This window comes from Molothrus ater, chromosome 9 (assembly GCF_012460135.2).
Source record: "Molothrus ater isolate BHLD 08-10-18 breed brown headed cowbird chromosome 9, BPBGC_Mater_1.1, whole genome shotgun sequence".
Taxonomy (NCBI): domain Eukaryota; kingdom Metazoa; phylum Chordata; class Aves; order Passeriformes; family Icteridae; genus Molothrus; species Molothrus ater.
The window spans coordinates 22,602,226-22,669,992 of record NC_050486.2 but is presented as its reverse complement, the minus strand read 5'-3'; the positions used below and the strand labels follow the sequence as shown (position 1 = coordinate 22,669,992).

The 67,767-nt window shown below is 47.9% G+C and overlaps 5 protein-coding genes across 7 annotated transcripts; 3 read left to right on the top strand and 2 right to left on the bottom strand.

Annotated features, from left to right (window-relative positions):
* Positions 1-3,114: 3,114 nt before the first annotated feature.
* PDZK1IP1 (PDZK1 interacting protein 1) lies at positions 3,115-9,619 on the top strand. Its single transcript, XM_036387352.2, has 4 exons — positions 3,115-3,181; positions 6,923-7,031; positions 8,901-8,999; positions 9,533-9,619. The coding sequence occupies exons 1-4, from the start codon at positions 3,115-3,117 to the stop codon at positions 9,603-9,605; spliced, it is 348 nt and encodes a 115-aa protein (XP_036243245.1). The 3' UTR covers positions 9,606-9,619.
* Positions 9,620-16,623: 7,004 nt separating this feature from the next.
* LOC118689559 (cytochrome P450 4A6-like) lies at positions 16,624-22,703 on the bottom strand. The gene is made up of 12 exons (XM_036387900.1): positions 22,518-22,703; positions 21,541-21,682; positions 20,810-20,854; positions 20,598-20,725; positions 20,055-20,179; positions 19,821-19,972; positions 19,509-19,615; positions 19,149-19,339; positions 18,719-18,852; positions 18,230-18,294; positions 17,486-17,568; positions 16,624-16,792 (listed from the first exon to the last, which is right to left on the bottom strand). Exons 1-12 carry the CDS (start codon positions 22,701-22,703, stop codon positions 16,624-16,626), a joined length of 1,527 nt encoding a protein of 508 aa, XP_036243793.1.
* A 6,751-nt stretch (positions 22,704-29,454) lies between these two features.
* Positions 29,455-41,943, bottom strand: LOC118689794 (cytochrome P450 4B1-like). Its single transcript, XM_036388264.1, has 12 exons — positions 41,138-41,943; positions 37,140-37,284; positions 36,445-36,489; positions 35,788-35,915; positions 34,159-34,283; positions 33,892-34,043; positions 33,183-33,289; positions 32,527-32,717; positions 31,617-31,750; positions 31,402-31,466; positions 31,115-31,197; positions 29,455-30,201 (listed from the first exon to the last, which is right to left on the bottom strand). The coding sequence occupies exons 1-12, from the start codon at positions 41,315-41,317 to the stop codon at positions 30,033-30,035; spliced, it is 1,524 nt and encodes a 507-aa protein (XP_036244157.1). The 5' UTR covers positions 41,318-41,943; the 3' UTR covers positions 29,455-30,032.
* A 255-nt stretch (positions 41,944-42,198) lies between these two features.
* On the top strand, positions 42,199-58,142 carry EFCAB14 (EF-hand calcium binding domain 14). The gene is made up of 11 exons (XM_036387852.2): positions 42,199-42,516; positions 43,446-43,594; positions 46,542-46,687; positions 48,310-48,408; positions 50,059-50,169; positions 50,735-50,815; positions 51,684-51,875; positions 52,589-52,669; positions 53,489-53,600; positions 54,421-54,552; positions 55,366-58,142. The coding sequence occupies exons 1-11, from the start codon at positions 42,341-42,343 to the stop codon at positions 55,539-55,541; spliced, it is 1,455 nt and encodes a 484-aa protein (XP_036243745.1). The 5' UTR covers positions 42,199-42,340; the 3' UTR covers positions 55,542-58,142.
* A 340-nt stretch (positions 58,143-58,482) lies between these two features.
* Positions 58,483-67,438, top strand: ATPAF1 (ATP synthase mitochondrial F1 complex assembly factor 1). Of its 3 annotated transcripts, none has more exons than XM_036387928.2 (9): positions 58,483-58,703; positions 59,723-59,831; positions 60,369-60,419; positions 61,112-61,174; positions 61,793-61,843; positions 63,634-63,681; positions 64,571-64,666; positions 65,257-65,364; positions 66,668-67,438. In XM_036387928.2, the coding sequence occupies exons 1-9, from the start codon at positions 58,495-58,497 to the stop codon at positions 66,860-66,862; spliced, it is 930 nt and encodes a 309-aa protein (XP_036243821.1). In that variant the 5' UTR covers positions 58,483-58,494; the 3' UTR covers positions 66,863-67,438. The 3 variants fall into 3 exon arrangements, with proteins under 3 accessions (XP_036243821.1, XP_054371791.1, XP_036243822.1); XM_054515816.1 differs by lacking the exon at positions 66,668-67,438 and adding an exon at positions 66,518-66,653; XM_036387929.2 differs by lacking the exon at positions 66,668-67,438 and adding an exon at positions 66,268-66,484.
* The last annotated feature ends 329 nt before the right edge of the window (positions 67,439-67,767 follow it).

Below are 67,767 nucleotides of genomic sequence, written 5' to 3'. Positions count from 1 at the left end.
AGAAATTTTACATTTGATTTGTGTTTGGGTTTTTGGTTTGTTTTTTTTTGGTTGTTTTTATTTTTTTGGGGGGGGTTTATGTTTTATAGCAGCTATTGAAATGTAAAAAACTTATAATTCCTTTTCTATGAAAAAACACATTCTTCTTTAGGGAATGTTCAGGTTTGCTCTCCTATAGTATTTTTTAATTTTTATGGCTCTGTCTGGGAGACAGGGAGGAAATGGAGAGGATGAAAGAGGGAAGGAAGGAGGGAGGAAGGAAGGAAGTGAAGGAGGTGAAGAAGAAAGAAAACGATTCCCATTAAAACCCAGAGTCCCACAATGTTTTTCAAAGAGGAACTGGCGTCTGTGCTTTGAGATATATCATCTGGGAACTTTGCTTTGAGCAAATATTAATTTTTCCTAAAAGTTATGTATTTTTTAGGGGAAATAATCACCAATTTTTGGAGTATATGAGTGTAAAGCCTGAAATTCCAATCCCTGCTTTGTGTAAAATCTGTTATACAGGCAACTGCTCACGTGGGTCCTTGAAAGAGCGATGGCCTGGCTCTGGCTCCACTTGGCTTTGACCAAATGCTGCCAGGGTGATTTGTCCTTCTGTGCCTCAGTTTGCCTCAGCTCTAAAATGGACCTGTAGGGCTTTGCCTCACCATGGCTGGGTTTTGCTGGAGGCTTTAATGAGAGAGACAGCAAGATTTCCATCAGCCAGCAGAAGAAACACACAGTTATTTGTCATTGCAGCTCCCAAGCCATGGCCAGGATGCCAAAAGGAAAACCTGGCTGGCAAATAATTTGTTGGAATTTCAGACTTTGCCCCTGCAGTGAGGCTGCTACAGTGACCTGCAGCTTCTCATCCCCCCAGGCCAGACCCAGGGACATGCAACCAAGGAGGTGCCACGGGAGCTTTGTCACAGAGGCCCCTTCCTTCCTAATGGCTAAACGTGCTTTGGAGCACAGGGCAGCTTTGAGATAAGCACTGGGTGGTTCCCTGGCCTCATCAGTGAGACAAAAATCACTGACCTGTCTTAAATGTCATATAAATGTGGGAACATGCAATTGGTAAAGTATTATTTGCTCCTCAGGATGGAGCTGACAGCAAGACCGCTGTATGAAAGGCACGGAGCCCTGCCTTCATCCCAGGGCCTGGCCTGTCATCTCCTGTCACCATAGCACATGGATGGATCCTTGAGACCTCCCTGTCTTTGGGAAATCACCCCAAGTCCCTGGAGCTGTGCTGTGCAGAGCCCTGGGGTGATTACACAACCCAGAGTAGTGGAGGAGGAACCCGAGGACCCAGCCCCAGGCGTGGCAGGGAGTGGACAGCAGCAGCAGAATGTCCCAGACCTTGAATTTCCCAGGGGCAGCAGCAGGACCAGCTCCTCTAGGACTTCTGATCTGCTGATAAAGCCTTCTGCTCCAAACAGCCAGGCTGCTTTTGCTGGGCTTTTGCAGAGAAAAGCAACAGGCAGGCAGCAAAGATGGAGAGCTCCGCACGCTTTCCCACCAGCTTTCCCCAGGTCTTGGGGAACCCAAAGTTCACTCTCGTTTTTAGTCATTCACAAGCCATTCCTTTTCCTCTGTAACATGATGAGATTGTTTTACAGGGCCTAATTATGGGCCCTTGTTGTGACACTTCCTTGCTGGGTGCGTAGGAAAGTCCCTGCACCACTGATTTCACAAGGAAAAATTAGTGGGGTTGGCAGTGGGGTTGTCCCACACTGCAGCTGGGGGCCTGGCCATGGAAAGGAATTTGGGAAAGAGTTGGGAACTGGCCTTCAATATTATACAGCTCAAAGTCAGGCCTGGTTTGTGTTCAGGATAAATGATATTATTGTAAATACAGGGTAAAGAGTTGAGGTGGAGGAAGGCAGTCTTCCTCTGATGAGTGTGCATTTCTGAGGGTGCTGCACATTCCTGAACATGGGTCCCATGGGATAAAGTGTTATTTGGAGCACCAGGCAGGGTCCCTGGAATGGAAATCACCAGACCCAGAAGTCGGGGGCTCAGATGCTGCTGTGGGGTTTCAAAGATGCTGTGACACACCACAAGAAGAGTGACAATGGAACCCCCGGCTCACAACTTCATAATTTCCTTCAGAAGCAACTGAAGTTTCTCAGCTGTGAAGCCAAATATCTTTTATTCTTCCTGTGGGGTGAGCTTGCCAGTCATCCAAACCTGACATGGACTGGAAAACTGCTTAACTCGGGACCTGCAACTTTCTCTGTCCTGCAGCATTTGTGCAGCTTTTGTGAAGGGCAAGCCTTGAGGCCTGCTGCAGCTCTTTGGCTGTTTCTACCTCTTCTGGTATTGAAGAAATTTTGGGGCCAGCCCTGATGACTCAATAAAATGAATGCTGCTCTGTTTAATAGTGTCACCATTAAACAAGGTGTGGGAGGTGAGAGGCAGTGCCCAGCACAGAATCTGCTCTATTAATTGAATGTCTTAGAGTCACAAATGTGTTTTGCTGCGTTATTAGTGACACTTGTTGAAAAGAAAAAGCAGGGAAGTGAGTGGGGGTCCCACAGGGTGGGAAGGGATGTCAGAGCTGGGGCATTGCTGGGCTCCCCCTGTTCTCCTCCTGTGGGGAGGGGACCTGGGGGACACCATGCTCCACTTCACTGGGGAAGAGTTTCACCCACCTGGGTCTCGTTTTTTCCCTCCTGGGCCGATGCAATTGTTTTGTGCCTGAGCTGCCTCCCACGCTCCACCTAAGGGGACTGTCAGGTTCAAGTCACCGCGCCCGGAATTCCCCTCCGGCTTTGGCGGGACAGGGCGAAGAGGCGCCTCCTTCCCGCAGCAGGATTTGAATAACCAGGTGAGAGCATCGGCCTTCCTCCTTGGGGCGTTTGATAATTGACCAGGCGCTCATTCCTGCGGCAGGGCTCTGTGCCCGGCTCTCTGTGCCCGGCTCTTCCTGCCCAGCTCTCCCTGCTCTCCCTGCCCTGCTCTCCCTGCCCAGCTCTCCCTGCTCTCCCTGCTCTGCTCTCCGTGCCCGGCTCTTCGTGCCCTGCTCTCCGTGCCCTGCTCTCCCTGCTCTCCGTGCCCAGCTCTCCCTGCTCTCCGTGCCCTGCTCTGTGCCCGGCTCTCCCTGCACAGCCCGGCCCCGCTGCCACCATGCCCGCCCGCTGCCTGCTGCTCCTGGGGCTGCTCCTGCAGCTGCCAGCTGCCTTCTGCCAGCAAGGTAAGGGCCTGACCTCTCGGGAAACAGAGGCAGGGAAAGGCAGCGAGCCCCCGGCAGGTGGGAGCTGCTGGTGGGGGACAAGGGACAACAGTGCAACAGTGTCTTCGGGAGGGAAAATTCATCCCTGCTCCTTCCTGAGCTTAGCTCTGGATGAGTGGGTGTCCGTGAGGTTTTGCTGGAGCTGGGATATAGAGACTCTCTACCTGTTTTGCAGAACTGCCACCTGAGGTTTATCTGAGGTGCTTGCACAGAGATAAACTGCTCTGCTTTACCTCTGGCAGGACTGTGCACTGAGATGAGCAATCTGTTTTCTTAAGGCTTTTTTCTTTCTTTCTTTTTTCTCACTCTTATCCTTGAGCAAGTGTTGTTCTGGGTTGCTCCCTGCGCTCTCTGAGCCTCCTGTTAATCTGTAATTTTGATCATTGCTGAGGAGAAGGAGCAAATATTTTCCTCAGCAAATTGACCTCCTCTTCTCTTCCCAAAGACTTAACAGAGAAACTTCCTGTGCTAGGGTATTATTTTTAGGAAAATCACTAAGGGCTTCTCTAGTGCTAGAAATAATGAGGAGTAATTAAAACTCATCTGGTGCTGCCCAAGTCCCGGAAAATTCCCTCCCTCTTTCTCCTCCTGATGCCCCAGCCCTGACCGCTCTTCCTGTGTTTGTTTACCAGCTTGCTGAGGATTGAACAGTCTGGAGTGTCCATTGTCAGCAGGGTTGAAAGTTTTGCTTGGAAAGAGTAAAGAAAAAGAAATCCTTTAATGAGGATTCAGAGCCTGGCACAGCTTCCTTAGACAGCAGAAAAGGCAGGCCAGCCAAAGCTGTCCAAACACTCAGAGAAGATACATTAAAAAGCAGGTCTGTGTCTTCAAATTAGCTGTTGAGTGTGGAAATGGAATTGCAACAAGTGCAGTGTCTTATTTTGGCACCAGCACTTTTCTCGGTCTGGTTTGTAGCTGCAGATGTGAGGAGACACATCTGCCAGGGCTGCAGATTCCACGCTGCTTAGCTTGGCTTCAGAGATCTTGTTTGTGGGGGGAAACCCCATCATTACTGTGGGGAAACACAGAGAGGAGGTGGCAGAGCCCGAGGGACAGGCTGGCCCAGGAGGGGCATCCCTGGTGAAGCATTTTTCCAGGAACACAGCCCTGTTTCCACAGGTGAGACTCATCCTTTCAGCCATCCCTCCTGGCAGGGCAGCAAGGTGTGCTGGTGGGACTGCAGCCAGGCAGTGCCCCCGAGGGAGGGCTGGGACCCAAACCTTTACTCCCTGAACAGATCCTATCAAGCTCTTGCTCCTGCCTGATCCCTATTCCTCCTTTCTTATGCCCGTGCAAGCTTCCCAGAGGGTGTTTCAGCCCAATGCAAAGGCATTTGCCATTCCCCTACCATCCTTATCTCCCCCTGCAGCCAGGCCCTACATGATCTCTGAAAGTCAGAAACCCTTGATTTGGGTTTGGTGTTTTCCCTTTTGGCTTCGGATGCTCTGGAATCTGGTGGAAACAGCCACAGGAGTGAGATTTCACTCACAAAACCATCCAGTACCTCCTGAGCATGCTTGCTCCAAAGAGGTCTGCTACCACTTTTCTTCCCCCCTCCTTTCCTGGAAGATCACAAGATGCAAATTTGGCAGTTTAAGTCATTGCTGACTTCATTCCCTGGCTGCCCTTGAACTTCCTTAACCCCAGCAGGAACCTCACAAAGGGCTGGACCTGACCATTCCCCCACCCCCCCAGACTTAGGCTGGAAACCCTGGGTCTGGCAGGAAAAATAAACTACAACTAATAAATAAATGTGGCCAGCAGCCAAGGGCAGAGTGAGGGAGGATGCAGAGTGAGCCAAAATTCAGCCAGGAGGCAATAGGTGTGTTTGGGCCTGCACTCACAGAGGTGAGTGGTGGGCAGCAGGGCAGGAGCATCCTTGACCACCAGGTAGGACAGGAGGGGACTGAGATCTGCTCTTCCCCACGGCTACCACCCCTGGCTGCCAGCAGCAGCAGCCTGCTGATCCAATGGTGTTTCAGTGGAAACACACTGATACGAGAGGGAATTTCCGTCTGAGCTCCTCTGCTTGAGTTTCTGCCCTGGGACCTTGCAGAAACACGACAAATGTCTGTGGAGAGAGGGGGCTGTGAGATGCCACTCAGGGCTGTTCTCACAGCCCCTTGCCCAGCAGTGCCACTGCTTTCCAGACTGGCACTGCTGGTCAGTCAGCTGGCCAGGCTGATTGCACTTCCAAGAGGAAAAAAAGAGCCGTGTTTTGGGGGTTGAGGTTGGCTGTTGTTTTATTTATTATTTTTTAAATTAAAGTCTCTTGTAGTAAAGACTCCAGGAGCTGGGGATGTTACCAAAGGACAGTCTCCCTCCCCAAAATCAGAGGGAGAAGAGAGCTGTTAGCAGCAGAGCCAGTGTGAAGCTGTCTGTGGGGTAGGAGTTGGCACGTGTGGAGCATGCAGCCTACTCTTACCACTGCTAGTAAAGATTATTTTCTCTTTATAGCAGAGGCTTGTCTCCTGTGAGACAGAGGAAGCATTCAGTGTAGAGTTCCTGAGGGGGACTGAAGCATCCACTGCTCATCCTGGGGCAGCTCAGCCTTGCAGGTGTCCCTGGCTGGGTCTGAGTGTCCTGAGGCTGCTGCTGGGGCTGGCAGGTGTCACCCTGCACCTGCCCCTGCTGCCCCTGCAGAGGGACCAGGGCATGTGCAGGGGTTGCTGTTCTGATCAGCAGGTGAGGAAAAGCTGGGTCGGAGTAAATACCAATTAAATCTCAAAGGCTGTGTGGACAAGGTGTCCTTTAGTGCTGATGTGATGGCACTTTAGGATGGGTTTGACTACTTTGAATGTTCCATTGTCCAAAATCCAGTGGGAGGCAAGGAGCAGCCATCCCAGCAAGGGCTGGGACAAGGTTTCCTCTTCTCACTGCCTGCCCTTGCATCCTGCCCACATCCAGGAATGTGTCTCACAGCCTTCCCACCTGTGGCTGGATTCCTGCTTAGGTCTGGATAGGGAAAAATGAACTTGTCAGTCTGTTCCATCCCTGGGGGAAATGGGGCTATCCCAGCCAGCTCCCACTCTCCACCCCAATGCTGCCTGGGCCCCCGCCAGCCCCACCTGTTCTTTGTGCTGAGGTTATTCCTCTGAATGCCTCAGCCTTCAATTTCTGTCATAAATCATTTGCTGCTCTGGAAACTTGTTGGATGGTGCATTTTACCAAAATCCACCATGACAACTTTTTGCAGTGGGAGTGGCAACCCAATCTAACACTCTCCCTGCTACAGAGTCCTTATTTTATCAGTCAGTATCTGGAAAATATCCCAGGAATGGTGTCTGTGGCATCTGGGGACAGGGAATAAGCAGTTTGCTGGAACCCCTCTGCCTTCCTTCATTTGGCAAACATTCTCCTTCTCTCCCTTCCTCCATGTCCCCCAGGCCTTTTCTCCCTCATCACAGGGTCACCAGCCCCCCAGGGTGAATGTTTATGTATTTGTATGTGGATATCAGTGGATATGGGGCCCCAAAGCTGCCAGGCACCACACTCCACATGCAAACACCAGTGAAAACTCTGTTTAATTGTACTTTATTTCATTGCTATCACCCAGGTGAGCCTGCCTGAACCCACACCAACATTCTGCTCGGATTTGCAGGAGCAAGCTCTCATCTGGAGCTTGCTGAAGTTGGATGGGAGGAGCTGGGCAGATGAGGGCTGAGGGTGAATTTCTAACCGTGTCCTGTTCTCTCCCTGCAGCCCGGGGCAGCCTCCAGCCGTGGTCACAGGGTGTCATTGCAGTGGTTGTGTTCCTAGTGCTGGTGGCCATCGCTTTCGTGGTCAACAGGTTCTGGTGTAAGGACAAAGTGTAAGTGTGGGAGGTGGCTCTGAGCTGGGCTGAGCTGCACGTGTCCCTTCCAGCAGCCTCTGTGTGTGTGCCAGCGTTGGGAACACCATGCTGGCTGTGCTGGGAGAGCAAAGACTCCTTGTCCTCATCTCCCTGTCCTTTTGTCCCTTTCCTGGTCTCTGATCCCTGTTACTGATTGCCAGGTGGGAGCTTGCACCCTACAAATGCTGCCATGAGAAAAGAAAACACTGGGCTGGGAATGGCAAAGCCATGGCATCGTGGCTGGATCACATAGGAACATGTTCAGGGACCTGGCCCAGCCTGGCTTTCCATGGCTTTTGGGGGTGCAGCTCCCATGTGCCTTGTGTCCATGGGATAAGGCCTGAACCAGCTTTTTTTGCAAAGCAGACAGAGCCAAGTTGTGAGAACACACTGAGAGGAGCTGAGAGAAAAGGGAGGTAGTGGCACTGGCAGTACCCTCCACCTGGAGCCCATGGCACAGGCCAATGTGGTGTCTTTATTCATCTGAAAAAGGCTCTGTGGGATGGGTTAACTCTTGCCTTGGCCAAGCAGAGTCACAGGCTGCTGCTCCTGCTCAGCTGAGCAAGGCCAGCTGGCTAAGTTGCAGTAACCTGATCTTGAACCTGAGCCCAAAGGCAACAGGGGATGAAGACCAAAGGCACCCCACATCTGTTTCCTGGTCCCTCTGCACTGGTGGGGTTGCTTTAGGATGGAATCTTCTTGAACCTGAATGTTCCTGCAGCCTCTCCAGGCTGGGGAGGTGGGCAGCTGGCTTACACTCTGAGCATCTGCAGGTCAGCTTTAGCCCCAGAGGCATTTTAAGCAGATCCCTTTGGGATGCATTCTGAGCCAATGCATGATAAAACATGTGTGTATATATATATTTATATGGTCTGATTTGCCACTGTGGTCTTTGTTTCCCAAAGAGGAACCTTTGTCCTCACACTGAAGGAGCCCCCAGCCCATGGAGTGGCAGGCAGGAGTGGTGTTTCCCACTGCTGCCCGTGCCTGGCTGCCTTTTCCCAGCCTGGAGGCAGAGGATGCTGAGGAGGGCTTGAGGAGGGAAGGTGCCTTGTTTTAATTAATCTGGCCTTTCTTCAGAAGAGCGGCAGTGAGGCTCGGCAGCCTGGAGCCCTGCCAGCTCTGTGCTGTCACTGTGACAGCAGCTATCAGCTCGAGCCACTGCCTGTTTGTGCCAGGCTGTTCCTTGGAAAAGCCTCTGAAATTGCCCTTGGGCAAGTGCTGGAGGAGGCAGGGCCGTGCATGCAGGGTGGACCTGCACCCACCCTCTGCCGCTAAATCCCGCGGTGCTGCTCAGGCTACAGGCTCATTCCAGAGCTTTTGGAGTCTGGCTCCAAACTCCCCATCCTTACCCAGTGCCTCCTTCTGCAAGCAATCCAGGCTCACTGTTGAGAGAGAGCAACTCTGCTTTGCTCACATGGATGTGCACAAGGACAGCCCTCCTGCTCCAGGGCTGAGGCACCAGCGGAGCCTTGGCTGCTCTCTCTGTGTCCATCGGGATCCACAGGGACTATTTTGTAACAGATTGCACAGAAGTAGACTGGAAAAACCAGTTAGCAGGAGGAAACAATCCCACGTATTGACAATGAGTTCTGCTGACTGCCAGCAGGGCACTGGGAGTCACTGCTGTGGGGACAGGGGCTGGCACTTGGCACAGCCTCTGCAAACCTGCAGGGAGGGTGTTTCTCCTTGCCCTTGTCCTGCTGGGAAGGAGGCTGAGCAGGGTGTGTGAGGACAGAATCACATCCAGGTCGTTTATTGCCTCTGTGGTGTCATCACCAGTAAGGGGCTGCTGCCCTGCACGGCTCCTTTGGTGCTCCTGCAAACGCCTCTCTTCCCTCCCTGCAGGGAAAGTGCTGAGAACGTGGTGAGCGTGGAGGACAAGCCAGATGCTGTCACGTCCAACGGCCATGAAGGGAGATACGTATCAGCTGCAGCTGACTTCAGGTGAAGGACCTGCTCAGACTTCTTCCCCATGGCTCCCAGGCTCTGCTCTGTTCCCCTGGGGACAGCTCAGACATGCAGATCTGTGGTCTCACCCACGTCCCATGCACCTATTTTTGGGGCTTTTAACCTTTCCAGGGCTAAGCCCAAGGCAGTGAGGGAGTATTCCCTTCTCCCTCATCTCTCCCTATCCCTGCAGCTGAGACCCACAATCCATCCACCACCTCACAACCTGCTACACCACATTTTTCTTGTGCTAGGTCACAGATTTCCAAAAGAGGAAACCACCAAAAGTGACCACCAGTCACCACATGGATGGTGACAGCCAAAACAGCCCTCACTAACAATTAGAGCAATTCCCACCCCACACTTGGCTCTGGTCCTTTCAGGGTGACCCCTCCTGTGGTCCCCATCTCACCCCTCACTCTGTGCACAGCTGGCACCAGCAGGGTCAGGACATCAGGACACCACTGGTGGCTTTGAGGATGCTGGTCTTGGAATTGAGTTCAGCATTGCACTTGTCCCTCTTGGTGCAGGTCCAAAGAGAACCAGCACGCCTACGAGAACACCGTGGAGCCCGAGGAGAAGGTGATCACCACGGCCATGTAGCAGCACCCATCCACCACCCTCCTCTGCCCTCCATCCGCTTCCTGCTGCTGCGATGGGCGTTTCCACAGAGACCCTCTGCACTGGCATCCCCGGGACTGAGGGGCCCTGGCCTCTCCACAGCACCACCACCTCCTCATCTTCTCCTTTTCCACCCGTGGGACATGTTCTTGTCCCTCTGGGGCTGCTGTCCACACAGGCATCAGTTCCCAGGAGGGGTCTGGAGGTGCCACCTCTCCTGCCTGGTGGTCACCCCACCTGGTTGTCTCAAGTCCCAGGAGGGTGTTGACCTGTTCAAGACACAGAGGGGATCCTGCTGGGTGCCTGGGACATCCCCATGCTCCCAGCTGCCCTCCAGGGAGCTGCTGATGGAAAACCTACTCTTTTCTCCCCAGTTCACCCTCCTTTTTATGACCTACACCATGCATTTTAATGTCAGAACAAGCCTCCCTCTCTGTACATATCTTCCCGGTGAGCAATAAAGAGAATTGTCGCCTATGACAGCCAAGAGGGTCGTTCTGCTAATCAGCCAAAGGACTTTCTGGCATCTCACAGCTCTCCCAGCCTTCAGGCAGTTGGGAGAATGAAGGACATCAGGGAATGCTCAGCATTTGGACTGCCCCAGAGCCTCAAAGGGATTTACAGGGAAGTGAGAGCATCATTCCCCTCTGTTTGCCAGGTGGGGTTACTGAGCCACAGAAACAACCCAGCACTTCTCAGTGCTGCTTAATGGGTGAAAGGCAGCACTCCCTGAATCCCACTGACCCCAGTGTGCAGCCCTACAGCCAACTGGGAGCCATTTCCAGGCTGGAGGCATGGCAGTCATTGATCAATGCTGCCAGGAAGTGGCTGATGGCCACTCTGGCCAGTGCTGGCTATCCTGGGGCATCTGGCCATGGTGCAACCTGCTCCTGCCAGGCTGCTCATTAACCAGGGTCTGCCTCTTGCTGTGGTGGGGGCAGTGCCAGGGCCACCATGGGAGCAACAAGTGTTTCTAAGCTGTGGCATTTGAAGATTGAAATGAGAGACCTCTGATGCTTTGGCCATTCCTGGAACATGAGTTACTCCAGTGGCATGAAGGGTCCTCTTCCTGACCAGTGAAGAAAGACTCTGCAACCAAGGGCAGCCCAGCTGGAGCAGCACTGGGGTGGGAGATTTCTAAGAGGGCATTTTTGGCAGCCCCTGGGAGTGAGGTATTTCTAGGGCTCTGCGGTGCACTTCCCACAGCTGAAGCTGCTGATGTCCCTAGCAAGTGGAGACACAAAAATTCAGGCAGATGTCTTCCAGTAACAGCCCCTCCTCAAAAGGTATTTTCCCTAGAGCCTGAGGTAGGTGAGTGTTTTGAAAATGCCCTCAAAGCCTTGGCATTGAGAAATCACAGCTCCCATTGAGAAATTGGATGGGAGTAGAAGAAAACAGGCAGAAGGGTTAGAGGGGTCAAGCCCTCAGATACGAAGGCAGGATGGCTGCATCCCCAACATCATGTCAGAGCTGTTCCATCTACCACCCTCCCTTGGGTAGCTGGAGGCTGAGCCAGCCCCAGGCTGGGTCCTGGAGCACCCCAGCTGTGCCCCTGATGGATGCTGCTCCCCTGACTTTCCTCTCACAGGTGCCAAACATCACGTGGGTTTGGAGAAAACCAAGCTCCCCAAGGTTCAGTGGTACTGCTGTACTCAGCAGGGTTTAAGGATTAGTCATTGCCTGTTCCTGCCCTGTCAGCACTTGGGCCGGGGGTGTGGCAAGAGGAAGGGAACCCATTAATTTTTTACCTCTCAGTTGCAAAAGAAGTTAACAATGTCATCCTTATAATGAGTAACAACAGGAGTTCATTCCCTGCTCTGTGTACACAGTGAATGTGTGACAGATGCCCGAGCTGCTCACCCTGCAATGCCTGGATGTGGGGTTGGAGTGCAGGTGTGCTCAGAGGGCCTCATCTCAGTGTCCCTTTCCCCACGGATCCCTGCCATGGCTGTGAGTCTGAGCAAGGACAAGGCTTCACTGCTGGGCTTGCCCAGGAGCTTTCCTGCTTGGTCTTATCACAACCAGAGCGCCTTTGGAGTTCCCTTCCCTGGGGAAAGCACCTTGTGCAGGGGCCAGTGTTATGTCCTAGCAGGATCTCACCTCTGCACTGCCCAGGGTGCTGCCCTGCCTCAGTTTCCCTTGTCTGTGTGAAGCAGAAGCTGAGGCTGACTGAAGCTGCCTTCCCTCGAGCTGTGCAGTCGCTCGCAAACGCTTCTCGGTGTGATCCTAAAAAGAACAAAAGGGAGCGAGCATAAATGAAATTTATTGTTGGAAAATCTTAATTAGATTTTAAGCCCCAAAGGGGGAAAAGTGAGGTATTATCTGACACAGCTAATGAGTGTTAAGGGTCCATTGTTATATTTCTTGTTTACCTTTCTGTGCTGGCTGATACAGCCCAGATCCTCGTCTGTACTGCCATAATTAGGATATCTCATCTCTTGCTGATAGGGTGGGGATGCTCTTTAAGGCACAATGCTGTCTCATCCCTCCCTGGCAGGATGAGCGTGATTGGGAAGACAACTTCTGGTGTTCCAGTGCTTGCGCCTTCCACACAGCCCCCGTGAGCTGGGGAATGTCCTCCAGAGTCCGGGCTCTACCTGAGACCCCCAGGTGAGGGGCACCTCCCACAGCTTCACAGACCTCTCTGAAGGGCCCAAAGCTAACTTGCCTGAGGGCCAAATCCCCTCCAATACCTCTCTCCAACAACACAGGGGGATGAAGGTGTCCTTCACAAGCCTCCCCACGCCCACCAGTGAAGGGTAAGGACACCACGAGTTCTCCATCCTACCCCCCCCATTCCATAATGCCATTATCTCTGAAGCCTTGGGCTTCAGGAAGATCTCCAGGGTTGTGTTCTGCTGCTGACAGGATGGTCTCCTTTGGGGCAGAAGATATTCAGGGTGGGGGGGGGTTTTGCTTCTCCACTTTGTTACAAGGTGTATCACGACTTTTCTTTGTGACCTAGGAGGGTGCAACACATCTCTTGGAACCCCAGATAAAGAGATATCTTGTTGGAAGCCACCTTTACTCTGATGCTTCCCCAATCTCTCCTGAGGGTCTTTAGCTATGAAGGTTTGAGATGTTTCAGCTGTAACTGCAGCAGTTTGGGCAGGTGGACACCTATGATATGAACTATCCCAAAATAGTTTAATTACAGATTTGCTGTATTCAGGTAAACTGCTGCTGGAAGCAGCTCTACCCCTGCACCTGAGCAAACCTCAGGTTTATATCCTGGCCTTGGGCACCTTGACACCCAGGAGGTGTGATTTGGATCTCCAGAGGAAAAAAGGGAGCCTGTCCCACCCTTTGGGTGGTCCTTTGGGTGGGGAAGAAGCCCAGCCACCCAGGTGGAATCCAGGAGCACGGCGTGGAGGGGTGGCTGTGTGTGGGCAAGGGGGCTGTAAAGTTTTTGGTCTCGATTCAAGCCCCTGAAAGCCGGAAGAAAAATGCCATCCATTGTGGGTTTATACACCCGTAGTAGCCAAACAAACATCCCCGGAGCCTGTCCTTATCACTTTATTACACCTGCTAGAGTGAATAGATTAAAGAGAATGGGGGAGGGGGGAGAAAGCTGAAGAATCCAGCAGAAAAACTGGGTTTTGGGATTGTTAATTATTCTCTGGGGTCTCTAATCTTTAACTGGCAAACAGCATCACTAACTGTCTTAAAGCCCCTCCTGGAACATCCTGATAATAAGCCATCTGCATGAAGGCACCCCGTTATCTGCCCTCCTCCAGCCGCCTGTGACATGGCTGGAGTGGGAGATAATGGATGTGTGGTGTGTAATAACGACACGTCATTCATGATTATCGGCCTGATACCCAACCTTTTAGCTCCATTGTTTGTGCTTCAAAAAGAAAAAAAAAAAAAAAAAAAAAAGGAAAAAGAGAAAATGAAAAGGAGAAAAGAAAAAAGGAAAAGGGAAATTTTTGGTGCTGTGGATTGTCCCGGGGTCCCCGAGGTGTCTCCGTGCCAAAGGGGCTGGCTCTGCCAGCATCTCCCAGAGGGTTTGTGGTACTCGGGAAGGGCTCGCCCTGGATTGGCGGCTGCTGTAGCCATGGTGACGGAGGAGCTAGCTGAGACAGCGCAGAAATGTCACTGCCTGCCACGGAGATATTCGGGGCAAATGGGCGATTAGATCTGTGTCACTGCCTGCTGCCCCGCTCCTCACACTGCTCCTCTGCTGCTCTCCCAGCCGTTTGGGGCTGCCTTGGCAGAGGAGGTTATCTTGTACAAGCTGCTGTCCAGAAACTGCCACGGTTTGAAGGTGGGGGGATGTTTGTGCTGCTCAGTTTGACCTGGCTAAGCTGAAAACTGGAAGAGTTTTCTCCTGCTGCATTAGGGCTTCACGGTGCATTGGTGCTGTGAGACCTTCCCTCAAAAGCTTTGGCCCTTCTAACTGCAAACCTGGTTTAAGCATGAATCTTAACAGGAGGGGATTTTAAAGTGTTTGGCTCTGCTTAGCTCAATACTGTCACAACTGCCTGGAATAACAATCCATTTTTTTTGCATCAAAAATGTCAGCAGTTTCTCCTCTCTCTCCCAAGCAGATTACCAAGAGCAGTTTCCCTGGAGAAAGTCTCTGCTGAAAGTGGTTGGGGTTGGCCATTCATAAGAATCTAGCAATCAGAAGGACTCTTGGAAACCAAACGGGCAGCTTCGGTCCTAGCAGTGAACAGGGTGATGGCCCCAAAACACAGGGCACTGTACAGTTAATGGGGTGGGCAGCAGCTGGGGGTCCTACCCCCATTCCCAAACCAGAAGATGCTGCAGTGACACCTCTAAGTGCCACCAGGTTTCTTTTGGAGCCCACCACCAAGGAGACTGGGATGGGTCTTTGTGGCCAAGAGCACCCAAAGCTCCTTTCTTGGACCACCCGCTGGAGAGTAGATGAGCAGAGCTTCCAGGTGGTTTGCCTCTTCCCAGATGGGTGGCTGAAATGTCTGACAAATAGGATTTTTCAGTAACAAAAAGGTGTTTTTAAACCACTGCCCTCTGAAGGCCTGGCTGTGCTGGAGCTGGGGAGGAGCACAGCAGGAGTCTGACCTTTCAGACCTGAGCCCAGCAGCGGTGCCAGGGTGGTGGCACTGGCATCTGCACAACCTGCACCCAGCCTCCCTCTGAGGGTGAGAAGGGGAGGGCTGGGAGAAGAGGAACTTGGTCTTCAGCTGCCTTGCAAAATAAACACAAGCTGCACCTTGCTGGTTAATCTCAGCATTCCTGTCCCTTTTGGTACCTACATAGCCAAAACAAAGGTCTGGATCCAGCCTGAGCAGAATGTTTTTTCTCAAAGTGAGGAGGCAGCAGGCAGCAGAGATGGGGAGCAGGAGGGCTGCAGGAGTTCAGTGGATGGGGAGATGCTCAGGTTTGACTGTGGTGATCTGGCCATCAGCAGAGAGCTGCTCAGGCAGACAGACAGGCAGACAGACACGGTTTGGATGTGTTGGTGCCTGCAGTGATTCTGTGCTGCCAGCGCTGGGGGTGAAAGCTGCACAGCCTTGTCTGTCACCGTGGCATGGCACACATGCAGGCCTTGGTGCCTCAGTGTCCCCTGCTGCCCGCTGGGTGCCCGGGCCCTCGCAGTGACAAACTCCTCCTGGGCTTTGGGTAATGCCCAGACCCACGGGGGACTCTGACAGCGTGGCTGCTCTGCTGAGGGTGGGGACAGGGATGTCCCCAGGGACAGGACACATCCTCTGCCTTGCTGGGCCTGGCTGTGCTGCCTGCCAGGCCCGGGGGCTTTACCAGGGACCAGGGAGGATTTTTCTGGGTCTCCCACTGCCACCTACTGATCCATTGCACACCCTGGACCTGCAGCTCATCCCGATGGTCCACCTGGACTGGTGCTGGGGAAAGGCTCCCTGTACCCCCATCACAAACCCAATTCCAGGGCCAGTGCTCACCTGCACCCCTTGGGCCACCCTGGAACTGAGCAGTCAGTTCCCAGCCTCTGCAAGACAGGGTTTGAGGCAAGCTCACATCTTTTCTTGTTTCATTTTGCAAGCTGAATTTGTTCTTACCACCAGCAGTTTTGTGGTATTTCTATTTTGCTTTGTTTGAGCACAGATCATTTCAGTTGTTTCCCTACTGGAAACGCCTGGAGTCCCAGGTGAGGTGATGGATGGTGTGGGATCTGTGGAAACAGGCTCAACAGGGTGCACAGAAATAGTGCTTGTGGCTTGAGAAAACACTGACAGCACTGCACAGCCTTGCCTCTGGCCTGCTGGGACTCCTCTTGCACCCTGCTGGGCCTCCAAATGCAAAGGAAGCCACAGTCATGCTTGGAGCTCATCCCCACAAGTCTTTATTTTCATTTCAGAGAGGAGAACAATGCAGGTCACACGCTGTTTCCAGTGTGCCAAGTGCTTCCTCAGGTTAGCTGGTGGCATTTTCTGTGCTGGCTCCTGAGCACCCTCGGCTCAAGGAAGTTCAGAGCTGGGGCAGAAAAGAACCACAAGCATTCATCTCCATAATGGTGGGCACAGTGCCAGCCCCAGAGCAGGAATTGTTGGGAGGTGGTGTGGGGATGCAGGGAGGGCCCTCCTGGCCAAGCACACCCAGGCTGGAGGCAGGGGAGGGGCTGTGCTGGGGCAGTGCCCAGGCTTTAGGCACCCAAACCAGGCTGGGTGTTGTTCACTGCCAAGCCCAGTGGGGAACTGACAATGGGGCAAATCTACAGGCAGGGGACAGCAGTCCTGTCAGGGAGACTGTGAGGGCAGGTTGGAGACGAGCAGGACATGGAGGATGCCCTGGAGGTGAAGGATGAGCCACAGCACTGCTGTGGAACCCCCTTAGCAGTGCTTCTCCCCTGGCAAGGAGGGGAACAGACCTGCTGGGTTTGGTGGTTGCGGGCTCAGCGAGCCCCTCTGGATGATGGTAGGACAGGGGTTAATGTGGGAGAGCTCCACTGTGGATCTGTTTGGTGATCCCCTCTTAAACCTCTGGGTGGAGGGTGTCCCTTGGGAGAGCTCTTTCCCACCTGCCACCGTACCCTGTGGGATCAGAAAATCTTCTTCAAATGCAGGTGTATCCCATTGCTGGACCTGAGGACGATCTGTGGTATCATTATGGGAAGCTTGGATGGGTCTGGGTAGAGCTCAAAGCGCTGCAGGGTCAATGCCAGGGCCACCTTCAGCTCATTCATGGCAAACTGCTGCCCAATGCAGTTCCTGCAGGGAGGGGACACATGGACACATGCTCTGATTGCTGCCTTTGGCCCCAGCCACCCCCAAGCCGGACTCACCCCATGTGAGAGCTGGGGCACCTCCAGCTCCTGTGAGGATGACACTACAGCTTATCTAGTAAGCCCCTTGACGCACCCAGCTCTGTGGTGGGGTATTGCTATTTATTTTATTATTAAACATTGAAGAAAGATATGAGACTGAGAGAACAGGGTCTTACTTCACTAGGAAGTGTAGCCAGGATCCAGATAAAAGCCCAGACACCTCCAAAAGGTCATTTCTGGCTCTGTGAGGTGATCCTCTTGCAAGCTACTGAGGCCTCATTATCCTACATCTATTGATACAGCATGGGACCCATGGAGACTTGGCCCCCTTGGCTTTGAGGCACTCTGGGACTCACCCCTAAACAAGGGGGTGGTGTTCCCAATGCAGGCAACAGAAAATCTAAACATCTCCACAAAGCCACAGGAAAAAATGTGTGAAATCCTACAGTGACCACAGAGCTGATGGAGCATGGAAATCCTGTTAGAGGAGATCCTGTTATGGAAAGCCTGCTTGAGTTGGCCAAGCCAGCCTGGCTTGTGGAGACTGAGGGAGGACTGGCCTTAGGAGCTCGCATCTGAGCTAGGTCTCACATGCAAGGCAGCCTGAGAGGAAGGAGAGGGATGAAGGATCTCCCACCTGGATCCAGCAGAGAAAGGCATGAAAGCATGGGAGTGCCTCTGTGCTGACTTCTCTGGAGAAAACCTCAGGGGATCAAAAACCTGTGGGAGCAACAAGGACCATCTGGTCAGTGTCTGGTGCGATCTGAGCAGCACCAGGTCCTTCCCTGGTGCCCAGGTTAGGGCTGGATGTGGCCTCTGCTCCTCCTGGGGGAGCTGCAGATGGCAGTCATCTCTCTACAAAGCCACTGAGTGGATCCTCCCCTTGGACATGCCCAGGTCACCCACTGCAATGCCCAAGGTGCCTGCAGGGGTTTTCTCATCCATTCCAGGATCCCTCCATTCCAGAGATGCCTGATCCTGGCTCTCCAGACAGCCTGGAGAGAGGCAGCTATGCAGCCTTCTTGAAACTTTCCAGTTATGTCTTGAAGCCTCTAAAATTTCCTCTTCAAATCACACACTCTCTTGTGGGGCTTGGGAATTGTCATACCATTCTAAATGTGTACAGGGCAACTGGAAGCAGCCAGAGCATCTCTGTGTCCCCATGCACAAAGAGAGACTGTTGAACACCCTTTCCCAGCCCTTTGTCATGTTCAAAGCCTTTGGGGCGTTTGGTGACTCGATTGAACTTTGTATTTAGATGTGGACTGTTAGAATGACAAGGGGAAAATAAAAAAAGCATAGCAGGGAAGCACAGGCTGCCTTCTTCAAGGAATCTGGGCTCAGAGACCATCCTCCCTTTCTTGTTATCAAGGTGAAATACCTCAGGGTCCTCCCACACATCCCGGTTCCTGTGAATAGCAAATATGCTCAATCCAACCTGGCAGCCTGTAAAAAGAAAAGTGAGGAAAAGCTCATGACAGCTCAGAGTGAAAATGCAGGAGAGGTGTTTTTGGGATGCTCTCCCTCCCTGGGCTCTGCAGGGGCTGTTGCAGGAGATCTGGCAGGGATCTCCTGAGCACCTCACACATCAAAAACAAAGATCTCAGAGCTGGGTCCCTTTTTTTTCTATCAGTGTGTCACTTTCACTTGGCCAGGAACAACACTCCACAGTCCCCTCTGAGCTCTGGAGCACATCCTTGGACTCTGCCTGGCCACCCTTTCCAGGCTCACTGTGGGAGCAAGCTGTGATAGCTCCATACAGCTACAGGGAGAGAAGGGAGTCTGGAAGACCCTCCAGCCCCTCCACACAGAGCAAGGAAGGCCCCCTTGTCACAGACAGCAGCATGAAGCATGGACAAACTCAACAGACCTGCTGGCAAGCTGCGTCCATCAGGAAATGTCACGGGTTTGGAGAGCTCTCGGGACACACCAGCAACGGGCGGGAACAGGCGTAGGCTCTCTTTGATGCACATCGTGGTGTAGGTCATCTTCCCAAGATCCTCCCTGAAAGCAAACTTGCTGAGGATGCACTCAATCCCTTTGTCTATGTCATTGACAAAGGTGTTACTGGTCTGTCCCAGTACAGACCCCTGGGGGAAACCACTTGTCACTGATCTGGACAATTGGCCACCACCCACTGGATGCCACCTTCCAAACAATCCCTCAACTACTGAACAGTCCACCCATCAAATCCTTCTCCCTCCAATTTAGGGAGAAGAATGCTGGGGGGAACTATGTCCAAGACCTTCAAGGGTAAATTAAAAGAGTTCAAGATGAAGGAGTAAGAAGGCCTATCTCACCACTCAATGGTGTCTCTGTCCCCCAGGATGCCCTGGATCTCCTCCCTGCAGCGCTGCTGGTGCTCAGGGTGCAGTGACATGCAGTAGAAGAGCCAGGAGATGCCACTGGCTGTCGTGTCATGGCCCTCAAACATGAAGGTGTCCACCTCAGCACGCAGGTCCTCATCGGACAGTCCAACTCCATTCTCATCCTAAGAAAGAGGAGAGCATGTCATTCCCAAGCACGCAGGTCTTTTGTTTTTATACCCAAAGGACTTGTATGATTTGGTGTCTCTTGTGCTCCCCTTCTTGTGCTGATGCCCCCTCGGTGCCACACAGTTCTGTTCTTTGGCATTTGGTGCAATCATCTCAAACACTTACCTTGCTACAAAGAAGAATGTCCAGAAAATCCAGGTGCTTCTTCTTCTGGATCTTTTCAAACTCCTTCTCATTGGAGAGCAACACCTTTCTTTCTTTTATTACCTGATCTGCACAGAGGAGAGATCAGATCTGTGCATCCTGTCCCTCCAGAGCACCCTCATGTGCTTGGCTGCTCAGCCATCAGCTTGGACTCTGTTTAAGGTGTAACCCTCTGGCCAGTCCATGCTGTAACCCCACTCTGAGCCACTCCAGGGGGCAAGCGGCAGAGAGGTTCAGCTGGGAGACAGGGCTGGGAGAAAGGGGCAGGAATACCTGTGTGGGTATGGGCCAGCTTGCAGGCGTCCTGAAACGCGCGGCCATTGCGAGTGAAGTTGTAGAAGGCAACCTTGAAGGGAAAATTCCGGATCCTATCGCTCAGGAGGTAGCTCAGGTCAAAAACAGCTCTAATATAATAGTTGGAGTTGCTGTAAGGAGGCAGAGGTCAGCAAAATGAGTGGTGAAACAGGAGCACTCACTTTCCCAGGGTTTGGAAACTCAGGCACCGACCTCTGAGTCTGACAGTTGGAATTAAAGCTGAAGGCACATTTCATGATGCTGTCTAGTGTCATCAAGCTGACATCCTGAAAGAGCTCCACTGACCTCCTCTCTGTGATCCTCTTGTCCCATTTATCCTGGAGGAAGAGCCAGGGTAAGGAGAGACAGACCACCATCTGTGGTCAGGTCTTTTTTCCTGTCCCTCTTCCCAGATCCACACTGCTAATTGCTTTCTTTTCTGGAAGCAGAGGCCCTAGCTCATTATATTCTGTGAATCTAATCTAACTCTCTGTGCATTTCTTTTCCCAGGTACGAAAGGATGCACATCAGGGTATGAAAGGATATCCTTACAGTGGTTGATTTTATTGGCAAACAAAGAGAAAGAATAAGTGGAATGTCCAAAGGAAGGTGAGGAGAGCAATTTCAGAACTCCAAAACTACTCCAAAAATTCAGTGAAAGTAGAAACTCTAAGTGCTGTCTCTTTCTCTTACTCATTTTTTATTTTCACTGTTTCACGGCTGAAAGGTGAAAGTAGCAGGAGTGGGGATTCTTACCAGCATCACTTTGACTGAGTCTGACATCAGGGTCACGTAAGATTTCAGCACATCGTAGTGAAAGGCTGGGGTGAGCATCTTCCTGTGCTGGAACCATTTGCTTCCTTCCAAGATCAGCAGTCCCTTCCCTGAAGCACAAAGAGCAAAGGCACAATCAGTTCCTGCAGGCCCTGATCACAGCTCTGACAGCCTTACTACTGCTTTTGCCTTACCAATCCAGGGAACTAGGAGTTTGTAGACTGCACTAGCCTTGGGATCTGTAACATGGAACAAACATAGAAATGCATGAATAACTGATGAATTCAACACAACAAAAGAGAAAATTCAGGATAAATTTGCATTAGATTTTGCCCTCTAAATCACATGATAGAATTAATCTCATTTAAATACTGTACCACCAGAGGTTGAGTTTAAAAGTGATCGTCTACAATTATGACTGCAGAGGACTTGAAAAAACAGGGAAAGTTACAACAAGAAAATGTGTGTGGAAAAGAAACAGCCATGGCAAATTCCAAAACTGAGAACAATGGGTGGGAGTTACTGGGGAAGGCCATGTATGTACCACTGATATGATGCACAGAAGGGAGCAGAGGGGAAGACTTAAGATGCTTTCTGAGAGCCATTGCCATGATAGCTCACACTTTTACTGGGAAATACAAATATTGTGGTGGTAGAAGCCGTAAGAGACAGTAAGACAGATGACCCTCAAACTGGGAACTGACAGGAAACTGGAAGGAACAGGCACCTGGTCTCTGTTTTGCACAGGAATACACACTGCTGCATGAAATCTGGGGCAGCCTGGGAGTGTGTGAAAGAGGAGCAAAAGAAGAATTGCAATAGCTGTGAAGGAAACTGGCAGAGGGGATAACTCCAGGCAAGTTTCCCAGTATTTTCTTGGTAGGAAAGTGTCAAAGACTTCTCAGAACTGGAGGCAGAGACTCACCTGCTCGGCCAAGTATGGTTTTGGCATATTCAGGATGGTGAATGATTATAGATGGCTCGACTGGTCCAAACCATCTGGGAAAGGCATAGGGATATTCTTCTCCCCATGACACTACTTGGTGTAAAAAATTTTCAGATTTTAACTGCAATGAGAGTTAATCAGGGATTAATAAAGGCAGAAAAAGAGGGGCATGCCAGGGAGAGTAGAATTCTCCATTGGGAAATGAAGGAAGAGTGGGTGGACTTGCCACACAGGGGCTTTTATGCTGCAGGTGGAGGAGAGGAGGAGCATTGCAAAGGGACTGTGCACAAGAGGCAAAGCTGCCTGAGCCACCAAATCCCTGCAGCACAAGACAGCTCCATGGAGAGTCCCTTGCTGGGCTGGTGGTATCTGAGACTCTTTAGGATGGCCTGGGCTTGGAACAGCTCCATGTTGCATTTGGGGGCTGCAGCTGGCACAGGCAATGCCAGGATGTCTGGTGGACAGGCCAGGAGGACCAAAGCTGTCACACCCCTGTCCCCCAATTTCAGCAGTGCAAGGTGGGCATGCAGTGTGAAAGCAAAGCATCTGCACTATAGCCTGATGAAAATGGCTGCATTAAAACACCCTGCTTTTGTGGCCATGTCTTCTTCAGCAGCTATAGGGTAAGACACTCCTTTTGGTAGAAGGTTTAATGTAGCAAAGAGACAATAATTATGATTGCTCATATTTAAATAACTTTATGGAAGTCCCATGACTCTTTGTTTAACTACATGATTGAAAAACCATGATGTTTTTTGCTAAATGATGCACACCATATATCCAGCACCCTTTTCTCCTGCCCTGCAGAAGCCTTGGCATTCCCTGCACAGAAGTTTTCTCCTGTAGGAAGAGACAGGAGCAGGTCACAGGCACACCCCATCCAGTCCTTCTCCATCCTGACTGATACCTTGCACAGCTGGGACAAACCCACCCTGACTGAGCCCAGCTATCCTTACCAGGTGATTGTGGCCATAGAGCCAGTGTTTCGGGGGGCCAGGGAATGCCTCCAGAGCTTTGATGAGCTTCTTCCGCTCCCAGTAGAACTGGAGCACCTTCAGCAGCACAAAGGCTGCACCAAGCAGCACAGACAGCTGCAGGAGGGCAGCAGAAGGTCTGGTTATGTTGTCCAGCAGAGATGCCATGCTGGGCCAGGACGCTGCCTTCTCCTCCCTGTTTCTCACCAGCTCCTCTCACACCTGAGCCAGGTGGGGAGCTCAGTGCAGGTGAAAATCCTCTCCCTCCTCCTCTGCGGGAGCTGAGCCTGGTGAAGTGGAGCTGGCAGCAATTTATAGCTGCTGGAACATCAGGGCAAGCATTGCGTCAGCTCGGCCGGCAGCCAGTGCACTCAGTCCCCCTTTGACCTGCTTTCTGCAGCCTGTCCCTGCGACCCTGGACAACAACCAGCACCTGAATATTCCCTGCTTTTGCTGAAGTCCCAGCAGTGCTGTCACACCCACCCATGTGGGAACCCAGGACATCCCTCTGGCTGTCCAGGATGGCCAAGACCCCTGCCAGGGAGCTCAGGAGCCCTGGCACAGAGCCCAAAACATCTGTGGTTTCAATTATGACCCGTGGAGCAAATTACCAACCTTATATGAAGATCTGCAAGCCACAACAGTTTAGGTAGAAAAATAGTGAAGTTATCATGGGGTGAAAAAGTAGATTTTGGGGTTTCTAGAATGGGGATCCAGGGGGCAAGATGGAGGGATCTGGGCATGTCCAGCCTTTCTCCTTCTGCTTCTTGGCCTCCATCTTCTGCTGTGATGTTGGCACTTTTAGATTGGTTTAGAGTAGAAGCTCACTGTCTAACATAGGGGATAGGTATTGGAAAGTAATTGTAAATATTGTACATGTAGCTTTTAGTATAAAGAGATAACACTGCCCCAGGGGCAGGCAGTGTGCCTGGACTGTCCTGCTGGATGGACCTTGGCAGGGCAGGAGAAAATTTTTTATAGATAAAATACAATAAACAACTCTGAGACTGAGAACTGAAGAGCTCCAACTCCTTCTTCAAGCACTCAGGCTGGGAAAAGAAACTTTTAACATTTCTTGGGGTCACTTTGACCAGCTAAAGATCCTGAGAGACCCACAGTCCTCCATGCCCAGGTGGATGAAGCCAGAGGAGGGAGGAGGTGAGATGCAGGCAGGCTGGGGCTCTGGCTGGGCTCTGTGCTGCCCTCAGAGGGCTCAGGTGTAGAAGCTTTCATTTGCCCACTGGAAGTGAGGAGCACACAGGCCACATCTTCTCCATGAGTGGCTGCATGGGGTCAGCCACCTGCACCTGTGAAAGCACTGCCCTACTTGAATAGGGTACTACTACCTTAGGCAGAACATACCCTGCTTTGCAGTATCCCTGAGATTCAAGAAACTTGCTGAAAATCTACCACTAAGACAATCTACCCTAAAACAAAAACTGTTGGAATTTACAAAAGTACTAGTGACTGAAACTCCTCGATGTCAAGAAACTTGAAAGACATTTAAAACATCAACTTGCATGAGATGGTTGTAAGCCAGAGAATGGGCAACACTCCAGCAGCACATAAGGGATGAGGCCCTGCTCCCCAAGGGCTCCTTCCACGGACAAGCCAGGACACAAAACTGCTGTCCAGAGGAGTCACCATGGCCAGTAGATGAGGCAAGGAGAGGAAAAGCTGCAGAGCAGTGGGGTGAGCTGCAGCAAGGTTGAGAGCACATGATGGGGAGGTGTGATGGCAGGGCCATGCTCCCTCTACAGCCCTGGTGAGCCCTCCTTCCTCTGCCCACATGGCATCTCACCTTCTCAAAAGGGCTCTGCATCTTTGCATTTACCTCTCCAATACAGTGCTCGGTTGGGCCCAGGTAGGACCCTCCTTGCAATCCCTGTGCAGATCCTGCTGCTTACCTGGGTTCCCACCCCATAGGCCCAGAAACCTGGAATGACAATGGGAAGTTGGTGGAGAGCTGGGGCTGGAAATCTGACATGTGTGGGTGACTTCCATGCATATTGTAAAAATCAGGATCCCCAGATGGGCTGAAATAATGTCCCATTTGTGTCTTGGGATATTATGAGGATCAAATGTATTATCAGCTGTGGAGGCTGATAGTCTGATAGGCTACAACACAGGGGCTGCTGAACTCTGTGAGTGCTTCCTTTCAATGTAACACATCTCTGAGACAGAGAACTTCTGATATTTGGGCACTTCCCTTTAGTTTTTAGTCTAAAATACGCCAATACGTCCCACATTTTCTGCTTGTAGGGTCATCTTGCTGGAAAAACCACTGTTTATCTGAGGTTCATTGTCATTGCCTTGGAGAACATCCCTGGCAGGCACTACGCTGAGCAGCGTTACCTTTTCACACACTTGGCCATCCTCATGGAAATTAGTGTATCTCTTTGTACTGAACCAGCTGTGTCTGTGTGAAAGTTCAGGGCAGAGTTAAAGGTTGATCTTTAGGAGGCAGAATGCTGTAATCAAGTTAGGCATGTCTTAGGGAGGGCTTTGGGTATAGCCAGAGCATCAGGGACCCACTTTGACACGACAAACTCTCTTGTGAAGACCTGCAGAACGTTCATAAATATTATGATGCTGTGTAGTTGATCCCTCACAAGCTCTGCACAAGGAAAAGAGGGATATGTGATGGTAGAGCCTTTGATCAGTGCCAGTGGAGCTGTTTGGAATGTCTGGTGGTACCTACATCATTATCAGACTGACCCATCCGGATTTGGCTGGCACCTTTCAGCAATCCCCTACAAAATAACACATAAATGCCCCCAAACCCAGAGGTGGAGGGACCAGGCAGAATGGAGCTTCTGGTGCAGCTTCACATGAAACTTTTATGATAACACAGAAATTTTCAGTGCTGACAAAGTCCCTGGAGAGTGAGTTTGACCATGAACAGGGTCAATTTTCACCAAACTGCCTTCCTTATAGTTATAAATTAACCAGTAAACTCTGGTTTACTGCTTTAGATTTTTTTTAGTTTTACTGGTGGAGACAAAGGATATGGTTTGTCCTGAAGTTCATATGAGATGTCAAGTAATGAGCTAATATGGAGGGAACATAGGGGACAAACTGGCTAAACCCATTTATGGGATTTGGAGCAAGAATCTGATCTTTGGTGATAGCAAAATTTGGTTTAACCCAGCCTCCAGACTCTGCATTCTATATTTCACTGGTGGAGGGGAGAGAAAAGCCTTTCTCTTGTATTTCAGAGGTTTCACAGCAAGAGAAACCATGAACACTCACAGCCTGGGAAAGAAAACTCAGGGGGTTTTGCTGGGGAAGAAACGATGAAAGTTCAAAAGGCAAAGCTGCTGCAGAGCTGCAAATGACGAAATGTGAAACAGGGCAGTATTGGTTTGATCATTGTAAGGGACAAGGCCAGAACCATCTGTTGGCACCAGGAAAATCTACAGCCCTGGTGATGGAGGACTCCAGAAGAAGATCTCAGCATGAAAAAGCAGGTACAAGGGTTTTCTGATAGGGGGAACAGAAGCTCGGCTTGCCCTTCTGAACATTTGAGACTGGTGAAACTGCAGCTGGGTGTTAAAGGACACTTGGAAAGTTGTTAAACATTTGCAGAGAGCCTCTGGAGGGCTGCCTTAGTGCTGTGGATGTCCATGTGATGGCAATGGGGTCACAACAGTTCAGGCCATCAACATGAAACACTCCACTCACACTGGAGAATTTCCATCCCATACCACAACCATGGACTCAGCAGGCTGTGGAATTTGCTTTCTGGGTCTTGGGGATTTCTCCACTCACTTGAGACACCTAAGCAGAAGAGGGAGAGGATATTCCTCACTGATTTAACTCACATAGTCAGAATTCATTGCAGAAAAAGTGGTTTACTGAGCAGGTGAAATTTAGGTGGCAAATGGGTGCTTTGCCCCAGAGGCTGACCTTGCAGCAGCTGCTTTCCCTGGTTGTGCCTGTGTTTATTCAGATAGGAAGAAGAGTCCAGGCCCATCTGTCCCTGTGTGTTCCTGCAGCACATCGTGATGACAGATGAAATGTAGCAGTAATGCCAAAAAAAATAATAACATTTCAAGCTTCCAAACACATGATAGATGAGAAAATCATGGCGAGAGCCCAGCAAGTGTTGCAGAGTAATGCAAGCAGCCTGGATCCCATCTGACCGCACATGTCTCGAGGATGAATGTATATCTGGAAGCATTTAATACAGCTGTCTGACAAATATGTTGCAATACTTATTTAATTTACAGGCTGCTTCCAGTGTAAAATCCCAGTGGAGTTTAGATGAAATTGCTGGTGCCATCTGACAGTAAATTTGCCTGGAGAGCAGCGTGGGTCCTGTGCAGGGACTGCATTCCCGGTGCTGCCAGCCAGCTGCTCTCCCTGCTGGTCCTGCCACTTCCAACATGCCTGGAAGCATCCAAAAGAGTGCCACCGCGGAACTGAGACAGACAGAGACCTTCCTGTGACCGGGACGTGGCTGCACAGCGCCGGTGACAGCCTGTGGGGAGAGGAATAACTGCAGGAATGGGTGGCATCTTTGCCCTGCTGCTGTCGGAAAAGCAAGCAATGAGGAAAAACCCAGGATGTTTTTAAGTGAAACCAAGACTGACCCTTGTTGTACAGCCACCACCAGGAGCTCTTGTTCCAATGGTTATCTGAAGGTCTGAATCACTCAGCCCAAGGCCAGCCCATGATCTTTGCAGCTACCCTTTACGCAAAAAGTAGGGAAGGATGAAAGAAGGAGGTAAACACTCTGCAGCTTGACTGCCCTTGTAGCAATACATCCCGTGTAACCAGGTGTTTTTATTAGTGCCATATCTCTAATACCTGGGAGGTGAAAGGTAGATTTGGGGAATTGCTGTGAGGAATCAGGTTCTGGCTTGCTCTGGCACTGGGGCAGCAGCTCCAGAAGCCCTGCTGCAGCCTCAGCCCTGCTCTCCAGTTCAGAAGCAGGGCGGCCACGGGAGATCTGCGATGCAGGACATGAGATGATGCAGGATGTAGGATGATGCAGGATGCAGGATATGGGATGTGGGATGCAGGATGTGGGATGCAGGCTGGGCTGCCATGTGGGGTGCTATTTAACAGAGTGTCTCTGGTTCCTGGCCTCAGGGGGTGACAGCACCACCACAGGAGAGATTTGTGAGCAGATTTTATGCTGGGTTTGGGTAGCTGCAGGGGAAACCAGGCTCTGCTCCCTTCTCATGTAAAGAGGCCACAAGCATGAGAGGACAGTGAGAATGCTGCAGGACATCTTCCCTTTTCCTCCTCAGATATGAAGAGGCAGCTTTTTAGTGAATCCTAGAAGTCAGGAGGGAGACAATGACTGAACAGGATGAAGACAGGAGCAGTCAGGCTTTTCTATCCCAGGGCCAGGAACATTGATGTGTTGGATGGTCCAGTTGAGACAGCAGAAGTGCAGCTTTTTCTGTATCTCCAATTCAACCCACTCACAAAAACAAAACCAAACTTGCCCCAGCCTTCTACCACATCCATTACCTCCTCTGGCCTTCTGAAGTATTCAGTAAAACCAGTCACCAACTTTTAAAACCTCTGTAGATTCTCCAAATAACCTATATCCAGGGCTTTAGAAATCTTAGGGAGTGCTTGATGTGGTGGAGTGTGTATCTACCCAAATGCAATTTAGCAGCTGCCATGTATCTACATGAGGTATGTCAAGTTCCCCTGGTGTGATCCCCTCTAACCCACTCTCTTTCAGTGGGTACACCATGATTTCAGCCTTTGCTCTTGCTCATTAGATGCCCATGCTTTAATCTTTCACATTGGAATGCCAAGATTCATCCACTCCTCTTTAGATGCTATTTTCTTCAAATCTTGTCTTTGTAAGAAAATTGCATTCAATAGAGAGATGTATGCAATTTACTTCTGGTAACTTCAGTTATTTTGATTAAAAATTTTCTCATTTTTCACTTTAGAGTATGTAAGCTGGGAGCAGATGCTGTTGCTTTTATACTTAAATCTCCAAACAGAGTTGAAGGACACTGTCTCATTTCATCTGCTGAAAGAGACACAAGTGAAAAATTTTTGAGAAATATTTGTGCTTATGCATCCAAGTATGATGTTTGCTGTGATTGCAAGAGCAGGATCTTATTGATTCATCTTACCTTTTCTGTGTCTCTGTGTACAGAACATCCACTGGAGAAATTGCTGCCTGTCAGTCATTTTTTCTCTTGGTTTTGTGCCATGCCTGTGCCTGCTCTTGTGCTTATGGACTCGCATTCCATTCACAGCAGCAGTTTTTCAATTTATCAAAATAATTTTGTATCCTGTCATGGCCCTCCAAAGAGCTTGTGGAGTCTCATAGTTTCATAACTTTTGATATTTTGATAAGCATACTCTGTCTCTCTCCATTGCATAATTCGGATTTCAGCTCGAGAGCTGCACCTCGTGTCTGAAGAGGGGACAGGCAGCTGGAGCAAGTGGATTTTCTCCTGGGCTGTCCCAGCACACCCCTGCAAACCAGACCCTGCAGGTGAAGCCTGTATGAAGTCATCTGCACAGCAGCCTTCTCCCAGCTTTTGGGATTTCAGTTTGATGTGTGATATTCTATCCCAATAATGATTCCTGCAGAGGCAGAAGACAGCTCACTAGTGTCCTCCAGTGTACCAACTCTCATAATTTTATCAGCCTAAGAAAATAAAATAATACTAAAAATAAAGAGGGAATTCACCCCACAGACACACTTTCTAACAATGAGAACTTTGATTGATGATTGATTATTGGGCCCTGTTAAAGGGTTGCCCATGGAAGGAGATTCTGTGTTGGCTGGAGACCCACAGGCAGTTTCCTGCCTGTCCAGGGTGGTCTCTTAGTGCTCGTGGGCTTCCTCTCCATCTTCCATTTCTAAAGGAGTTTTACACTGCATTTGTGATGAGGCAGGCAAGCACCAGCAATATAAAAAACACAGCTGCTGTTTGCAGGAAAAATTATTGATTTATTAAGACAAAAATTACAGAATATTTTGCAGTTTGGGCACGATTTCAGAGCCCAGACTGGAATCAGTGCTTTCAACAAATCAGAGGCCCACTGAGTGTGAGAAGAGAGACAGAGGTCTGTAACAGCTGTCCCCACTGCAGGAGAGGAGGGCTCACCTCTAGGCACTGAGGAAGGTGCTGATGACGGAGCAGGGCTGGAAATGGTCACAGATTTGGCCAGGGCACGAGTGTGAAGGCAGGATTTGGTAAGAAGGAGGCTGGTGGGACCTGCAGGTGTTCCCAGACCAGGCCAGGCCCGCTCTTATGGCAGTGCAAGGGGACAGAGAGCGTGGCCGTGCCTGGCTGCTCTCAGATCAGTGCCCTGGAGCAGATGGCTCTGTGCAATGGCACCCCAGCCACCTGGGCCTCGCCTGAAAAGGGCTGTCAGCTGGTGGCTGAAGCACAGAAATCAGGAATGCTCATCCCCAAATCCTGCCCTGCACTTCTACCCCAGAGAAATGCCGCCCTGTCATCTGCTCGGTCCCTCCCTCTGGTGAAGGCAGGATGTGTGCCAGCATCAGCGGATTTTCTTTAAGTACAGGTGGATCCCGTTCTTGGAGCGAAGGATGATCTGAGTTATCTTGAGGGGAGGCGTGGCAGGGTCGGGCAAGAGCTCAAAGCGCAGCAGGGTCAGAGCCAGCGCCACCTTCATCTCGTTCATGGCAAACTGCTGCCCGATGCAGTTCCTGCAGGGAAAGGGAGCAGCTCAGCCAGCTCCATCAGTGTGGGGCACAGCAAACCCCACAGCTCATCCCACACAGCTCCATCCAGTGCTGGGCACAGCAAACCCCACAGCTCCATCCCACACAGCTCCATCCAGTGTGGGGCACAGCAAACCCCACAGCTCATCCCACACAGCTCCATCCAGTGTGGGGCACAGCAAACCCCACAGCTCCATCCCACACAGCTCCATCCAGTGTGGGGCACAGCAAACCCCACAGCTCATCCCACACAGCTCCATCCAGTGTGGGGCACAGCAAACCCCACAGCTCCATCCCATCGCTGGGCACAGCAAACCCCACAGCTCGTCCCAGCCCATTCCACGCCAGCAGACATCCTCCCCCTCTGAGCCCAGGGGGCCCCAGGGGCATGGGCTGAGCAGGAGGAATTGAGAGGAACATCAGGAGCTCGATGTGTGGTCATGGAGAAGGAGGGAGATGGGGAAGCCAAAGGACAGGCCAGCAGGGATGAGGTGGTGGGTCTCCAAGCAGGGAAGGTCTGCGAGGTGTTGGCCTTGAAGGAGTCAGCACAGGGCAAAGGGAAGGATTGGAAGGAGGGGGGAAGGAGGGAATCAAAGGGCAAGAGGGTGGTGTGGGGTCTCTGCATCAAGGAGAGGAGAGCAGGTGAGCTCAGAATGCAGATGCCTGCAGGATGCCATCAGGATGCCAGCAGGATGTTCCACAGCTTTAGGACCAGTTCCCTGTCCCCTAGAAGGGGCTTGGCAATGCTGCCTTCCCATTTTGCCTGCTGGTATCAGAACGCCTCTGTTGCACAAACACTTATATCCCCATTTAACTATTTAACTGTGTAATTCTGCAGGGCCAGGACTGCAGGTGGTGGTCTCTGCCCACTACTCCTTCAGTGTTCAGTTCCCTTTACCTCATTCCAGCAGAAAAAGGCAGAAAGGCATGAGAGTGCCTGCCAGAGACATTCTCTGGGGAAAAACGCAGAGGGTCAAACACCTGGAAATGAAGAATATGCAGCAAGAAAAAGTGATTATTTAAAGAACACACTACTGACTGGTTTCTTGAGAAATGTGACACCCCTTAATTTATGAAGAACCCCATAGCAGAGAGAGAATTCTTCTCTCCTGCTAACAGGTGAAGGGTACACGGGAAGAGGCACATCACAAAGGGAAAGAATTATTAGATCAAAAAAAAACTCACCAAAGGATCTTTCCATACTTCAGGGTTTCTGTGAATGAGGTAAATGCTTATTGCAGTGATGCTGCCTGGAAAACAATTGAGGAGGAGGAGACAAGGCCTCACTGACAAAGGAACAAGCCAACATCTGCACAGCCCAGCCTGAACATCTGTGCCAGCAGGGACAGAGCTGGTGCCTGAGGGCAGAGCCCTGTGCAGCAGGAGGGGGGTGTACAGACCTTCGGGCAGGGTGCGTCCGTCAGGGAAGGTGATGGGCTTGCTGAGCTGCCGGGACACGCCGGGCACGGGCGGGTAGAGGCGCAGGCTCTCCTTGATGCACATGGTACTGTAAGGCATCTTGCCCAGGTCCTCCCTGTTGGGACAGCCAGGCTGAGCCCCACATCCCCCCACTGCCTGTGCTGGGAGGTCTCCTCACCCCTTCACCCACAGCCATCCAGCCCCTGAGCAGACTGCAACAGAACAGAGGGACCCACAATGCCCAGCCACACGCTGAACAGCCTGAACAACCACTGAACAAGCTCAAGTGCAAAACGACAGGGAAAAGTGAAAAGCACATCTATGATGTCCTGTGGTGAGAAAACAGGAGAGAGCAAAGAGCAGTGCTGGTGGCCCAGGACTTGGGATGGCACCCAGAATGTGCCTTCCAGGTCCCTTACATGGTACTGTAAGGCATCTTGACCAGGACCTCCCTGTTGAGACAGCCAGGCTGAGCCCCACAGCCCCCCCAATGCCTGTACTAGGAGGTCCCTTCACCCACAGCCATCCAGCCCCTGAGCAGATCCCCCTGAAATAGAACAGAGGGACCCACAATGCCCAGCCACATTGAACAGCCTGAACAACCACTGAACAAGCTCAAGTGCAAAGTAACAGGGGAAAGTGAAAAGCACATCTATGATGTCCTGTGGTGAGAAAACAGTAGAGAGCAAAGAGCAGTGCTGGTGGCCCAGGACTTGGGATGGCACCCAGAATGTCCCTTCAATGGGGCAGACTTAGCTGAAGGATCTGTGAAGTCCCTGTGCATGCATCAACCTTTAGCACCCCCAGCTTTGGAGCCTTGAAAACATCTCTCACTTGGAAATGGCAGCAATAGGAAAGGAGTGACCAGCAGAGGAATTGGTGCAGCCTTACCACTGGATTGTCTCCCGGTCCCCCAGGATGCCCTGGATCTCCTCCCTGCAGCGCTGCTGGTGCTCAGGGTGGGTTGCCAGGCAGTAGAAGAGCCAGGAGATGCCACTGGCTGTCGTGTCATGGCCCTCAAACATGAAGGTGTCCACTTCAGCACGCAGGTCCTCATCAGACAGTGCAGCTCCATTCTCATCCTAACAGTGCAGACACACTCTCAGTGGCCCATACATATAAAATTTATATATATATATATTACAGTAACATACACACATATATATAAAAATATGTAAATATCCCAGTAGGGGCCATTATATTCTTTCAGCTATTGCAAAAGGGGTGTGATGATGCCTGTGGGATACATTAAATAAAATCAGTGTCTGTTTACACTGAATTCAGAGCTCCTTTCCCTTCACTTTTAAATCTCTTTACCCCCCCATATTAAACCACCAGGACTACAGAACCCCTCTGCATGCTGTATACCCAAAAAGACACTACCAACATTTCAGCAATGGAAAATTGGATCACCTTGGCCTCTTTTCAACTGGGTGGGACTGGGCTAATTTTTTTAACGGCTTGTGCAGTCCTGAGGGTCTCTGGTGGCTTGTGGCACCCCTGCAAAGACTGACTTGCTTTTGCACTCTGTGCTCCTTGCCACTCACTTTGGCACACAGCAGAATGTCCAAGAAGTCCAAATGTCTCTTCTTCTGGATCTTTTCAAATTCCCGTTCATCTTTAAGGGATTCCTTTCGCTCATGGATCACCTTGTCTGGGGAGAAAGGGTCAAAGGTTCAGCAGGGCCAGGAGATGCCAAGCTGCAAAACTTTGAATGCAAAACTCAAAGTTTTGCATCTCAAAAACTCATCTCAAACTTTGTTTGAATGCAAAGCACACCCAAGGAGATGACCACTGCTCAGTCCATGATGCATTTGACCTGCGCTTCTGCATCCCAGGCACTTTGGCTTTTCCAGCAGCATGGCCACAAATGCCATGGATATTGTCATCCTTTTCTTTGTTCACCATGGACTTCTCAGCCTTCTTTACACACCCCTCATGCATTTAAATCACACCTGGCTCAGAATGGAAAATCATTCCTTGCACAGACGTTGCCTGCAATGCCCGTTCCTTGTCTCACCAGTCTCTGGCCATTTTACAGGAGCATTTCCAGAGGCAATTCATCCAATTCTCCAGTTTAATGACCCAGGAGCTGAGAGACCCCTTTGCTTCTTGCCTAGATCAGATCACGACTGCAAGCTGATGCCCTGCTTGTATCTCAGCTCTGAGCCTCTGGGCAGGATTCACTGCACAGGCAAGGAGAAAACCTGACTGCCTCTGCCCAAAGTTTTGGGAGAGGATGCCAGCAGGGAATACCTGTGTGGTCATGAGCGATCCTGCAGGCCTTCCTGAACTGAAACCCATGGGGGCTGAGCCAGTAAATGATGTCATTGTGGTAGGGGAAGATGCGGAGGCGCTGGTGCACCATGTGGCAGAGGTCATAGACAGCCTGGATGTAGGTGTTTTTCCTGGAGAGAGGGGGATAGGAAGCTTGTAAACTTGGGAGCACAGTGACAAGCAATTTGCCCATTTCCCTTCTGAGCTGCAAACTTCCTGCCAGGGTTTGGGGCAGCCAGCACTGACCTGTTGGTCTGGCAGTCACTGTGACAACTGAAGGCACATTTCATGATGCTATCGAGAGTCATCAAGCTGACGTGCTCAAAGAGCTCCACTGGCTTCCCATCTGCTATCAGCTTTTCCCACTTATCCTACGGCACAAAAGAGATTGAAATGAGAAGAAAAGGGTCAGCCCTGCATGATCTGCAGTCACCCCCTGGTTAAATGGGTGCTCAGACAGAAATATATCCCAGAGAAATGGAAAAAAAAAGAAGGGGATCTCTAGTTGCCAGCAAAATCCCAGAGTGGGATGGTTAATATGAGATTTGCCTCAGGCAGAGGCTGTTCTTGGATCCTGGTGGTGGTGAGCCCTGCTGCACCCTATCCTGAGTCAAGAGCACCTGGAGAAGCCCATGACAGGTGCATTTCTGGGTGATGGGGAGTTACCCAAATCTTTCTTAGGATATAGCGTGTTTTTCTGTACAGGAGCAGCATATACTGGCATTGGGTTCCACTGGGTGCCTTCTTGAGCACATTTGAGCTTTGTGCCCAAGACACAAACTTTGGAGCAAGGTTTTTTCTGTCAGATCATCTCTGTGCCAGTGTGTTTTGCCAGCAAGAAATACAGGAGCTCTTGCTTAACTCTTCACAGAGAAACGATAAATCCTGCCTCTCTTCCCCAGCAGACACGAAGTGATGATGGATCCTCCATCCCCTCGAGGCTGTAAGGAACGAGTGGGCTTCAAAGCTGAGAAAGGGAGGGGAGGGAGGAGCACGGTGACATCTGAGCTCCACAGCACCAAGCCAGGCTTATGGGGACCGATGCACGTCAGTAGCACAGGCTACGATTGCCACCTGGTGGCACGGGCTCAGACAACTGGCGTTGTGCACAAGGAATTTCAAACTCCCAGGCACTTCTGAGTCTTGCAAAAGCTCTCCTGGCTCTCCAGCACCCGACTCCTGGCTGCTGCCTGGACCAGTAGGAGGAATCCAACCAGGATCTGTTTGAAGCTGCCAGGGAGGTTGGAGTGAGGAAGGTGAAGGAGAAGGAAGAGATCCAGCATCCAGACTCCTCCAGTTCACATGCACCAAGCCTGGTGCCCTTCTCCTGTAATTCCTACTGGTTTCCATCCTGCCCAGCACCAGTGGATTGAAGAACAATGCAGTTTCACTGTTTATGAGCCATGGCAGGGATTGCAGTCCAGTCATTGGTATGTTGACAGCAAATAATACCCTTTAACCTTAGGTCACAGTATAGCTCTGCTCCAACCTTTATTTTTGGCAGATTTATTATGAACGTATTCTACCTCAATTCTTTACTTAGACAAACACCTTATAAGAAGTTGCTGTTGGAACTGAGATCATGCATGGGATGGCAGTAACATCAATCCTGAAATCTCAGCCACAGATCCCAAGGCAGTAGTACCAGAGACAGTGTCACTGCAGGAGGCTCAACCTGCTCATCCCTTCCAAGGGATGCTCATCCCTTCCAGCTCAAGGGCAGGGATTTGGGGTGACTCAGAAAGATTGATCACCAGGACATAATGTGTCCTTACAACTACCAGATAAAGAAAATCCTGCTCCAGCATTTACCTCCTAACCAGACAGGATGGGGAAGAGCAAACAGGGCAGAGAGAGGAGCATCATGAGTCCTACCAGCATCACGTTTGTAGATTCTGCCATCAGGGCCACGTACGGCTTCAAGACGTCGTAGTGAAAACCTGGGGTCAGGAGTTTTCTGTGTTGGTGCCACTTGGGCCCATGTAAGATCAGCAACCCATTCCCTGGGGAAACACAGGCAAGGCATGTTTAGCTGGGCACAAGCAGGCTGCTCTCAGTGTCTGCAGACACAGCCTCAGCCTGCACAGAGTGTGATTTAATCTACTATCTGAGCTGCTGTGAGAGGGTATTTCCAAATGCTGCCATCAGCCCCAGGGTTCCCAGAGCTGAGCAAAGCCCTGCTCACCAAAATGGCACAATGGTGTCTCTGAGAAGAAACACCAACACTACTGGAAAAGAGAAATTCAGAACAGCAGATACATTTTTCACTAGTTCTCCAATGAATTAAAGCTTCCCCCATCACCAGTCTTTGCTATCTATGGACATGTAAGTATTTATATATATGTAATGTCTGAACTTTCCTTCCTTGAAAATAAATAGAACTACTTAGTACCTTTTTCAGTAAATGTAATAATTTCCTGAAGCTTTTACCTATAACTCCATCAAGGAACAGGTACAATGCTGTTTATTTATAGCATGTTTTTTACTAACTTCAGAATCATTCTTTGCAGGCAAAGCCCTGGGAATACATACCAATCCATGGGACAAGGTGTTTATAGCTGATGTTATCCTTTGGATCTGCAAAAAAAAAATAAAGAAAGAGAAAATAAAAGGTAAATATTTCAATGGCATGAATCCAGGTTTGCAGCTGAAAGCTCCCTCTAGGGTCTCATTTTTGGGTATGAATTAAAATCAGTGGCATCCCTGCAGAACTCCCAGTATTTCAACAAAAAACAACTTTGTCTCTGCCAGCAGCAATAAATACATATAAAAGCAGATGCTCACACTGGAAAAAAAAAAAGGATACTGTTAGTCCAAAGTCTGTGAGTGTGATAAATGATTAACCCTCACAGACATCACTGTTCAGCACCTTTTCTTCTTGATGCACTAAAGATACTTCTCTATAGTAGGAGCCAAAACTCTGAACCTAGAAGAAAGCTCCCAAGTGTTTTCTCCTTGCTGGGATCAGGCACTGAGTAGTTAAATTTTCAAGGAGCACTTGAGGAGGTCTGATTTTCCAGCAATGATTTGGAGTCAGGTCAGTCCTGCAGCCCTGTGCCTGAAGCACCCAGGGCACAGCATGAAGGAGTGGTATCTCTCCACGCCTTTAGATGATTTCTGCAAGAAAACCTCTCTCTGAAACCCCGCCTTGCTGTAAATGTTGAGGCTGGTATAGGAAACCCGCAGGCTGCCGTTGCTGCTCCCTAGCTGAAGCCATAATCTCTCACCTCCTCTGCCCAACAGAACCTTGGCATAGTCAGGATCAGTGATAACCAGGAATGCTGAGAAACTCCCAAACCACATAGGGTGAGCAAGTGGGTACTTCTGTGTCCAGAGCTCTGCCTTGTCCAGCACCTCTTCCTCCTTGAGAAACTAGTTCAGGAGAATAAAAAAGAGAAAGAATATACAGATTTGGAGGAAAAAAAATATATATATAATCTCCCAATACACTGTCTTAAAAGTTCAACGTCTTTCTGAGTACAAAACCAGGTAAAGATAAATAAGGTGTTTTTCCTCCTTGTTTGCAAAGCATGGGAAGTAGAGATGTTTGCTGCTTTTAAAGCTCCTATAAAATAATTCTTCCTTATCACTTGATCTTAAGCTAGAGAACATCCTTGGGCACCATGGTAGTGCCTATCAGCTCATATGTGTTATCAGCTCTTTTTCCATGGCCAGCCCATAGCAGACAGATTTGCCCCAGACAGCATCTGCATTTTATGGCATGCAACTGCATTCTGACTTGCACATGGCTGAGCAATTAGCACCCTGCAGCTGGGAGAAAACAGAGCAGCCAACAACATCACTGCTAGCCCCAGTGCAGCTGTGGGAAACCACAGCCCCCTCCAGACATTTCAGTGGAGAAGGCCAGTGTCCAGGAAAAAGTGAACAGAATTACTCCAAAGTCACCAATGGATAGTACAGAGAAAGGAACACTGGTTAATAACATTACATTAAGAATTCATTGATTTCTGGGAATTGAATTTTACAGGCAATGAAGAGCTGGTGCTCCTGGGAAGATTTATCTCCTGTCCTTGGAAGCTTCAATCTGAGGAGCAGCATTGTCACCAGCTTTCATAGCAGCAGCAATGACAGGTTCACTCCAAAGTAATCTCTGCTTTATTGCTTTTACAGTCAGTGTTGTTGTGTACAGGAAATAGACAAAAAACAAGTGGAAAGATCCACAATCACAGGCAGAGGAAGAAAATTACAGAGACAAAACCATATAAGATTAATTTTTCTTTGAAGAGAAACTACTCTGGGCCAATATGCAGGGGGAAGGATTTTGGTAAGCTGGGTCTGACATAGCTGCTGCTGCTGCTTTGACTTGAAGCTTGAAGATTAATTAAATCAGCATACTGGTGCAGAAATCAGCCTCAAAGTTACCCTACTGGCTGTATCAAGTGAATATTTGCTCAGTTGCTTTAGTGCTGAGTTATCTGAGCTCTGCTTTTAGTCTGGCTGCTGTTTCTCAACCCAGGACATGGCTCATACTCAAATAATCACCTACACCAAATATCCAGCCACGTGTGGCTTGTCTTGGAGAGGACACTCCTGAGTCATGGGGTGTCTGCCAGGGCCATGTCCAGGTTCAGCTCCAAGACTGAGTCCCCCCTTCCTCACAAGCTGGGGTGTCCCTGCAGCACATCCCATGTGTCTCCCACATTCAGCAGAATTATGAACTACAACCAGTTATTACAGAAAGGTCAGTTTCCCTCGCTCATGTTCAAGATTTTGAACTTAATGAATAGAACCATCAATTTCTCTGACTTCAGGGATCAAGTTTTGGGGCAAAAGGAGGCAGCTCTCCTCAGCACCCACCTCTTCAACAAATGCCAGCAGAAGCAGTGCTTGGCACAGTGCCTTTAGCTAAGTGACACCTGAACTTGTGAAAGTCCCTTTGGTACAGCAGCCTGTGCTTCTCTTTTTGTGAATCACAAAAAACATAATGGAAAGTAACTGGGAGATGCTGAGCAAATCTCGCTGGCAGAAGTCCTAATCCTAGAAGCCTTTGCACCCAGCCTTGTTTTGGAGCAGCACTTTAGCTTGTGCTATCAAGAACGACCCCTGTGCTGGCAGAGGATTGAATGGGTTTATCTGAGAGGAGAGGCTACCCTCAAGGTGAGTAACCTGCACCAAGCACTCCTGGAGCAGAGGGTGCTAAGTTCTGTGAGCTGCAGAGGAACAGAAAGCTCTCACGCCTTAATCACAGTTCTAGATACCCAGCTCTGCATGAAAGACCATTACTTCTACTTCTTCTTCCCCTGGGGGCTTGAAAGAAAGTATAAACCCCACTTGGGTCTAAGAAAGGAAGGTAATTGCCTGATCTCATGCTGAAATGCAAGTTTTGAAATGGATCCAACACTAAAAGCATCCAGGAAGAGGCTTAAGGGCACATTTAATGACTACACACTGATAGCAAATGCAAGAGAGAACACAGGAGCTGAAATCTGAGCATAAGGGTGTGCTGCGGGCAGCCAGAGGGGGCTGGCTCCTCCCCACACAGGGCACAAGTGGACAAAGGGCTGCCGAGGGACCGACTGACACCCTCCCTGGGCCAGCAGGGCAGTGACCCTGCCCTCCTCTGCCTCCCACCAACCCCGGCCGTGGGGATCATTTTGGTCAGCTCAGGGCTGGCAGTCTGGGTTTAACTAAATCATGCTGCTGCAGTGAGACTGAACAGCTCCACACAACCTCTTCCTGATATTTTAATGTCATTTCTACTGAGTGATTTGGATAAGCAGACACTGATACCCAGAGAATGCTTTAAAACAAAGGAGATCCACCCAGAGCATGACAAATACATTTGAGATTTTAAAGTGGCCTGGATCAAAACAAGGAAACAATCAGTTAAATCAGCAGAACAGGAAATGTCAGTGTTCTCCCTGAATACAGCTCACAGGTCCTTCTTGAGGTGTGTGCAAACTTTGTATTCAGTGTGTGCCCAGAGCATTGCCAGTTTCTTCGCTGGCTTTGTGAACTGTTAGGCTCTGGGGAATTCAGCAGCGTTAATCAGCAAATTATTAAATCTTCAAAAAAGGAATTCCCATACAAAGATTGACTGAGGTAAAAGTTGAGGCACGAGCAACCTAGGCATGATGACAGCAAGTGATTGGCACAAATGGTTAAATTTCCTTCCAGGACAAATAGTCACAACTAACAAACAGAAGAACATACTTTATTTAATTGCAGTTTTAAAGTCTAACTGGCAGTGTAACAAAGCTCTGAACTGGCCCATCTTCATGCTTACATTGCCAAAAGACTGCTTGTCCTGTCCAGCACAGCAAAACTGGCACTGCCACAGCACAGAGACAAGTCCTGTGAGTTCTGCTCCTGATTTCCCAGACACTTTTCAGGGTGCCAGCTATTTAATGTGCCACAGAGGTGGCCACGGCAGGACATCAGCAGGACCCAGTAGAGGGCAAGGTGATTTTAGGCAGCCTTTAGCACATATGGAAAAGCCTTTTGCATCAGGCAAGCTCGTGAGGCTGCTGCTGAGTTGTGAAAATCTGTTTGCCAAGGCAGCCATGGTGATCTGTGTGGGCAAGTGCATAGCTCAGGGAATGATCATCCCTGACACCAGTGACCAGAACAAGGCTCGCCTGTGTGGGTTTAGTTACTCATGACCTTAACGCAATTGTAAGAAGATCCACGGCTCCTGCGCTGGGTGCAATGCCTGTGATGTGTTCTGTGGCTGAAAAGTGGCTCAGAATGATCAATTGTCAGGTTCACCTGGCCGTGAGGCCGATGCAAGCTGGCAGGGGAGATGAAGTGCCTCTGGATAACGGGAGCAGCGAGCATCTGCCCAGCATCTCATCAGCTCAGCGCCGCAGGGAGAGCGGCAGCGGCCCTGCCCTGGCTGTCAGGGGAGCAGGGAGGTGACACTGGAGCCTGCCCCGGGACAGAGCAGCGCGGCTCGGCTGCCTCCAGCCGAGCATGACCTTGCCTATGCCACACCGTGCTACCGCTCTCCTTACTTGCGAGCCAGCCACCACCCTTTTCCACCGCGCAGTCTGCAGCAGCCTGCGGAGCTCTGCGTGAGCCGTGCTCTCGCAAGGCATCACAGGCAGGGAAAGCACGTTGGTCTGGCTGGGAAAAGGGATGCCACCCGCCCAGCAATTCTCCCGGACGAGTCCCACCAGCATCGCTCCCACACGCCCCTCGGGAAAGCTGCTCCCCGCTCTTCTCCCGCCCCCATACAGCGCAGACCCGGCTCTCCCTTCCCCACCTCGTGGACGTGGCCGAAGAGCCAGTGGGTCGGGTGCCCGGGGAAGTCGGCCAGCGCCCGCAGCAGCTCCCGCCGCCGGTGGAACAGCTGGATGGCTTTCAGCAGCACACAGGTCAGGCAGAACACGGCGGCCAGGTGCAGGACCCTGGAGACATCCACGCCCAGCCACAGGAGCTTCATGGTCCCGGTGAGAGCCGCCAGCCGCTGCCTCCGGTGTCCCTCAGCGCCCCGGCGGCACCGGCAGCGGCAGCCAATGCGGGGCGGAGAGGCAGGTCCAGAGTCCGAGCGGCTGCCAAATCACGGCAGCGCTTGTTGGGAGGGAAGGGGAAGGAAGGGAAAGGGAGCATCCCGCGGGAACGCTCCGCTCGCCGCCGCACCGGCTGGGAGCTCCTGCCGGCCCCGAGTCCCCCTGCCGCCGGCACGGGCTGGCTCCGCGCCGGGACCTCAGGCTGAAGAGAGAGGGAGAGACCGTACCATGGGATTGCTCCTCCCGAGGTCTTCATCCCCTATTCCTGCCCCACGAGCTTTCACCCTCATCTCCACCCATTCCCATCCCGCATCCCGGCTGACAGCTCCCGCTCTCCTTCCCTGTCTCCCTCCCCGCTGCCGGCACTGTGAGCCTCATTCCAGCGCCGGCCGGGACAGCGAGCGTGGGGAATGCCGCACCGCGCCGGGCCGAGCCGGGCTGGCAATGCCGTGGGTACCGTGGCAGCTTTGGCACGGCAGGCGGAGGGCAGGCAGCTGCCGGGCAACACCGCTTCCCTGCCACGGCTATCTCTGCGTACAACAGCTCCCGCCGAGCCCGGTGGGCCCCATCCAGGCCGCGCCCCGCCGCGCCTCACCGACCCCTTCCCCGCCCGTCCCTCCCGCCGGGGGCGGGACTCGAACCCGCGGCCCTGCCCGCGCCCGGCGGCCCGCGCGGGGCGGTCCCGCGGCGGCCAGTGGGAGCGCGGCTTGCTGGCAGGCGGGCGCGGCGCGGCCCGAGCGGCCATGGCGCGGGCGGGGCGGGCGGCGGCCGCGGGGCCGGGCGAGCCGCCGCGGGGCCGGCGGGGGAGCAACAGCCGCGGCCCCGCGGAGCGCCTGTAGCCGCCGCCGGCCCGCAGGCTGGCGAGCCGGGGCGCGCTGGCGGCGGCGGCGGCCGAGGAGAAGGAGGAGGAGGCGGGCGGGAGCCAGCCGCCGGCCGCGCCGCCGCCCCACAAGAGGATGAAGAAGCGGAAGGAGCTGAACGCCCTCATCGGCCTGGCCGCCGACGGCCGCAGGAAGAAGTCCGCCAAGAAGGGCTCGGGCCACCGACTGCTGCGCACCGAGCCGCCCGCCTCCGACTCCGAGTCCAGCTCCGAGGAGGACGAGTTCGCCGGGGCGCGGGGCCGCTGCGGAAAGTGAGTCCCGGGCCGGCGGGGCCCTGCTCGGACGGGTCCTGCCCCGGCTGCGCGGCGGGGCTGCGCTGCCTTCGGCGGGTCGGGTTCGCGGCTGGGGCTCTGAGGGGGCGTGTGAGGCTGGGGACTGCCAGGGGACACCCGGAGCTGCACTGAGCGTGTCCGACCCCGCAGGTCGCCTGTCTGGGGATAAAGTGTCATCGGGTCGCAGAGTGGCTTTGCTTGGAAGGGACCTTAAAGATCATCTAGTTCCAAGCCACGGCTAGAGACAGCTCCCACTGGGCAATCCTCTGGCTTTTGAATTATTTTTTTTTTTCTGTTTTGTGCTCCACGCAGCACAAGCCCTTGTGGACTAAACTCGGGGGAGATGCTGGCTGGGCGCAGTTACCCGTGTGTGTGTGTGTGTGTGTGCTCAGCATGGCACCGTCCTGCGGGCTGGCACAGTGCTGGTTTTCTCGGGGACGTGCTGTGCTTTTGCCAGTAAATAAGCTTTTCAGTTAAGTAACAGCATTAATAATGGGCCTCTGTGCATACCTGAAAGTAGGCATGTCTCAGGGAAACCTGGGCTTTCACAGTTTAGAACGCTCTAGAAGTGACATTATGGTAATTCCGTGTTTTGAAGCGTGTTTTTCTAGCTATCAAGCAGATGTGCCTGGCATAAGTTTTATGTCAGCAGAGCAGGATATTTTAGTAAAGGAAACCTGACAGCTCCTTTTAAATATGCTAGATGTGCCTGCTGAGGATAAACTGAATAGAGAGTAACAACCCTGACCTGACCTTATAGCCTTATTTATTCCTGAAAGTGCTCTTTGTTAGCCCTTGTCAGCCAAAATGTGTGCTCTTATAACACTGTCCTTTACTTTGTAGCATTTAAAATAACACTTTTCTAGGCACTGCAGTATATTCACAATCTGTTACTTTGTTTTCTGCAGGGGAGACTACCTGCGGTGCTGCAGGTTCTGTTACCCTTTATGTGCGTTTGTCGTTCTTGCTGCTTGTGTGGTCGCGTGTGTTGGCTTGGTCTGGATGCAGGTGGCTCTCAAGGAGGATTTGGATGCAATAAAGGAGAAGTTTCGAACTAGTAAGTATGAATGTAGCTACTATTTCACATTTTCTTTGGTTGCTTGCTCAGTCAAAGTCTGAAAATACTGAGTAGACAAATAACATCTGAATTGAGGAGTGCTCTGAGCCAAGAACACAGAAACTTGGTGAATCTAAGGTGAATGCTAGATATTCTTGCCTGCTCTGTATCTTCTGAGGAGCAGGGACACTGGACTGGGTGGGCCTGTAGTTGCTTGTGGATACATTTCTAAAATTCCTGACTTTGGTCTTCAGAGTGCTCTCTTCCAAAGAACAAGTTCTGATCAGACCTGTCAAAGCAGTCTAGGGAATTCTGAAAAAAAAATTAAGAAAAATTATGGTCTTGTCTTGAACTCTTTTAAAAAACCTCTGATACTTGCTGTGGAATTACTGTCATTTGAATGTTGCTTCAGTAGTATATTTTCTCTCTGTATCCTCTGAATGTTTATTTTGCTTGCACTGACCTGTTCTTGTTCAACTTTTACATTGGGTTATGTGTGGTGTGGAGTTAATATGTTTAATACTTTGAAGTGTGGAGTTAAGATGAAGTGTTTTGCCTGTAAATCTCAGGTTTTCTCTGTCCATGTCAAGATTCCCATGTCAACATTTTCAATATAATAACTTCTGTAGGCTGAGGTATAACAAATGGTGATATGTGCATGTAAGGTATGTGCTCTTACACATACCATGCAGGTGATATGTGCTCTTGGCTCTCTGTAACTCACCTCTGGGCACAAGATGTGCTTTGGTGCCTTATGTTGTAGTGTTTGAAATCCTGAGTAGATTGAAAAAGGTGAGCAAAGGAGTTGTCTTGGTTGTGATAAAAGGGGCATTGAGGAAGTGTGTGTAGAAATTCTTTGGTGTTGGTGTTTGGGTGTTGCTGTTCAGGCGTGTGAGGTGGGAGCTGTCTGCCAAGGTGGAACAGGCTGGCTGGGTGTGAGAGGCTTGCTGTTCCCCATTCTGCAGGATACCTTCAGTTCCAGGTGCTGCTTTGTAGCTCTTTCTGTGTTCTGGTTCAGGACCTGCTGCTCTTCATGAACTACTCCCCTTAAAGGGTGTGCTGCTGGTAAAAGTTTTGCACCAGGACAGCATTTGTTGGCTTTGGTGTAGCTAAGTTTCATCATTCCTGTTGGACACAGAGCTCTTTGTTAAAGCAGCTGTTCTCCCTGAGCGTGTTCTCCCTGTCTGGCAATTACAGATGGCCTTGTTTCCCTCTTAATAGCTCTGATAGAAAAGCTGTGCGTTTAATGCTTTGCCTGGTGATAAACGTGTCAGATTTCCTTGCCATCATAATACCATGCCTAGGAGCTGGATGGGAGCCTCATGATGAGGCACAGAATTTAAATACAACAACAAAAAAAGCAGGCAGCAATAACAACCTGGTTCTCAAAGGTAACATTTTGCCTTGGTGAAATGTGTGGGTGAACAGAGAAACAAAGGCAGGTGACCCATCTGTCGTACACCAAGTTTGGAAAAGGAACCTTTCTCTGAATCTTCATCCAGACTTTTTTCCCCATAAGAGCAGGTGTTTGTGACAGTATTTGGTATGTTCTGCCATCCTTTGCACAAAGTAATGATGTAATGAGTGCTTTTTATAAACAAGATGTCTTTGCATTAAGTATGTTTGGAACAGGAGGAAGTCATGTAGTGTTTTCCCTTCAGTTGTCAGCAATGATGCTAAGAGCATGGGGCATTTAACCTTCCTTCTTAGTGCTCCAAAAAACTCTTCAAGTGGAGTCCCACTGTTCCCAGTGAGAGTGACAAAATGGAAAACAATTTGTCTACAAGAGCCCATGAATACATGAGACTTAGTGTGAGCTGCTTGTGTCAAATGCACAAATTAGTTCTCAATCTGTTTTGACTAAAATACACCTTTCAAGGTCTTACCTACCCAGAAGCATTTGGACCTTGGGTGATCCATTGCAGATTTCTTTGCACCTAGAAAGTATTTCTAGAACTTGCTTAAAGAGAAGTGAGGTGGGTTTCTGAATATGCACAGCTTTCCAGTTTTGTGTGTTTGGGATTCTTCTTTTGACTGGATGGGTTGCACTGGAAGTTTATTCTGGGATCTGCCAGCTACACATCACGCAGGTGCCTCTGCTCTTGGCAGTCTGCTCTGAACAAGGGCTGATTGTTGTGGAGCCTTCCACTGCTGCCTTACAGGGTGGACATGCAGATTTTGGAGAACTCTGTCATCTTCATCTCAAAACCTTTGCTTATTTGTTTCTCAGACCTAGGGATTTAGGATTGCCTCACAGCTCAGCTAAACAGCTTAGTCACTGCAGATCTGGAAGAGCTGCATTTCTGAGGCTCACTGGAATTGCTTTGAGCTGCATGTTTCCCCCTTCCTGTAATATTAATTGCATTAATAACTGACTTAATTTCCAAGGACCTTGTTTACTGATTTGTTTACCAACAGGCATTTGTGCCTAAGCTTATACATTATTTTTTCAGTTGTTTTTATGTCATACAGAGCAACTAATTACATTAATCTCCTTGGAATTCACTTCATTGTCAGCGGCCCCTCTGCAGGCTTGAAAAGGGCACTGAGGTTCATTTCACCTGCCTCCTTTGCCCTGGGACTGTTGGCAACTCTTTATTCATAGGCCCATTACTATTTCATGTTCCCCTGTGGAGGTAATGCAAAATAACTGCACTAAATAAAGACCTGCTGAGGTTTGCCAGAATGACAGGACTATGCAAAGTGTTAAATTTAGTTCAGTCTCTCTGGGTTCTCTCTGCAGATATTGGTACTCTTAAAACAAAAAATAGCTGTCATTCTGAGCAAACACTGAATCCAGACTGGCAATAAACCTGTATATAGAAACTGTTATTGCCTTCTTTCACTGTTGTGGATGTTGCTGTTTGTAATTTATTTTATGCCTTTTAGTGTTGTTTGCCTGGATTTTTGTTTTGGTTTGCTTTTAATTATTTCTTCATTCTTTTAGTGGAATCTAATCAAAAGACATCATTCCAAGAAATTCCTAAACTGAATGAAGATTTGGTGCAGAACCAAAAGCAGCTAGAACAAATTGAGACTGGAGAACTGGGGCTGAGTAAAATTTGGATCAATATCACAGAGATCAATAAACAGGTGAGAGGGAATCAGTCCTTGATTTTGAAAAATAATAAAATATTCCATTCAGTTCTTTTTAATAGAAATTAATTTTATCTAAGGACTTCTCTGGCCATATACATTAGCTTTTATTTTTAAAGTTCAAATAGAGTATAAACCTCATTATAAACAAGCAAAAAACAGCTTGAGCATCCAGCTGGGCTGGAGACTGATCACAAGAGGAGAAATTGCATAACTGGTGGAGGGAGTTCAGGCAGAATTTAAAAGAACCCAAGAACTGTGCAATTCTTACTTTTCCTGCCAAATAGTTGTGATGTTTATGATGAGAGATTTGACATTTCTAATTTCTGAGAATGTTTTGTAAGTGTGGAAAAGAGTTACCTGACTCAGAGCAAGCTCCTGTTGCTACAAACTAAGGCCTGGTGTCCTGTGAAAATAAAAGCTGCTAACACACACTCAGCCTCTGAGCTGGTGTAAATCTTGGCTCTGTTGATGGGGCTAGAGCTAAGCCATTTAGCAGAGAGCTCTTTGCTCAGCTGCTCTATTAACTCACACTTCAAATGAAGCATCCAGCAGGGCTTTTACTGCAATTTCTGCCCTGGAGGGTAGAAGCTCAGAGCTGCTCACAGTGAATGGTATCAAGAGGTGTGTGGGGGGAACTCTTCTTGACCCAGGTGCTCTGGTTTAATTTGTTAGAGTACTGAAGTGCCTGCTTAGATTGATTTTTCTTCAGTCCCTTGTGGTGGTGAAGTGCTTACTGGGGCACATCTGAAAATTTGATTTGCTTTCTTTAGCATCTCACTGTTTTAGCTATAGTTATTCAGGCTTTTCATGAGACTTAAAATGCTCTTATCTGCACCTGGCTGTTAAAGATACTTGCACGTGGTTCTTGCAGGCCCTCAGGTTACTTCAGGGTCTGGTTACACTCTGAGCCAGATCTTCAGGGAATCAAAATTTTCTTGCTGTTTTTCTATCTGTGAATTGTTGGGATGTACTGCTGGGAATAATCTCAGCTGATGTTCACAGCTGTGAGCTAGAGAGTCTGCATGCCAGCTGGTTTACATTAAACTAATGTAAAATTAGGATCTTTTCCTCAACCTGCAAAACAACTTTGTTTTTTTAACCAGAAGAAAGTGAATTTTAGTCTCTGTTCCATAGGTGTAGTAGCAGAGGGTTTGGATGATAGGTGCACCTTTGCCCATCACTCAGCTGGAGAGGTTGTATGGCTTTGCTGGGTTTTGCCAGACAGGTTTCATTGCTAAATACAGAAGTGGATGATGGTTTCCTACACATGAAAACTGCTTGCACAAGTTTTTAAGTCTTTCTTGGGCAACAGCCTCTCTCTAAGAGGATGAATGTAAAACTGGCAGAGGGTACCTTACTGAAAAGAAGGGTTTTCTGTGGCTTTCATTTAGTTTTAAAAAATAGTTAAATAAAACCTTGCTTTTTTGTAAGAGGCAGAATATTTTTAATGTAGCCTAGACAGGATTTCTAACCTAGAGACAGGGGTGGTTTTTGTGTGTACCTGTATAATTTTGTATTGCCTTATGTTTTAATGTTACACATTAAGCCATCAGCATTGGGAGAGGTCAGAATCAGGATTGTGTTGCCTAATTCTAAGTACTCCTCTTTGGTTTTAGATATCACTATTGACCTCAACAGTAAATCATCTCAAAAACAATATAAAATCTGCTGCTGACCTGATTTCTCTTCCCCTCACAGTAGAGAAACTTCAGAAGGTAAGTTCTGTGAATGTGGCTATCACTAAATGTGTTCTGTGTGTTAAGCTGCAGCTGGGCTCTTCGGGACAGCACTGACAGCAGGAGTTACCTGAGTTGCAAGGAAAATTTGTCTTTAAAATTTGACTTCATAAATTGTATGGTCCTAGGTAAAAAATTTAAAGACCTTGTTGATCCCTTTTGGAGATGCATTTGTTTGTATTGTGCTGTCCCAGGTGCACCTTGCAGCTGGTCTTTCTGGTTACTTTCCTTCAAGTTGCTAATATTAATATCATGTGAGACACTTGGAAAAAGTTTTATAACTGCTTGCAAACAGGTGGTTTGTTTAGCTTTTTAAATGAGAAAATGAAATGTTTTCTGTTAATACAATGTCTGACTGTGTGCCTTACTGAGCATTCTTTACCAAAGAACTGTCCTGTTTATTTAGGTTAAAAGAATGGCTTTTTGAAATGTGCCTGGTTATTCCATGGCTGTTCTGTTTATTTAGCAATAAACATTTATGTTGGGCTAACACCTAATGTTAGTCCAGTCTTTGTGGCATTATGTGTTGCCACATCTCATTTCCTACCCCTACAAAATTAATGTATAATTAATGTATAATGAGTGTGGTGTGGCTGATGGGGCTGCCAGGATTTCTTTTTCTGAGAGGAGTACAAAGCTGCTTCCTAAGCTCCTTATTTGCTGCTACAAGCAGGCTGGATTTTCACTGTGTCCTGGTCAGAAGCAAGTCTGAAGGCATGTTGCTGTCAGGAGGAGTGTGGCCAGCAGGACCAGGGCAGTGATTGTCCTCCTGTACTGGGCACTGCTGAGGCCACACCTCGAATCCTGTGCCCAGTTCTGGGCCCCTCAATTCAGGAGGGACATTGAGGGGCTGGAGAGTGTCCAGAGAAGGGCAGTGGAGCTGGACAGGGAGCACAAGTGTGAGGAGGAGCAGCTTGGGGGTGTTTAGCTTGGAAAAAAGGAGGTTCAGGGGGGACCTTATAACTCTCCACAATTTCCTGAAAGGAGGTTGCAGCCAAGTGGGGGGGTCAGGCTGTTCTCTCAAGTGACAAGGGATAGGACAAGAGGAAATAACCTAAAGCTGTGCCAGTGGAGGTTTAGATTGGATTACAGGGAAAATTTTTTCACTGAATAGTTTGTCAAACACTGGCTGCACAGGGAGCTACTGCAGTTGCTATCCCTGAGGGTATTTAAAGGACATGGATCAGAGCTTGGGGACATGGATTAGTGGTGGACTTGGCATTGCTGAGTTAACAGCTGGACTCAGTCTTAGAGGTCTTTGCCAACCTAAGTGATCCTATGTCAAGATTGTCTTTCTTATGTGGGATTTGGTTTTCTTGAGCCTTTTTCCTTGTAGGTACCATTCCTGGAAATAAGGATGCCTGCTGGTGTTAAAATCCTTAGGGACTACTGAGGGAATTCCTCTTGGGCAGTGGCTTTTGTTCCTGGTGCTGAAGGTGTCCTGAGGTCTTCCAGGGCACAGGTTGCATTGGGTGTAGTTTGCAATTTTGGGTGCAAAAATCTTCCAAATTCTTCGAAGTCACGTGCCTGATTTTGTTTCACTAACAAAATGTTGTGTTTAGCTGATTGGTAGTTTGGGACAGTGCAGTTTGGGGAAGGCTGAGCTTTCTGTCATGTTTTTTATTGCAGACTGTAGCCAACATAGGTAGCACCCTTACCAGTGTTGCTCATGATGTTGAAAATATACAGACAGCTATTGAGGAATACAAGAAATCCATAGAAATACTCCAGAATGATGTGGTAAGAAAAATGCACTGCTTTCACACTGCCCAATATGAAGCAAGTTAAAGAAATGCTTGAAGTTTGGGGATGTCAGAATATTGATATAGTTTTTTGGTTGAATTAAGAATCTATATTAGGATGAAATAGTTCTGCTGGCTGTCTTCAGCAGAAACTACTCACTGTGTTTATCCTGACCTCTCACTTGGCGTTAAGAAACTGAACTAATAAGTACAGTTTTTCAGCTAAACTGCAATACAAGAATTCTTGCAGATAAAATCTGAATTAGACACATAATAAAGCTTGATTCAGTCAGTGGGTGCTCTAAAAACATTGCAGATATGGCAGTGTGTATGGTACCAGTGAAATGTGTATCATAATACTTCATTAAATGGGGAAGAGTTAATTAGGGGGGTTTAATGAAAATAAATTTGGACCTTAAGTGTTTAACTATTAGCCTAGTTAAGATACTGCATGCACAGCAGACTGAGTGACTGTACTTGTAACATCCTTAGCTACAGTCTGCCACTTATTAAACACTTATTCACAGGGATTTTGTAACACAATTTTCTACTTCTTTCCTTAGAAGGAATTAAAACAGCTGCCTTCACTTCCCTCCACTGTTGTACCAAGGACTGAGGGAAATCAGACAGAATACTGCAAAAAGGTATTTTTCTCCCTTGCATAAGGAATTTTGGTACAAGTGTCATGGATATGTAACTTACCCGTGTGTTTTGCAGTACTGTAGTGTGCAAAAAGTATGGGTTTTATCAAGACAGTGCAGATAGCATGCTTTAAAGCAAATAATAAGATAATTTTGCTCTAGTTTGTTCCTGTATATGTGCAAACAGGAAAGTGCCCTGGTCTGAGAGGGAGGTATTTTGTATTCTGACTGGGTGAGTAGTAAAAAGAGTGAAACCAACATCTGACAAATTACAGGTGTGCTTTGCTAAAGTAAATGAAAATAAGTTCAAGGCTTTTAGTGGAGTGGATTTTATGGCAGCCACTTGCTAATGTGAGCAAACTTGGGAGTGGCATGTACTGAGTCACTCTCACTGTAATGAGGTGTGGAAAACAGTAATTCAGCGACCAAAAAAAAAAAAGTTAATGTGTAGGTGTTTAGCTGAATGGGTTGGAACAGAATGACTGCATTTACTTACATTTAATACAGTCAATATCTTCCTCAAAAATGAATCCTGTATATAAATATGCCCAGTACATGCTTTCTTGGGAAAAATCATTGTTGTGCTTACAAAGCTTGACCTGGAAAAGGAGATGAATAGGCTTTCTGTGTTCACTGCACAGCTGAAGTGATTATATTAGCAACAAAGAGCTTAGCCCTGGGGAAGAATCTCAGTTTCAAACTTTTAGAAAGTTAGAATAACTTTCTGGAAGCTTCCAGTTGGATGTTTTCAGTAGTGTCAGTGTAAAGGCAGCCTGAAGTCTGCCCAGTTAAACTGGGTCAGTCGTGTTGTTAATAGCAGGAGTTGCTGCAGAGGTTGGGTAAACTGACATGTGCTCTGTTTATATTTCAGGAAAGCCAGGCACTGCATGCAGCTTTGGAACAGCTAAATAATACTGTAGTGATGTACCAAAAGTTGAATGACATCAAGCTTCTAAATGTGGATTCAGCCATTGGCAACCTCAGCTGGAAAGTTACGCTGTTGGAAAACTCTCCCCTGGTTGTGAAAAGCCCAGAGAAAAGAGAGAACTCATCCACCATTGTGGTAAGAGTTTGATGGCTCAGGGTGTCTCCTTGGGCTGCTACTTCCCTTACACTGCAGATACAGCTTTGCAGTGCTAACTCAAGAAAATATCAGAGTGAAACTTGAGATACTTAGGAGTTCATTTATAAAAGGCTGGAGTTTGTTCCTGAACAGATAACCAGCATTAAGAGTGTTCTCAGAAGCAGTATTTAATTTCTTTCCTGCAATATCTACAGGAAAGTGTCCAAAATACTGTGACATTTAAAAGTTGTGTGGTTGTTTTAAGAGGCAGGATTCACAAACTGAGCTATGTTTTAGGAATCACTCTGGCATAGATATGTTAAGACCCACTGAGGGGCTAAGTGGGACTCTGCATTTGTTCAACAGTGGTTAAATTCTAAAAAAAACTGTTAAGAAACCTCTCAAACCCAATAATAATAATAAAAAAAACTCCTAAGTAAGTTCATAAATTCTCCTTCATAAATTCTTCCAGTGTTTTCTGTTTGCCACACTGGGGTCAGTCTGTAAGAACATGTTCTGTATGTTTAACAATAAAGGCACATGCTGACGTTGCTGTGGTACATTATATGACCCATTTTTATGACTTCATGTTTATTCTATAATCTATCTGCCCTGGTTTATCTCTGCTTAATGTCTGCCAAATTTGAAGGAAAGAAACTCTGTTGTAGAAAATAAAAAGCACATGAATAAACTCTGCTCTGTTTTTTCTCTAGGGGAATAATGCAACTACCTCTCTAAAAGTGGAAAATGAAGATCAACTAGATAGTGAAACTCAGTCAAATAAACAACTGAAGGTAAAGTAAGGAAATAAATATTACACTGGATAAGTAGAGCATGTAATTGTCTTTCTAAAGATGTTTTAAATGGACCTTAATTGAGCAAAGTTCTGCAATGATGCACTAGTGGAGTCAAGGACTTGCTGAAAGCCCCTCTCAGTAATGGTCCATCACTGGCTGGGAGTGGGTACAACTGAATGGCCAAACTGTGGGCTGGGGATAGGAGGGGATGCTGCTGAGTTTAGTTTCCACCAGTTAGATGGGTGAGTGAGCAGGCTGCACTGTCAGTTCTGGGCTTGTACTGATGTGAACTCAACCTGTCCTTGGGAATGTACCAATGAGGGACCTGCAGATTAAAAAATGTGGGGGTTTTATTGTAGCAGAGATGCAGTGGCTCCTGCACAGAGGTATTCACTACTGCAGATAAACCTTTGAAACAATGATGCAGTTTAGTTAAAGTGCTCACTCCAAGTATGCTTGACTGTTTTATATTACAGCTTTCCAGTGTCTTGCTCTTTTCTGTAGGAAATACAGAAATAAACATCAGATGCTTTTGAAATGAGTGTATGCAAAATAATTGCCTGTTTTTCAGGTTGAGGTACTGATTCTGTTGTTTTCCTACAGACCATGTGAATTTATTTATTGTATCTTCTTAGAGATTATTTATTTATTTATTTATTGTTTTTAAATCTTGTTTATAATTTTAAACTTGATCAGCCTGGATACCTCAAAGTCAGTCAGAAGTGCTGACATATTTTAAATTACTACACTTTCTGGTCTTCTACATTTACTGAAGAGGTGCATTTTAAGTTTTTTTTTTTTTTGGTACATATGCAGGAAGCAGGAGCTAGAGATCCTCAGGTATCAAAACTAAAAGAGACTCTTCAGCTGATCAGTGCTCTCACAGGCAAGTCAGAAAATGACAGACCCATTGAGGCATCAAAGAATGGTAAGAATGTCTTGTAACAGTAATCCATAAACCTGGAGCTTCCCTGTGTAATTCAAAGAATTACTAATTAAGGTGGATAATTAGACTGTTCTTTAAGATTGTGATGAAGGCTTTTTAGTTAAAGTGGTAGGAAACTGATGTTGCTAAAACAGAAAACTGTGTATGACTCCAAAAGTTTGAAGGTGACTTAAAAGGTGTATGGCAGGATTCACATGGATCAATAGCTGGTGTTTGAGGGCAGGCAGTTATTAACTGTAGAACTTTTTACCCAGTAACATCTGGTTTTGCTTTTTCAAAATGTAAGTGTAACAGAGAGGAAAGGTCTCTGCCTCTGCTGACTTCAGTTCTGCACTTGGCTGAACATCAGACTTTTAAATACTTCATTACAATAGAACTGTGCTGCTTGTTCATTCCAAGCAGGTGCTTGGAAACCTATACCTTGTTGTTGGGGAATATTGGTACTGATAAGGTGAAAGCAACCCAGGTGGGCAGATGCAATTTGCTTAATGAATCTTCTTCAGCACCCTCAGAGTGAGGAGCAGAAAACACTCCCAAGTCATTCTTTGTATGGGAGTTTATAAATAGTAAGTAAATAAACACCTCCTAGTACAGAATGGAAGATTCTTTCAATTAAAGTAAAAAGGGGCAACACTGCTACATTCTGAAGCATTGCAGCTACAATATTGCTACATTCTGAAATATTCTTATCCCATAGAGCTGCTGCAATTAAAAAAAAATCAGTTTTATTGGATTTTTATTTGGTTTAGGTAGCTGTAATTCTGTGGAATTAGTAAGACTAACAGGAATTGTTTTGTAACAGTTGAAAGTAGTCAGAGTACTACAGCAAAGCCCACAGACCTTTCAAGGGTGGCTTCAAGGTCAGCTGGTGACAACACAGAGAGAAATGGGCAGCTGAGCCATCTGTCCTTACCAGGAATTTCCAGCATCGAAGGTATGTCCATTTTAGGCTGACCTTTTCTTCTGAGTATTTCATGTAAATGTTTAGGAGAGGATAAGTATAAACATTCTGGGAGGTGTGAGGTCAATTTTAAAAGCTTGAGGATAATGTTTGGTTTTTTTAAAGCAATTAAGAAAAAAACTGAAAGAAGAGCATGTAAAAGAAAAGAAAGTGACATTTAAGCAGGAGTGTGCATTATTAGTGATTTTATAATTGTTTTGAGTACCAGAGTATTACATTGAGTGCCCCAGAGACTGGGAGGAAAGTCAAGGGCAGAATTAACATGCTGAAGGAAACAGAAGTAGCTATGAGTGTGTCTGTTCTGGGGCTTTTTTCTGGTCTGTAATTTTTTTCCAAGAGAACACTGCCTGGTCAGATGAATGGTTTCTGGATCTTGCTGTTCAGTCTCTTCAGCTCCTGAAAGGGCAGCTCTTTGCATCAGGAAGTGAATAGACACTTTTCCCTTTATATCATCTGTCCTGTTGGTATAGCAACAGTCATTCAGAGCTTGCTTTTGTGGGGGATAACTGCATCTGTATGCAGTTAGTTGTTATAAAATGGGCTGTTAGTTGTAGCCCGAAGTGGGGATTACTTTCTTCAGATTTAGTGTAATTTAATCCAGAAATATTCATGCTTTTTGCTCCTATACTGTTACCAGCAGCTTGTGACAACATAGGAGGCAAACCCCTCACTCAGGGATGCTGTTTGTAATCACTGAAGTACTAAGAGACAGTGCTGGGAATGCACCTTATGGGATATTCCTGTGCACTTAGAGGAGCTGTTTCTCAGTCCTTGTTCTCTTTGCAGATCTTCAGAAACTGTTTGAAAAAGCACCTGCAGATGCTGATGGAAAACTCTCTTACAAAGACCTTCAAAAGCTGTTTGGCTCCACAGCCCAAGAATCACAGAGCTTTAAGGAGTTTGACACAGATGGAGATGAGAAATACACACTAAAAGAACTGAGATTAGCATTAGGTCTATAGGATATATGTTTAGGAATGTGATATTGGTGGATGTTACTGTAGCTAAAGGAAGCTACAGACATGAAAAACTATGGCTGCACTTTCCCAGTGTTTTACTGATCTTTGGAGCTAAATTACTGTACACATTGCCACCTCTTTTTCAGTTGCATTTATTGAAAAGAAATTTACAAATTTATATGTCGATAGGACATAATATTGGGACTTTGTTAAAATCAAGAAAATTCCCAAACTTGGAAACATTTTCCTCTCATTATTTCCTTTTCAAGGGAGTTATTGCTTATAATTTAAAATGTGTACATACTAAAATAAAACTATGGTTTTATATTTCACTGAAATTTGCCTTAAATTAGAGAGCTGCACTTTATGTAGAGCAGAAGGGAAATCTGTCTTGTGAAGATGGGCTGCTTCTGCTTGTAAATATTTGAGATAGAGTAAATTATGCATATTTAAGGACAAGTTGTGTCAGGGGCTGTGTTGGTAGTAATCTGTTTATAATGAGAGACTGAGCCTGGAATGGAGGTTTAAGAGATTCAGCTAAATTTCTGATTTTTACTAACTATATCCATGAATAAATTTGGCCTCAGTCAGAGGAAAGCAGGAGGGGTAAGTCATGCCCATCTATAGCAGGATGTATTTTTAAAGGGAAGAGTTGAAAGTGTTTTTATATCATGAGCCTACAGGAGCAATTAACTTGCTGAGTGCTTGAGTTTTCACTACAGCATTGTTTAGGCTTTGCTGTGTTGCATTCAGATTATATTTTGTGAGATGAGCCTGTCTATTTATTTTTTTTTAATGAACATATTTAATAGCTTTAATAGATGCTTAAGAGGTAAAAGCCTACAGTGCAGCCTGCTGAGCAGCACCTGAGCAGTTCATATCTCAGTGGTGCTCTGATACACTCCAGGAGTGTGAGCAGGTGGGAAGGCCCAGAGAACACTTGTGAGCTCTTTCCTGGCTATTGTGACCGTGATCCCTTCTTGGTACCTTTATTTTTTGTCTCCTTGCCAACAGAAGGATGTAAAAAGCTGTGTAGGCATGTGCAATCCCATCATCATTCTGTACTGACACATGGTTTGTAAGTGAGGTTTCCTTACTAGAGGAACTTAGATCTGTTCATAGTAGTGGATCTAAACTCAGAATGTATTTATTACCTTCTGGAACATAGAAAAATTACTTTTGCAGAGGGGATTCTCTTGCAGGCTAGATGAGGGCCAAGTTGGGTAATTTTGCTCACAAATATCACTGATCCTGTTAAGAGTTTTTTGCATGATTTAGTGAGTTGAAATTTCCCACCTCGCTGTGAAACATCAGCTTATGAGGAAGTCAGTTCATAATTGTTGACTTTTATATTACTTTAGACTGGATGTTTTATCAATAATTGTATTTTGGAAGTATGAATCAGCAAAGAAATGTATAAATTGGAGCCCTGTTACCCATTTCCTAGGCTTCTTTCACTGTTGCTCTTCTATCCTGTTTGGGTAATGCAGATGCCACCCACTACCAAAATGCTTTTGGTGTGACATTTGAAAACACCGTATTTAAAAACAAAACCAAACCAACCACCCTTGGCTTCAGAGAGGACAAGAAGCCAGCACTTGCTTCTTGCCACTTCCCATACCCTTTTATACATTACTGTATAAATCCTTAACCAAATAAAGAAAAAAAGCAATAAAATGTAACCATTCTGATATTTTATTTGTACATACTGTATCATAGCCATATGCCAGAGTTTGCAAAATATTTTTGAAGTTTATTTGTATGAAATTTAACTTTACCTTAAAATTTAAAAGATTATAGTACCACCCTGTGAATCTTTTAGTGTTTTGTTTTGTTGCAGTCTGCTTTATTTTTAGAAGGCTATTCAGCAAGCAGCAGTAGTGAAAATGCCAGCTAGACCTGATGTGTGCTGTTGCTCTGCCTGTGCCCAGGGAGCTCAGCTGGTCACCCTGCTGGGACACGGCTGCCCAGGGCTGCTTCTTAACTTGCATGTCGAGGGCACGGTCGATGGCTAATTGCTGTGGTCACTTGTAGGATGGGCTTGTGCTGTCACTTGGGCAAAATCCGAGCATCCCTCAGTACCGTGGTCTGTTCTGTGCTGCAGCCTGGGGGCACCGGTCCCATCCCAGCGAGGTTTCTGCTATGCCACTGCTCTCCATCCCGCACGCTTCCCAAAGCCCTGATGCCAGGTGCGGGCAGGGCTCTCTCCCGTGTTTATTCACAGCGCAGATGAAAAGCTATGAGTGTAGTAAATACACTCGTCTGGATCCCCTCCCTGCCCTAACTCGTGCACCTGCTGATGGGTACCGGAGGGGCGGCTGGATGCTCTGGGCAGCGAGTCCTTGAGAAAAATGCGATATCTGAGTGAAATCAAAACCAATGAAGTTGTGAGAGCAAACTATAACAAAAAGAGCTCTGCCCTGCCGAGATTTGCTGTTGTGCCATGATTCCTGAGTTCGCTTTCGGGCTGTACCTGTGGGTTTGGGTGACCACTGTGTCCCTTCACCTGAGCCGGGAGCGGGGCCGTGCCCACCGCGCTTGTTCGCTCCGCGGCGCTCCAGCATGTAACGCGGCTTTGCTCTCAATAAAAGCTCCTTTCCAGTGTGCGGCTCCGGCCGGTTCCTGGCGGGGGCGGTGGGACGGAGCGGAGGGCGGGCCGGGCTGAGGGGAGAGCGGCGGGCGGAGCGGGCTGAGGGAAGAGCGCAGGGCGGAGCGGAGAGTGGAGCGCGGGGCGGGCTGAGGGGAGAGCGGAGGGCGGAGCGGGCTGAGGGGAGAGCGGCGGGCGGAGCGGGCTGAGGGGAGAGCGCAGGGCGGAGCGGAGAGTGGAGCGCGGGGCGGGCTGAGGGGAGCGAAGCGGAGCGGAGCGCGGGGCGGGCTGAGGGGAGCGGAGCGGAGCGGAGGGCGGGTTGAGGGGAGCGAAGGGCGGAGCGCGGGGCGGGCTGAGGGGAGCGGAGCCATGGCGGGCCCGCTGTGCCAGGGCTGGGGCCTGGGGGTGGCCCTGCGGAGCCGAGCCGCGCTCCGGCCGCTCGGGCTGCTGGCACCGCCGGCACGGGGGGTGCTGGGGTCGGCAGCGGGATCGGGAACGGCGGCGGGATCGGGAGAAGCGGCGCTGGAGGAGAACCCCTTCTACGGGAAGTACCGGCATAAGATCCAGGAGCTGCGGAGGTGGGCCCTGAGGGAGGCGGCGGCGGGACCGGGGTGGGCGGGCTGCGTTTTGCGGAACGGGCGGGCCTGGGGAGCGCTCTCTTGAAGGAGAGATGTCCTTTTTTAACTTTTCTCCCCCTTGAGAAACTCGATTAGTTTAGGCCAATTGCCTTGAAATTCACATGTATTTGACAGCAGGTCAGTGAGGATTGTCTCCTAGCGTGGTCAGCTTGATTAGAGATAGTTTTGCCAAGATTAAATTAAAATTTTAAGTTAAGAACATGAATCAGTATCATAGTAAACATTTTAGAAGGCCAAAGGATGTTAATCACCCAGCAATGCTCTCCACCTGTAAACCTTTGGAACAGGCAAAGAACACTCCAATTTTGGAAACTATCGGAGCAGTCAAAGAGTATTCCAATTTATAGCCTTCCATCTTATTATAAAGGAGGATTTGAACATAAAGTGAGTAGGCAGAAGTTGAGTCTTATTTTAGATGTAAGTCTATCTGCTGGCAAGGCCACAGTGAGAACAGCCCATAGAAGAATCATGGTTTTGAATTATCCTGATAAAGATGGATTACCTTACTTAGCAGTATAAATCAATGAAGCAAAAGACTTCACAGACTCACTCACAGAACCATGGAATGGCTTGGGTTGGAAAACACCTTTGAGATCAGCCACTTCCAACCCTCCTGCCATGGGCAGGGACAACTTCCCCTAGGACAGGTTGCTCAGAGCCTCATCCAACCGGGTCTTGTTGGAATGCAGTGCCAAAAACAAATCCAAAGCCTTGGGTCATAGGAGATATTGTGCAACAGCTTTCACAGTTTCTTAACTGTGCATTGATTTTTCCTGTTTATCGTCATAATTAAAAACTTAAGGTTATTTAAAAGCAAACTGGAATGTTTTAGTTATATGAATTTATGTCCCGTTGCACAAGGAGCAGGGAGGAGGATTTGGATGATCCTTGTGGGTCCCTTCCAACTCGAGCTGTTCTGTTGCTCTGTTGTACTGTTAACAGTCCCTGTTCCAATTCAGGTCCAATCCAGATGTGTTTGAATCCCGCATGGAAAAAAGAAGTGAAGTGAAAAAGCAGCCCGTGGGACATTCCAAACAAGGAGAGTTTATCAGATGCATGGAGGAAAAGGCAAGGACAATTTTCTTTGTAAATCACATACACTGAAGCTCTAATGCTATTTTTATGGGATCAGAGTAATGCTACAAACTGGAAGTATCCCTATCAGTAGGAGCTCTGAAATTTCACTGTGTGATGGCTAAAAGCATTGCTCTGTACTCCTCTGTATTATTTTTTAGACTGTAAATTCCCTGCTTGAAACCTTGTTTAATTAGTTCCAGATTAATTTGGTCAGAAGAATGACACATCCTGCATTTATCACTTTTTTAGTGAAAGCAAGAAAACAGTTCAATAATATTGGATCCAAAATGCATAATAGTTTCCTTTTGACTAACCCTTTGTGGCCTTGAAATTCATTATTCATATTAGGTTACTAATCTTATTTACTTCATCTAATCAATCACTTATTTTATTAAAAATACACTGTAGTGATCTTCAAGTATCTTGAGCTCCCACTCAGGAGTTTCTGTCAGCAGGCAGGTTATGTGTGGCAGGAAAGGCAAATCAATGGTATTAGCTGTAAAACTAAAGAAGAATGTTTTCTTGCAGGCAGAAGGCTTGGGCAGCAAGACATCAAAGGGAGGATTCACAAAGGATAAGGTAAGAGAAATGACCCCAAGTGTTAGGAGGGTGGCAAGGCAAGGGTGTGGATTAACTTGCATTGCCACAGCCAGTTTCAGTCAAGAACACTTTGACATAATTCTGGTGTTCCTTATGCTGCATTTGAGTGTAAGATCTTGGTTAACTGTTGGGACCTCGTTCAACCTTAGAACTCCTGGCACTCTGGGTTTTTATTGCCCTGTGCTTCTCTGTGACACCCTGGAAATTCCTTCCAGTTGAGGCATCTGTTCTGAACATTAATTGGAAAGGGTTAAGCTCCTTTTACAGCATGGAAATACATTTGTAGTGATCAGCCAGCCCAGGGACAAGAGAATTTTATTTCACATTCTTGTATTTTGGTGACTCTTCAGTGTAAATCTGCCAAAGAGCACATCTTTGAGATGGCTGAAGGCAAAAGCTGTTCCTCTTGCAGCTTCAGTAGAGATCTGCACAACTGGAGCAAAGCGTGTGCTGACTCCTGAAAGAATCTGTTCTGCCTCAGCGTGTGAATCCACTTCTCAGTGTGTTGCTGCTGTATTTTATTTGGCAATTAGAGGGACTAAGTAACACTATAAATGGAATCAAATTCCCCTAGGTTGATTTTGTTCTCTGTAATTGCATGCATTCATTCTGGATTCTTACAAGGTCGGAGAACTGCCATCATGCCAGATTCTTTATGCTTTCTCTTGCAGACACTTGATTCAATTCTTAATGTTGAGATGGTGAAAGAAAAATCAGCAGAGGAAATAACACAGGTGATGGATTTAAATGGAATAAACTTTGCTTGACATCTGTGCTTAATAATCTGTGTGTAAGGATGGAAATTTTACTTAGACTGAAAAATAAAACACAGCTGTGGATGTATGTTTACAAAAAGCATATTCACATGGGTATCCATAGGAAAAGATAAAGTTTTCTCCATCTAGGTAAGTCCTCCTCGGGGGTACAGGTACACTTGGTGTTGTCATCCTGCTGTGGTGAAGAAAAAGACTGTTAACACGGAGGAGCATCATGCAAAGACTTGTCTTCTGTTGGAAATGTTTTCTATGTTCTTTATTAAAAAAAACACCACCACCGAAAAACACAACCAAAAGTCATTAGTGTTATTGTTGGGAAAGATGTGAGAAGTGCTTCTGATGGTTAATAAATACTGAGCCACCTCTGAGCCCACTGCTGATTTCTGTTACCTGCTTGGAATCTGTCCTTTGGTACATCTGGAACCTTTGCAGAAGTATGTTGCATTAGCAGGAAAATCAGTCAGGCTTGAAAAATGACTTCCCAAAGTGCTTACAAAGGTCAGTTGATGTTTTAAAGCATTTAACATTACTGCTAAATGCTGGACTTTAACTGTATCTCATCTTTGTTTTCTACAGATTTGGAATCAGTATTTTTCTGCAAAAGACACAGTTTATGCTGTTATCCCTGTAAGTAGTTCTGCTATAGTTCTGCACTTGAAAAGCCAGCATAGAAAGCTTTCCTTTCCAACTGAGATTCTGCTGCTTTTAAAAGCAGTCAGTAAAGGAAAGTGAGGTTTCAAGAACAAACTTGCTTGCTGAGTGATTTTATTGCCCCAAACAAAGGCTTTTGTTTTCAGAAATGCATATCCCTTTTTTTCTCACTCAGAGGAGTCTCAATAAATCAAGGACCTTTTTCTGCACACCTGGCTGGAATTTCCAGGCTTATTTTAATACAAGCCTCCAACACTTTTTGCAAGGCCCTAAAGTTTATTAAGTAGCATTTGTATTTTTAGAGTTCTTTTTCTCAGAGTTGCTTGTTCCTTTGCCCTCTTCCCCACAGCACAGGCAGCTGCCTCAAGCTTAATGTGGCAGTCCAAGAGCACTTGGCTGGTAACTTGCATGTGGCTAATCACTTAGGACTTATTTCATACATTTGCAATTATTGGCAGCACTGTCTTTCTTGAGATTGCAGGGTGTTTCCTGAGATAAGATCATACTTCTTACTCCTGATAACTTTTCCAGATGTTAATTGTTCTTAGTTTGCATTAGGCAGAAGGAGACTTTTTTCACTTTGGGGATTTCTCTTTATTTTTTTCTTCAGGGTCATTCTGTAATTGTGATCTCTTAAATCTGTCTTTTCACAACTGTGTCTTCCTTGAGTTCTTGGAACCTCATTTAGATCTGGGGTCTGATTTGTGATTGTATTTGGCCCTTTCTGTTGCAGCTGAACTCAGTGGGAGGGAGTGTTCTAGATGTGTGATGTGCTGAATGCTCTGAAAGTGGAAGTGTGGGATTTGAAGTCAAGCAGCCTCATGTTTCAGTTTTCCCAACATGTGGATGTTGTGAAAATAGTTTGATTTGCACTTTTACTGTAGCAGAGGGCCAAAGCCAAGGACTCCAGCTAAAATGTAGGTCTTTCATTAGTGGGGCTGGCGCTGTGCTTTGCTGCACTGTTTTAGGAGGAATGTTGGAAGCTTTTTAAGACTTCAATGCAAACCAGATCCCGGGCACATTAGGAAGCAGTTCATGGTGTCATCGAGGGGAAAAAAAAAAACCCTTTGTCTTTTGCCAGAAGCTTTTTGTTGGCTGAAAGAAAGGCCTTGCATAATTCTCCCATGCTCAAAAGTACACATGAAGGAATTTCTTCTTGATGAATGGCACATGTTTTCTTTCTTGAACACATAAGAGTAGATATTAATACAGTGCTAGGAAGCAAAAAAAAAATTAGGCAAAAGATTTGGGGAAACACAGAGAACACTGAATGAAATTGCCAGGTTTCATCAGGGCTGAAATAGGGTTGTGGTTTTAATTTAAACCTAAGCAATAAGTATGTTATTGAGTGTATAGATGGGCTGCATTTTTATACTAAGAACAGATGACAATGATGTAAATCCACAATTTGGAGCCAGGGATGTGTTGTCTCGCTCAGCTGTTGACACTACATGATGCAGTGCAGCAATTACTGAAAGAGGATGTAAGCCTCAGGCTTGGGGCCCCCACATCCAAGGCATGAAGCTCTGGATCCAAGGATTTTGCTGCTGCATCTAGAGACAGCCTTGTTAAAACAGGATGCTGATGACTTTTAGTTAAATAAGAACTAAATGCAGCTTTCCAGGCACTCGTTGCCATCTGTCCCCACAGTGGGACCTTCTCCAGATGGAAGCTGTGCCCTCTAAAGGTTAATGAGGTGATTGTGAACAGCTCTGCATCCACGTTTGTGTTACTGAAATTGAACTTCTCTTTCTCCTTCCCCAAAGGCAGACAAGTTTGATTTGATGTGGAAGAGAGCCCAGAAGTGTCCATCGGTACGTACAGCAGTGTGTGGCTGTAGAGCTGTAATGCTTCTCTTCAGAGCCTGATCCATTAACTTTTGACTCTCCTGTGCTGATACCCCTTGTATCAGCCTGATTAGTAAAATCCAGGTGTTCAAACACTTGTCCTGGTGCTCAGATAAAGCAGTGCCTATTTATATGTGTGAAACAGTTTGATCTAGATAGAAAAGATGGAGGGTTGAGAGAGCAGCAGCACAGAATCTCCCAGGGAATGGAGACTTTACTGTGCTGATGGATTAGTCCTACCTACTTCACTTGCCAAGAGCAAATGTATCTGGCTTCCTGAGCCACTTGGAGATTGGGAAGTTATTTATAGCCTGAGGTGCATTTCTGTACACTGCACTGGCATTCAGTCAGGTGTCCTGCAAGGTTTTCTGCTCCCATGTTGTCCTTCCCTTGGTGGGTAGAACGAGCAGGTGTGTACCTGTGGAGCTGGATAGGCTGTAAATGTCTAGAGAGGAGATGCTTGCTGCCTCTTCTGGAGCAGCTGATAAAATGACAGGATTAAATGCTCTGCTCCTTACCTTATATTTGACCATTTCTGCTATTAGTTTTCTAGGTGAGAACAAGAAGGTCAGAGGCTGAATGTTGTCCATTCTCCTTTTCTTTTTAAGTCTCAAAATACTGACAAAAGTATTTGTCAAGATATTTGCTAATGAATTAATACTGATAGGGTAATTCTGCTTTATTGTGTGCTTTGGAGTCTGATTCTTGCTGTCCTGTCACATGTGGTGGGGCAAAGAAACTCTTTTTTCTATTGTGGTTCTCTCACTAAAGCATAAATGCTTGAGGCCAGTGTGACACAGGCATCATTTTGTTCTATGTAAGGGAAATTTGGTGTTTTTTTATAATTTCTCTGCAGTTTCTATATGCTTTGCCAAGAAAAGAAGGCTATGAGTTCTTTGTGGGGCAGTGGTCTGGAACAGAATTACACTTCACTTCCCTGATAAATGTTCAGGTGAGTGTTTGAGTTAAAAAGTTCAAAATTGATTTAGGATCCAGAAATAGATAGTATCAGTATATTGCAACATATGTTATTTACTCAGTAGTTTAGCCAACAGGTTGTCTAGCTTAACTTGAAAGAATTCTCATGACAATAGCTGTTATTAATTATGGTTTAATTGTACATTAGTTACAGGTAAATTAGTAAAGTTATGGGTATTAAGTGTCTCTGTAGTGTAGAGGATAATGAGATAGAAGTTCAGTAGACTCAAAACATGAGCAAGAGCCAAGCTTTTTAGAATTGTTTGTGCAAGCTACTTAAAATAGCAGTAGATGCTGTAAGATTAAATACCTTCCTAAAAATGGTGGGTTCTTTTAAATGCAAAATGGTCTTTAGTCAAGTTAAAAAAACAACCTAACTCTGCAAATCCCTTGTTTTCTGTAAATACCAAGAATAATGAACTTCTAATTAGAACTGACCCTTAAGCCCTGGGAAGGAACTGCCTCTGTGGCAGTTAATACTCAAAGTTTTGTAATCAAGCACACAGATCTGCAGTGGAGTGAAGGTTTTTATGAGATACTGACAGGTTTCTTTCTCTCCTTCAGACCCAGGGTGAAACTGCTCCAAGCCAGTTGGTCTTGTACCATTATCCTGATCTGCAGAAGGAGAAAGGGATAGTGCTAATGACAGCAGAAATGGACTCCAAGTTCTTGGTAAGAGAAGTTTGTTCATTGGCTTCCTTCATTTTATGCTGCAACTCCTCCTACAGTTTTGAATTAAAATTAAATTACAGTGAAGCCTTTCAAAGACCCTTTGCCAAAGAATGGTCCCACTGTCTTTTTTTAACCTAATCTACTTAAGGCTAGGGAAAGCCAGAAGGGAATCATCAGTCTTTGGTGATTCCAGTTCATGCATTCTTTCTTTTAAATTTGGGTATTACAGGTGATCGTTGTAAAAGAACAAAGCTACTGGGTTTTTTTCCTTCTAACAGAAGCAAATTTAAATGAAAGCTGTTGCTATCTGCAAACAAGTTAAAACAGGGTTTGAAGCTTAATCCTCTTTGTCAAAGCAGGAGACTTCAGAATTGAGTGTTCAGTTTGTGCACACCTGTGCTCTTTCCCTCTGTGTGGGCACACCATTATTGGCATAACTGTACCAGTGCCTGGACTGATGGCACTGGGCACTGTAGTGGTGGAACAGAATGATTAAAATAGCCCTCCTCTAAATCACCTCCTGACACCCCTTCTGAAACAATGAGTGGAGTAATTGGTAATGCTTTTCTTTTCCCCTGTTGGATCTCAGAGCAAACAATCTTTGCAAGTAGGTCAGCTGTAAGAAGGGAAAAATGAGGATTTGGTGCGTCTTGGAGTGGGCAGGGATCACAAAAGCTACACTTGACCTCTGAGGCAGATGCACAGCAGGAGAGTTGCTGAAACACACAGTGCTGGAGTGTTTTGGTAGGTCAGGAGCCTCAAGGAGGTGCTTTGTTAAGAGATTTGCTGAACTAAGGTGGCTCAGAGTTGAGCCACGTGGCGAGTAGGAGTGTGGCATTTCTTTTCCAGTGGGACACGGGCGCAGCCCCACCCTGATGGTGACAGCTCTGTCCTCACTGCCAGGTGGTCCATGATGCCCAGTGCTTGTGACACAGCTCTGTCCTCACTGCCAGGTGGTCCATGATGCCCAGTGCTTGTGACACAGCTCTGTCCTCACTGCCAGGTGGTCCATGATGCCCAGTGCTTGTGACACAGCTCTGTCCTCACTGCCAGGTGGTCCATGATGCCCAGTGCTTGTGACACAGCTCTGTCCTCACTGCCAGGTGGTCCATGATGCCCAGTGCTTGTGACACAGCTCTGTCCTCACTGCCAGGTGGTCCATGATGCCCAGTGCTTGTGACACAGCTCTGTTCTCACTGCCAGGTGGTCCATGATGCCCAGTGCTTGTGACACAGCTCTGTTCTCACTGCCAGGTGGTCCATGATGCCCAGTGCTTGTGACACAGCTCTGTTCTCACTGCCAGGTGGTCCATGATGCCCAGTGCTTGGCCAACCAAGTGCAGCTGTTCTACGCCACGGATCGCTCCGAGACCTACGCATTAGTGGAGACCTTCAACCACAGATCCAGTGAATTCAAATACATGGCAGTTATAGCAGAGCTTGAGCAAAGTGGCCTTGGAAGAGAACTGAGACCTGGGCAAGCTTCTGACAAGTCATAGAGCCTGGCCTGTGGTGAAAGGAGCCAGCCCAAGCAGGGGGTCCCAGGAGGGGTGGTCCAGTGTCTTCTGTTTTACAGCTTGGATTTGGCCACAGAAGGAGTCGCAGACGTCCTGGGAGAGTGACAGTCACGCCTGTCTGACACTGATGCAAGATGAGGACTTGGGCCATTTGAACAACAGTAACTAATTGCTAAAAAATGGAGCCCAGTACTTCAGTGTAACTTCATCAGAAAGAGCCATTTTCCCAGTTTTGTAACTTCCTGCTGCCTGCTGGATTGTGGAAATCTGAAATAAAGTGACAAAAGGGGAGCTATGTAACGGCTGTACTGACATCAGGAAAGAAATTACAACCAATGTTTCTTCTCAGTAAATGCATTTTAAAAGCCCTCCACCATTATAATTGCATGGTTCAGTGCTTTTTAATCTGTGTGGAATTCATATAGGCTTGTCCATCAAGAAGAAAGAATAGGAGCAATGGTCTAAGACAGACACCTCTTTGTTTCTTTGTGAAGTTTCTTACACAGATTCTATTGTGGTCTAAGCTTTTCTCAGGATTAAAAAACCAGAGTCACTAGATTTGTTCTGGGAATTTTCTGCTTCTTAATTGATTTATTAATTGTATCCTGTCGTGCTGTTTCTGTATTTAAGATGTTGTTTTTGCGCAGTATGAACATGGGTTTATTTTTTTAGTATATTTTTAATAGTGTAGAGGAACCATTGCCTGTTTTACAGGATTATTTTTTCTCAGGCTGGCATCTAGTCAGCCAACTCACAAATGACATATGAAGGAGCAAAAAATAACTCTTGTTCCCACTTCAGGAAAGGCACTATCTATAATAAAAGAAAGATGGACTGGCATAGTGACAGAGAGAGTCACCAGCCAGCTTCTTGTTTGTCAAGTGAAA

What these genes read in the sequence shown, in the direction of transcription:
- PDZK1IP1 (XM_036387352.2), top strand. Translation starts at nt 3,115, where the DNA reads ATGCCCGCCCGCTGCCTGCTGCTCCTGGGGCTGCTCCTGCAGCTGCCA. An exon ending in TTCTGGTGTAAGGACAAAGT is followed by an intron (nt 7,032 to 8,900) that starts GTAAGTGTGGGA and finishes CCCTCCCTGCAG; the next exon opens with GGAAAGTGCTGAGAACGTGG. An exon ending in TCAGCTGCAGCTGACTTCAG is followed by an intron (nt 9,000 to 9,532) that starts GTGAAGGACCTG and finishes CTCTTGGTGCAG; the next exon opens with GTCCAAAGAGAACCAGCACG.
- LOC118689559 (XM_036387900.1), bottom strand. Translation starts at nt 22,703, where the DNA reads ATGGCATCTCTGCTGGACAACATAACCAGACCTTCTGCTGCCCTCCTG. An exon ending in TCTATGGCCACAATCACCTG is followed by an intron (nt 21,683 to 22,517) that starts GTAAGGATAGCT and finishes CTCTCATTGCAG; the next exon opens with TTAAAATCTGAAAATTTTTT. An exon ending in GCTGGCCCATACCCACACAG is followed by an intron (nt 19,616 to 19,820) that starts GTATTCCTGCCC and finishes TCCTCTGTGCAG; the next exon opens with ATCAGGTAATAAAAGAAAGA.
- LOC118689794 (XM_036388264.1), bottom strand. Translation starts at nt 41,317, where the DNA reads ATGAAGCTCCTGTGGCTGGGCGTGGATGTCTCCAGGGTCCTGCACCTG. An exon ending in GGTTCTGTTGGGCAGAGGAG is followed by an intron (nt 36,490 to 37,139) that starts GTGAGAGATTAT and finishes TTTTTTTTGCAG; the next exon opens with ATCCAAAGGATAACATCAGC. An exon ending in ACACCTTGTCCCATGGATTG is followed by an intron (nt 35,916 to 36,444) that starts GTATGTATTCCC and finishes GTGTTTCCCCAG; the next exon opens with GGAATGGGTTGCTGATCTTA.
- EFCAB14 (XM_036387852.2), top strand. Translation starts at nt 42,341, where the DNA reads ATGAAGAAGCGGAAGGAGCTGAACGCCCTCATCGGCCTGGCCGCCGAC. An exon ending in AAAGGAGAAGTTTCGAACTA is followed by an intron (nt 43,595 to 46,541) that starts GTAAGTATGAAT and finishes TCATTCTTTTAG; the next exon opens with TGGAATCTAATCAAAAGACA. An exon ending in AAATACTCCAGAATGATGTG is followed by an intron (nt 50,170 to 50,734) that starts GTAAGAAAAATG and finishes TTCTTTCCTTAG; the next exon opens with AAGGAATTAAAACAGCTGCC.
- ATPAF1 (XM_036387928.2), top strand. Translation starts at nt 58,495, where the DNA reads ATGGCGGGCCCGCTGTGCCAGGGCTGGGGCCTGGGGGTGGCCCTGCGG. An exon ending in GAGGATTCACAAAGGATAAG is followed by an intron (nt 60,420 to 61,111) that starts GTAAGAGAAATG and finishes TTTCTCTTGCAG; the next exon opens with ACACTTGATTCAATTCTTAA. An exon ending in CTTCCCTGATAAATGTTCAG is followed by an intron (nt 64,667 to 65,256) that starts GTGAGTGTTTGA and finishes TCTCTCCTTCAG; the next exon opens with ACCCAGGGTGAAACTGCTCC.